Raw genomic sequence first — 72089 nt, forward strand, 5'->3', positions numbered from 1 at the left:
GTAAATTTCGGCAAGTGTCCACTAAGTACTTTTGTACTTAGCCCTGCATGTATTTTTAAATGTGCAGGTTGAGCGGTGATCGAGGATGTAGTGTGCAAGCGGAGCTTTGTCAAACTAGGATGATTACCTCAGAGTAGAGTATATGTCTTCATACATATACTCAAGTTATTGTTATTCCGCTGCGAACACTGATTATGTTAAGATATTATGTCAAACAATATGTATTATTTAATAATGTACTAAAACTATTGAGTACCCCCGTTTTGGGATATTATTATGTACGGTCCCTTCCTTCGTTGATATCTAGATATTTCGATTGATTTCTTTATACAAGTTGAGTCATCAAGAAAACGAATATGCCCTTTCTAAATCCCGCTCCTAAATTCCCTCCCTTAGTCGCGGTTTTCCCGAATTTGCTATCCTTAGCAAGTGCGGTCGTGACAGAATGGTATCAGAGCATTTCTTTTGCTCTGAGTACTACTCATTCCTTCTAAGTTGAGTCTAGATTAAGTAAGTAAATACACTTTGAACTAGTTGACAAAAGCTTGGCACTACATCTCGTCACGCTCAACGGAGGTTATGGTAAGTACTTTCAAGTTTTAATTAAGTTAATTTCTTGAAATGTATGAAGCATGAATAAGTATGACTATGGTATGAATCACAAGAACTTAGAACTGTTAAGTTATATATGATCACTCTCACGACGGAACATAGAAGAGAACTTAGGGAGATGCCTTAACTTTTTCTTCATGTTACGATGACATCGACAATGACGGACGAAATAGAGAAAGAAGAATTACACGAAGGGTCGCATGATGAAACCACGAGCATGAAGATTGAGCAGCGTAACGAACGCCAATAGTACGTTGATGGCATGGGCATAACTTAAATATTCGAGTGTTTTTCTACGATGAGATCTCGAATTAGCTTGGCCTTTTGAACTTATTTTGTTGAAACTTTTAGTGCTCGTTGCTAGACTTAAGAAAATATCATCATCACATAACAAGCCCTAAGTTCGGGAAACAACGACACTAGAACTATATGATAGTCGAATTGGTAATCTGTGATTAAGTATTAAGAACCTGTATGGCTTGTGTAAATGCTAGATTTAGATGATGAGGTGTTTTTGCACGTTATGGTTATTGAACCGAACTTGTTTTCCGATTTTAGATATTTAGAACCTTATCGCCTTAAGTTACTTGTCGTGTGCTACTGTTGACGATAGAACTTCCTTTGTTAGATGGCGAGGACTGTTTTCACCCGACGACGACCACTGCCCCCATGGGCTAGTCCAGAGGAGGTCGAGCGGTCCTACCGCACCTATGCTCCATGTCACGGGGATAACCTCGGACAGTTCCTCGCAGGTTTTCACAGACACTGGGTCGAGGCGAGTGCACATGGAGTATCAGGATATGACGGTATCCAGAGGTTGATCTTACTGTTACCTTCCGAGTGGCAGGGATGGGCTAGACAGATTTCTGCCCACTACATCTTTCGCCGAGAAGATTACCACGACCTCATGGGAGACTTCCCTAGCTTTATTGCGGAGCTTCAGATCTGTTTCACTTTGTGGGGCCGCGCTCCTCTAGGGCCCTACATCCTTCCGGGAGACTACGTACAGGTGGGGACGCCTTTGCCAGCGGAGACACCCGCTACTGCCCCTGAGTCTCCGATGGCCATGCCACGAGATTCTCCACCACGAGCCTCAGTTCTAGGGCGCCGTGGTAGGCACGATGACGAGGCAGGCCCTTCTCGTCCACGGGCTCGCAGGGATTTTCCATCGCCCCCTGACTCATCAGCCCGGGCTGCTACTCCTCCACCACCAATGATACCTACGGCAGAAGCAAGGCTTTCGACTGCCATGGCCAACGCTGACAGGGTCATGTCCAACCTGAGGGAGTTCATAGATAGGGGCAAAGCCCCTATGCAGGAGGATGATGGTACAGTACCGTATGGTACGATGAGGAGTACCCATCCCGAGCCCGTGCCAACTCCAGCTCCGATCAAGCCTCGTGCGACGGCCAGGATCAGCACTAGAGACGATCCGATCCGTGAGATTGCGGACGATATCTTCCGCTCAGCCCAGATCATGCAGGAGACAGGCGAGGGCCAGGGAGAGACTCCGTTGCCCAGCTGGGAGCCGGGCGAGGATGAGGAGGAGGACCCCGAGGAGGATGAGGAGGAGGACCCCGAGGAGGATCCAGAAGAGGACCCCCTGGCGTCACCGAGGAACAGTCGTACCGCGACTCAGAGTTCACAAATTTGATAGTTTTAGCTTGTGGATGTACTCCGGAAACGATGATTCGTTCCAATGACTATGATTTTATTTATGTTGTTTCTAGCTAGCATTTGTACGGAAATGTTGATCTCTAGGACGTTCCGTGAATAAAAACCCTTTTGTGATTGCTTAACTAGTAAGCCGATACATCATAGGGAGTACTAGATAGACTTTACTTACATTTTTGGGTTGACGATGTAAAAGCCCTCGATGAGAAAATTTTCCATGAGATATAAATGACCCTAGCATGGGTTTTCTACGACGATCTCGTGTATGTTTTATGTTTCTCTACGGGTTTTATTCTTCACAAGTCAGTTAAGAATGTAGTAACTTTGAATAATGTGACTTGTGTATGCAACGGTTCCTGTTAATATCTTAGTTTTGGAGTTATGATAAGTTAAATTTGACAAACAATTCTTTATTAATTGCCTTAGAGATTCCTGTATAGAATGTATTAAAAAGGGTGTTTGTAATTTGCAGAATGCCGCCTAAACGAGGTCGCCCCCCTAGGAGAAACGTTAACAATGATGGAAATCGCGATGAAATACCTGAAGGGCGGCGAAACGATAGGGAACCTACCCCACCCCCTCCACCCCCTGCTAGAAGGACTGAAGAACTGTTTCTTCGACAGAATCCGCCCACATTCACTGGGACAGGCGACTCAGCCGAGGCCGAAGCTTGGATACGCGCCTTGGAGCGTATCTTCACCTTCCTACACTGCACAGAAGAGGAGCGACTCTCGTGTATGTCTTTCCAACTAGCCGGATCGGCTGATTTTTGGTGGGAAGCCCGCCGAAAGACTCTGACTCCCGAACAATGGGCAGCATACACTTGGGAAGACTTTAAGACGGGATTATATGATAAGTATATTCCCAAAAGCTACAGAAAGAAGAAGGAGGCTGAGTTCTATAGCCTGAAACAAGGGAAGAAGACGGTGACAGAGTATGACAGAGAGTTCTGCGATTTATCGCGTTATGCTCCACAACAGGTGGATACTGATGAGAAAATGGTGGAGAAATTTTGTGCCGGTCTGAGGCACGAGATTCGGATGACTCTAGCTAGTCATGGTGGACTCTCATACACTGAGTCTTTGAACAGGGCACTGGACATCGAAGCTGTGATGCCAGTAGAAAGGTTGGCTCCGCCACAGACCTCAGCGCCAGCCAACCCACCTGCACGCCCTCAGAACTTTAAAGGGAAGCGCAACTGGAACGACCATAGAGGAAATGAAAACCAGACTAACAAGAGGCCATGGCAAGGAAATGCGCCGTTTGGACAATATCAGCAACAAGGACAAGGGAAGCAACAGGGTCCTGCCCCGGCTGGAGGCAGCCAAAGACAAAATGAAGTTCCCCTTTGTCCAAAATGCCACAAACCACATCGTGGTGTCTGTAAGGCTGGAACTGACAGTTGCTACACGTGTGGCCAGAAGGGCCACTACTCCTCACAATGCCCCAACAAACAGCAGGGCGCGGCAATCAGGGCCACTTATGCCCAGCCCCTGCAAGCAGTTCCAGGGCAACACCAGCCCCGCCAACAACAGCCATACCAGCAGCAATACCAATACCAGCCCCGCCAACAACAGCCATACCAGCAGCAATACCAACACAAGCACCAACAGCGCCAACAGCAACAGAGGCGCCAGCAACCATTGCCGCAGCAGGCGAGAGCCTTTGCTCTCACCCAAAACCAGCCCGAGAAAAACCAGGGAAACCTGGCAGGTATGGGCAAGCTTAAAGGTTTTTCCATAATGATTCTGTTCGATACTGGTGCTTCGCATTCTTTTATATCTGCCCCTTGCGTAGATACTTTAGAAATCGAATCAGAACGAGCTAAGTGTGCCTTAAGAATCACTACACCCTCAGGAGGAAGATCTACCACCACACATGTTTGCTCGAATGTAGAATTTGAAATAGGAGAACTTAAGATGGTAGCGAACAATCTTAATATTCTGCTCATGTGGGACGTAGATATGATCTTAGGAATGGACTGGCTAGCTGAGAATCACGCCACCATCCTTTGTAGTGAACGAAAAATTTCTCTTCGACCACCTGGAAAGGAACCAACGGAATTTCACGGCATAGGTATGAAGAAAAGAGTACCAGTAATATCCGCATTACAAGCCAGAAAAGAGATGATGAAGGAAGGAAGCACAGCTTATCTCGTCTACCTAAACGGGGAAGCTAGTGAAGACAAGAAGGTGGAAGATGTGGCAATAGTACGAGACTTTCCAGAAGTTTTTCCTGAAATATTGCCAGGACTACCTCCAGACAGGCAACTAGATTTCACCATTGATCTAGAACCTGGATCTGCCCCAGTATCAAAGGCACCGTACAGGATGGCCCCAAAGGAACTACAAGAATTAAAGGTGCAACTACAGGAACTCTTGGACTTGGGTTTCATCAGACCCAGTGTCTCGCCTTGGGGAGCGCCTGTACTCTTTGTCAAGAAGAAAGATGGAACCATGAGGATGTGCATTGATTATCGAGAGTTGAACAAACTGACGCTTAAAAACAAATACCCTCTTCCAAGGATAGATGATTTGTTCGATCAACTCAAAGGAGCCAGTGTATTCTCAAAAATAGATTTAAGGTCTGGGTATCATCAACTGAAGATCAGACCAGAGGATATATCTAAGACCGCTTTCCGCACAAGATATGGTCACTATGAATTCGTTGTCATGCCATTTGGTCTAACCAATGCACCGGCAGTATTCATGGACCTCATGAATCGAGTTTTCCATCCATACTTAGACAAATTTGTCTTAGTATTTATAGATGATATCCTCATCTATTCTAAGAATGAACAAGAGCATGAAAATCATTTGAGAATCATCCTGGAGACATTAAAGACGGAGAAGTTGTTCGCCAAATTCAGCAAGTGCGAATTTTGGTTGAAAGAAGTAATGTTTCTAGGGCACATCGTATCAGCAGATGGAATCAAGGTGGACCCCGCCAAGGTGCAAGCAGTGCGCGAGTGGAAATCACCAACCACACCTAATGAAATCCGAAGTTTCTTAGGTTTGGCAGGATACTACCGGAGATTCATCGAAGGATTCTCTAAAATAGCGAGACCAATGACGCAATTACTTCGCAAAGGAATCAAGTATAAGTGGAACGAAGAGTGTGAAGCCAGCTTCCAAGAGCTGAAGAAGAAATTGACAACTGCACCAGTGTTAGCAGTTCCAGCAGCCGATAAAGAATACGTGATCTTCACAGACGCGTCCAAAAATGGGCTAGGTTGTGTGTTGATGCAAGAAGGAAAGGTCATTGCCTACGCCTCGCGACAACTAAGGCCACATGAATTGAACTACCCCACTCATGATCTGGAACTGGCAGCAATTGTGCACGCTTTGAAAATTTGGAGACACCATCTATACGGAGTTAGATGTGAAATCTTCACTGATCACAAAAGTCTTAAGTATTTTTTCGAGCAGAAAGACTTGAACATGAGACAGAGAAGATGGCTCGAGCTCGTGAAGGATTACGATTGCGGTATCAACTACCACCCGGGAAAAGCTAATGTAGTAGCCGATGCTCTAAGTCGTAAAACTCAATCCGAGTTAGGACTTCTTCTCACTCAAGAGGACACGCTTGTAAGGGATTTTGACAAATTGAAGATAGAAGTGGTTCAGCCACCGGCAACGACAAGAGCAATTATTGCAACTCTAGTAGCCGTCCCAGACCTCAGAGAAAGGATCGTCAGTGCCCAGAGAACGGATGAGAGCTTGGAAAAAGTTCGTCTCAAGATCCGAACAGGCACGCCAGGAGGCTACCAAGAGGCAACGGATAACGCAGTTCTTTTTGAAGGAAGATTGTGTGTTCCCCATAACGAGGAACTCAGAAACGAAATCATGAGTGAAGCTCATGACACGCCCTATACCGCTCATCCCGGAAGTACCAAAATGTACCAAGATCTAAAACAGAAGTTTTGGTGGGACGGGATGAAACGAGATATAGCCTCGTTTGTAGAGCGTTGCCTTGCATGCCAGCAAGTGAAAGCTTTACATCAACGACCATATGGGAAATTACAGCCATTGGAAATCCCAGAATGGAAGTGGGAGCACATAGCGATGGATTTCGTGACGGGTCTACCCAAGACAAATAGGGGCAACACAGCTATTTGGGTAATAGTAGACCGTCTCACAAAGAGCGCTCATTTTATACCGATTCCAATTACCCATGGATCGGAGAAACTAGCCCAACTGTACATTCGTGAGATTGTACGGCTACATGGAATACCAATATCCATTACTTCAGATAGAGATTCAAAATTTACTTCTAGATTTTGGATCAGTTTGCAGAAAGAGTTGGGGACGAGATTAAACTTTAGCACCGCCTTCCACCCTCAAACAGATGGACAATCAGAAAGGACAATTCAGACCCTTGAAGATATGTTGAGGACAGTGGTGTTAGACCGAGGAGGAAGTTGGGAATCAGTGCTGCCGTTAATCGAATTCGCCTACAACAATAGTTACCAGGCAACCATTGATATGGCACCTTATGAGGCGCTGTATGGAAGGAAGTGTAGATCACCACTTTACTGGGATGAAGTGGGTGAAAGAAAAATCCTTGGGCCAGATGCAGTAAGCGAGATGATCGAGACCATCCGCCAGATTAGAGCAAGAATTAAAGAGGCCCAGGACAGACAGAAGTCTTATGCTGATACCCGACGAACTGAACTACAATTTAAGATTGGAGACAAGGTTTTCCTTAAAATATCACCCTCAAAAGGGATCGTTAGATTCGGTGTTAAGGGTAAGTTGAGACCCCGTTTTGTAGGACCTTATGAGATCCTTGAAAGAATAGGTCCCGTAGCGTATAGGTTGGCACTGCCACCTAGCTTTGGAAACGTTCACAATGTGTTCCACGTGTCACAGCTGAGACGGTACGTGTTTGACCCCAAACACGTGATTCACCAAGATGAAATGATTCTTAACCCAGACTTGACGTACGAGGAAAAACCTGAAGCCATTTTGGACCGAAAGGTGCAAGAGTTAAGGAATAAATCGATCGCGTCAGTCAAAATACTGTGGAGACACCATGGACCGGAAGAAGCAACGTGGGAACTTGAGGACCAGATGAAAGAAAAATACCCAGAACTTTTCACATAGGTATGCAAATTTCGGGACGAAATTTCTTTTAAGGGGGATAGTATGTAATGACCCGACTTTTTATTAAGGATTATATACTTTTATTTACTGATTTAAGGATGTATTAGAGTTCAGCATCCATTAATAAAATACGAACTTATATGAATTTGATGATTTATATACGTGATGATTTATTTTTATTTTTATTTTCAGTGGACGATGCACTCAAAATATATTTTGAGTCCATTAATTTATTAAGGATGATTTAACATTTAAGTGTTAAATATGAAAATTTTATTAATTACTAAAGTTGATCCATGTGGTTAGTTAATTTATTAAATTGACAAGCCCAAATGGATTTTATACTTCAAATAAGAATTAATCTTGTATGTGTCAATGTATTTAAATGAGTTTGAAACCATATAATTAATGTATTAATCTCTTAGATATTTTGATGATTAAATTTGAATAGTTCCTAAGCATACTGAAGAATTTCAGTCATACGCATGCTGAAGAATTTCAGTCATACGCATGCTGAAGAATTTCAGTCATACGCATGCTGAGAAAGAATTTCATATTCATACTTATCAAGCCACCCTCATCCATGTCCATGTTCATACTGGTCAGCTGAATAATTTACACCATCCTCATCCATCCAAGCCACCCCATTTTTCTTTAAAATCACAGCACTTTCACCATTATTTTCCATACTCAACGTCTCCTACGTTCATTCCTCCAACCAAACTTCATGGTAATTATTACAAGTATTTTTCCATCTCATTTCTTTGTCATTTACAGAGCACCTTCTGATATCCTATTATTCATGCTTATTATGCAGAAACAGTAAATCATTATCTACCAATTCAAGGTTACTTTCTAAATCGAAATACTCCATTTCTTGTATCAAGTTCATAACTCCAAAAGAACCACCAACGCATACAACTGCTCATATTCCTCTTTATGTGCATACAACTTGTGTATAAACTCGTTTTAACATTGATGTTCGAAAGGCTGAATTTGCAAGTGAGGTGTTTATATGCAGTGTGATTAATTGAAGAACAATTAAAGATCTTGACTTTTTACATGGACATATAGAGATAATTATTTCCTGACTATGTATGAATTTTGCTCAAATCATCTATGCTATGACTGAAATTGTGGCTTGAACCTACTGTGTGTGTGAGTCGAAATCAGAGGGAGGCGGCAGCCGCGGTGGCTCGTCGCCGGCGACGGAGCGGCGGCGGTGAACCTGCCGTTGTCTCCGATCTGCCAAGAAAGGGAAAGAGGAGTTTCAGTTTTTAATTTAGAAAATGGAAAAAAAGAGGGAAAATAGAAAAGGAAGAAATTAGGACTTACCTTAGGCTGCCGGTCGATGGAATCCAGTTGCAGTCGGCGGCGGACTCCAGCGGCTCACTCCAGCGGCTCCCAGTCGACGGTGCTCGCCGAAATCCAGTTGCAGCGGCGGTGGATTCCTCGGCTGGATACAGATCGAGAGAGAACCGAAGGGAGCAGGCGTCGGGTTCGGTGAGTGAAGGGAGAGCCGAGGGTGGCGCGGCTTGTCGCCGCTGCTCCTCCGGTGGATTCCGAGATGGGGCGGGCGGATTTCGCCCAAGGAAGAAGAGTGAGGTGGGCGGATCTTTCAAGAGAGAGAGAATGGCGAGAGGTTGGGGGGAGAAAAAAAATCGAGGGAGAGGAGAAGAGGGAGCAGGCGGCGTGGTCGCACCTGCCTCACGCCGGCCTCGCTGGCGACCGGAACGGCCAGGACGCGGGGCGGCGACGGCTGATCGAGCGAGAGAGAGAGATGATGAGCAGTGAGAGAGAGATGATCGAGCTAAGAGAGAGAGAATTTAGAGAGAGTGTTAGTTTTGTTAATTGAGAGAGAGAGAGAGTTCTACTTTAATAAAAGAAAAAAAGGAGAACCGATAATTGAGAGTGTGTTCTGCTTTTAAAAAAAAAAAGGGAGAGAACCGATAATTTAGAGAGAGAGAGGAGAATTGTCGGTAGTGAGAGAACCGAGAGTGAAGATTTATGGGGAGAATTTTTGGACTCTTTTATTGGGCCTAATTCATTTTATTTATTGGGTCGGGGATTAATTCATTGGGCCATCTTTTTATTTCTAACTGGGCCGAATTTATTTAATGTTCTTGGGCTGGAATTTATTTAATTCTATTGGGTCTGTTTCAGATTTGTTTAGTTCAACCCAGCTGTTAATTCGTCATTTGGGCCGATTAAAGTGTCTATTGGACTAAGATTAATTCTTTCCAGTCCACATTAATTATTACTTGGATTCCTATTATTTATTAATAATGGGTCTCGAATTTATATTACTTGGGCTCCTACGATTTAATTGATTAAGTCCAATGAAATTTATTTATTTAACCCAATAAGAATTATTATTTTAGGCTTCTGCATTAATCCTAATTATTTTAATTTGTGATTAATATTAAAATTTACTAATTATTTTAAGGGTGATGATGGGCTCACTTATTGGGCTTCATGATTTTATTATCTTGGGCCTCAATATGTTTGGGCCTTATTCAAAGAAAAATATGATAGACTTAATTTATCTAATTAATTTGGGCTTATATCTATTTAAATTATTTGAGCTCTTAATTATTAATTTAAATTGAGCTTGATTAATTTAATTATATATTGACCTTTAAATTAATTATTTAAATGGAGTTCTTTATTTTAAGTATTTATAAATGGATTATAAAATAAAATATTTTGAGTTAAACTCTCATTTAAATTGATTCTTTTCAAATGACTTATTAATATGGATTATTTGAAAATGATTAAATGATTTTAAATATAAGAAAGCATGATCTATGATGATATAATTTATCTATGTAATATTATAGGATTTGTTTTTAGATGACGGAATATTTGACTTGATGACATAAATAGAACGAGTTATGATTAATGTGCATGTTGATGTTCGAATAAATAGTTTCGAACCTAAATGATAGTTATGTGATAATGTTTTGAGTTCAAGGTTTTGACGAGATAAGATTAATAATCCGACCTCATAAGACGAGCTTTAATTCCTTAAATAGGATTAGCATCTCATAATTTAATTAAAGGAATATGAGTCATGCATAATCATTTCACGCATTCCCATTTATTGAGATTTTTCGAGAATTAGAATCTTATTTTATTTTCTCGAATTAAAGGTCAAACACCAGAGTTAGAGCTAAACCGTGAGTCTGCTATTCAGGTAGGCTTTCTACGTATAAACTAAAATTATATATTAGAATTGTTAAGACTTTATGCTTATGAATTAATGATATAAAATACCTGCGCGGGTTATTGATGAAAGAAATGATATTATGTTTGGTAAATACGAGTCTTTAAAGGAAAACCCTCGTATCTTACTACTGTTGAAAGGCTTGACAATAAAATATTATGCATGTATGTAAATTTCGGCAAGTGTCCACTAAGTACTTTTGTACTTAGCCCTGCATGTATTTTTAAATGTGCAGGTTGAGCGGTGATCGAGGATGTAGTGTGCAAGCGGAGCTTTGTCAAACTAGGATGATTACCTCAGAGTAGAGTATATGTCTTCATACATATACTCAAGTTATTGTTATTCCGCTGCGAACACTGATTATGTTAAGATATTATGTCAAACAATATGTATTATTTAATAATGTACTAAAACTATTGAGTACCCCGTTTTGGGATATTATTATGTACGGTCCCTTCCTTCGTTGATATCTAGATATTTCGATTGATTTCTTTATACAAGTTGAGTCATCAAGAAAACGAATATGCCCTTTCTAAATCCCGCTCCTAAATTCCCTCCCTTAGTCGCGGTTTTCCCGAATTTGCTATCCTTAGCAAGTGCGGTCGTGACACATCTACACATGCCAACCACACTTTTCAATTGTCCTTTCCAAAATATATTAGTATAAAATTGAAATGGATATAGAGTGGAGGATTTTGAAAAAGTGGGTAAAAGTTGTAGACACTTCTAAGAATTTGGATAGTTTTGTATATTGCCACTTATTCACAAGCTTCTCTAACGAACACCTATGAACGTAGATTAATTAATCCCTTTTCGTATTCAAGACTCCAAGGAATAAATTAACTCCAAATAACACACAAAGAATAGCTTTCTATAGCTTCACTTGTCACATTCAAGACTCAAGGCTAACACTATATCATGCATTCCTGAATCGGCTGAACAATTATCGCATTCAAGACTCAAACTGAACAGCTAGACATGTAAATTATTGGCCAGATAATTCACAAGAAAACAAGCACCAGGAATCATGAATCACAAGCTGGAGGGCAAATTGATATCAATAAATCAAGCACACATATTTAATCAACTATGTGCAAACCCTAGGTTCAGATAAAGAAACTAGTCAGACATAACAAAATAAATCAAAAGCATAAATAAACGAAAACAATAGAAATAAATAAAATAGATAAAACCCGAAAAATGTTGAATGACAGCTTGAATCTTGCAGGAAAATAAAACTAATCTATGAAAGCTATAAAGTTCTAAGTCAAAAACTGAAAAATATGAAAAGATGGAGAAAAGAGGTGAAGATATGTGTCTAATAGGTCAAGGAAAGGACCTATATACAGGCACAGGAGATAAATACAGTGTAGAACTCGAAAATACTGATAAAATCCGAAAATCCCTGAAATTCCCGAAAATTCGGAAATTCCCGTCGGACACTATTCACTGCTGCGCGCGACTTTCTTGTTCTGGCCACATCTTTCTCGTCTGAACTCGGATTTGCAAACCGTTTGCGCCTACGAACTCGTATCAAGACGAGCTACAACTTTCATTAAGACCACTCGTCCAAATTCAGACTCCATTTTTCTGTAAAATTCATCAAAGTTGAAGCAAGTATCATATTTTATAAGATAAAGCAATTTAAGCACAAAACATTCATTCAACACTCAATTTCCTATAAAATTGATATCATATGAACATTAAAAACCATAGAAACATGAGTGTTATCAAGTGAAACTGACAAGAATGGGAATGAAAGCTAGTGATGTTTTCAAGTTGGTAAGCTTTTTGAATTCATCTTCATACAACTATTTCAAGCATTTTTGGTAAAGTTAAGTTTGTTTGTTTTTTTTTTTTTTTGTTATAGATTGCTGCCAAATATGAGATTGTTAGACATAAAAATAAAGGAACTTGTGAAAATACTATTGAATTAGAAAGTTCAATTTGGTATGACTTGATGGGTGATGATAAGCCTGGTCGAGCCCGTGGTTTATGGTATTGGTGTCACGAAATCATCTCTGACCGCCTTCCGAGCCAAATTTAGATAAATGCAAAGTGAATCAGAAAACTCCAATGCTCATGACAATGAAATAGTTCAGCTCAAGCTATTACTCCCTCCGTCCGCCTAAAGTATTCCACAATTACTATATTTGGCGTTCGCAAAAAGTATTCCACTTTCCTTTTTAAGCCATGGTCCCACCATCCACCTTTATATTTTATCCTTACAAACACTCTTTATTTACAAAAAACCCACCCCAAATTCAATCTCAACCACACATCTCATAAAGTGGTGGGGCCCTTTCTCCACTACATCAACATCATCACACATTTTATTAAACTCCGTGCCCAGCCAAAGTGGAATACTTTTGGCGGACGGAGGGAGTACTTAGCAAGCAACAACAACAACTTGTTGCACAAGAAAATGTGATGAATGCATACATGGCAAAGACAAACGGAATTATAGGTAAGTTAAGAGATGAAGTTCTACTTTATCGCACAACATTTGGAGCTGGTACAGAGGACTTACTTAGATCCTACCATCTGAAAACGAGCTCAGGGACAAAAAGTACTATAAGCAATAGAATGGCTCTCGGGAGTTTAGGCTTACACGACTTTGGTCACAACTAAAGGAAAATGAGCTCAGAAAAAAGTGTTCAAGGTAAGTGTTTGGACTTTCTTCATTTTCTCATAAAGTTGTGATTTTGTTGAATTCTTTATATTCTTACATGTGGAATGTGCTCCGAAATTTTATTTAGATTTCTGCCACAATCAAGCTAAGGAAGGCAGTATGCAATGAGCTTATATCTCATAAAACTAAATCCATTATGAAAAGATGAAAGCATTTCTCTGTTCATATAATGATCTTCTGCCATGGGAAATTGATTTAGAGGTCTTTGTCATCTATTAATTTCCAAAAGAATTTACAAATCATCAATATATTTATGCAATTTCAATAATTGGTCTTTCGAATTTTTGATGATCTGGATATGTTTAGCAGTGATTTGGTTTCAATTACTCGAATTATGACAATGTAACTTTGCAACCATTCTTTCCTGTTAAGGTTGCACCCAAGCGTTAGAGACTGGAGATCAATTTCAGCCAGGATGCAGTGATGATGCTTTCATCAATGAGCTTACCTAATGGCATCCAGGTATCCATCAACAATAACATTTTTTAGCTTTCATTTCATCGCGAGTAGCTCCAATTCCTGCTGCTTATTGAACTTTAAAAATTCTTAAAGTTCATCTTAACTTCACTAGGGGCTCCCAAAACTTGATTGACTTGACTCAAGAATTCTTCTTTTATTTCATTGTGTGTGCATTATCATTCACCTGTGTTCATAAATGAGGGTGGGTGATCTTGGAAGAACTTGTAGGGCTGAAAATGTTGACTCTCTGAAGAAAAGTTGAAAACTTAGAAGTACTGTTCTCCATATCATTGGCTAGTATAGGATTTCACATGAAGTAAAGTTCTATTTCAGTCTGAACATTTGAATTTAGTTTAAGATGTCGTTGGTTTGATCTTAACTTTTTTAGATGTACACCAAGGTTAGACTTGTGTGAGTAGTAGTTGACTGCATAGATGACAAACTACACCTACCTGATGCCTCTCTCGTTTTGATTCCGATTTAATTTTTAGGCCATTCGTTCAAATATAAGGTAAATGTCTCTAGAAAGTGTCTATGCTTTGATTTCACTTGTCCTCTCATTTTCTACTTTAAACACTCTAACAAGTGATACTTTGATTTAGGCTGAAGTTCCTGGCTTCCAACATGACGGCTCCTTGCACCTACAACAATATCAGTGAAAATGCATCAATTGCTTGATATATTGAACCTTCATAAGGGGTCACCAAATGAAGGCCAAGAATAGCATGCTAAAAAGAGTGGTTGTTGAGGACGATCTTTCCCAAATGATAGCATTTTCTTCATAATGTTGTACACATGTAATTGCATATATTTCACCCTGCGCCACATATTTTGGTGGCTGGCCTTGTTTTTTTTTTTTTTTAGAGGGGTGGCTGGCCTTGTTATTTGAGTTAATTGCATAAATATTCAAGATCTTATTTGACATGGATAATAGCAACATTTATTTCTTCTATTTGCAATTGCCTCGAATATATTAGCTGAATACCTTCTATTTCATTTTGTAAGGTCATATTTATATTAGCAAATTAGGTGAGATATCTAAAAAAATAGTTACACATTTTACATGTCACAAAAACTAGTTACACTTATAAATGTGACAAAAATAGCTACTTTCTTACATGTCACAAAAAAATAACTACACTCTTACATAGGGATGTCAATCGGGCCAGCCCATCGGGTTTTCGGGCTAGCCCTATCGGGTTCCGGGTTAATCGGGTGCGGGCTAATCGGGTTGGAGGTTTTTTCGGGTTGTAAATCACCAACCCTAACCCTAAACGTTCGGGTTTCGGGCTAGCCCATCGGGTTGGAGGTTTTAAAGGTGTAAAAATAAAATTATCATTTGTATTACATTATTCTTAATGATCTAATGTATAATGTATAAAATATACATAAATATTAAATATATAAATTATATAGCCAAGCATGAAATGCAAAAATATAAAATATTCAAGATTACGACATATAAAATAAGTTAATAATAATAAAATGTTCAACTTGTTAAAAAAATAAAAATAAAGTATTCAACAATAGTTTGAAATTAAAGAAACAAAGCATCTCAAAAATAAATATAAAGTCTAAATGTTTGAGTAACACTCTTCTTCAACGTTAATAACATTCGGTGCTCCAACTTGATCCATGTCTTCTTGCTCATCATCTTCACCATCTATTAAAAGAAAATAATATAATTAAAGCATAATATAGTTCGATAATTTAAAGCATAATAACAAAAAGAGAAATCTTACCATCGGAATATCCATGTAACCAATTACGTGTGCAAATAAGAGCTTGAACTCTTTCGGGAAGAAGCCTATTCCTGTACTTGTTCAAAACATGTGCTCCAATGCTAAAGGAAGATTCGGATGCCACCGTCGTTATGGGAATGCTAAGCACATCACATGCCATCCTAGCAAGTTCTCCAAAGCGGGAAGCATTATCTTTCCAATACATAAGCAAATCAATTTCAACCTTCTCATCTTTAACACTCTCCATATCAACACTTGGAGATGAGTCCTCCATCTTTAACACCTACAACAATAAGCAAACAATTCCAATGTAATTATTAATTTTAAGTATGTAGTTCATCTTTTGAATTGGAAGGAAGATAAATAAATTAATTTGGTATCAGAATATAAATTAAAATACCGAAATCTAAATTATCAAATATATGATCTTTTGTATGCCTAAAAATATGAACAGGTCTCACACTTAAATGAGAAGCTCAGAAGACCATACAAACACTTACCACCCCAACCATCTCCCCCACCGCACCAGACCAAATATACAACATACAAATGCACACACCACACGGAATATCGAGCACATACTCATTCACTTTAGCTATCTATCCATGTTAAATGTATTTAAAACCTCATTGAATTTATACAAGAGGAAGTGTTCAGCATTTATCCAAGTTACATTTACTTGATCCCCATTGAGAATTATAGAATGGAAGAGCTCAGCAGAACACAGTTACATCTCCTTCGTTTCATGCATAAATATTTCAACTCAAGAAACTACCTATAAATCTATAATAATGTTGCAAGTCCACTCATCTCATACAAAACGACACCATATTATGAATATACGAGGCCACTGCCAAAATCAGTAGGCCTAATCGAAGGGCAAAAAAAATGGACTGCTAATTCAAACTCATCCAAAATAGAAAAAAAAAATTGAGTAAATAATCTATGAATAAATATTAAGGATTAAGGATGAATAATACTGCATAAGGATGAAGAGATTACTTATGAGTTATGAATGATTGATGGTGATGGCGAGCAGGTTCAGAACTCAGAAGCCGGCGGCCGGAGTGGTGGCGGTCTGCCGGACCTGGTGCGGCTGGTGCCTGGTGGTGCCGACTGCCGTGAACGAGATCTCTCTGCGAGGAGCTCGGGAAATCGGAGAGAATCACGACAGATGCAGAGCAGCAGAGGCGAACGCGGCTGCAGCCTGCAGAGACGCGCAGAGGCGAACGACGGGCGCGCGATGCCGGTGAACGGTGGAGTGGTGAACGGTGGAACGGTGGAATGGCGTGGAGTTGTAAACTTGGAGTTGGAGGAACCTTGGAGGCGCGCTGCTGTGCTGAAGCGTGAAATTCAAAACCAAAGCAAACCCTAAAGCTAAAATCATAATATTTCAATTTTAATTTTTTTTAAAAAAAATTCGATAGCCCGACGGGCTGGCCCGACAACCTGCCGGGCTGGCCCGCTTCAACCCGACAGCCCGAACGGGCTAGCCCGATTAGCCCGATTTGTAATCGGGTTGTGATTTTCCAACCCTAACCCTCTAATTTTGTCGGGTTATTCGGGTCGGCCCATGGGTTTCGGGCTGCATTGACATCCCTACTCTTACATATCACAAAAATAACTACACCTACATATGTCACAAAAACTAGTTACACCTTCAAATGTCACTAAATTTATTGACATTTTTATTTTTGTGACACGCATAATAGATACTCACTTACAAGATGTCACAATTTTATTTAGTAACGATTATAAGTGTCACAATTCTTTAAAAATTATGTCACTAATCAGACATTTTGCTGTAGTGAACCAGCTGTGCATTCATACTCTTTATGATCAAATCTGTTGTTCCTGTTCTCCATTCCCTGCAAATTAGTTTATAAGTGTTCATTCGGTGACCCCCTCATCCTCATCACTACTTTGATAGAGTAAGAGTTGATTATATTAATTTAATTTCTATTGGTGAAGCCCCGCACCAACACCTAATCTAAACACCATTTAAACGAAGAGAATCACCTGTGTTGTGGAAAAGATCGTGGAGAACTTATGAAAACTTGCAAAAGAGTCTCTGGAAAACTTTCAACACTCTTTCGTATTTTGTTCAGCTTAGCTTGTCAAGAAGGTTACAACGAGTATTTAAAGGGATTTACAAGGGCAAATGGTACAATAGACTTTTTACTCTAATTCACGCACTCCCCATGCCAGAGTACGTGCCTAGGTCACTATTGAAAGAATATTCTATGGTAACTAACATGCAGCTTTATAGATGCTACGTGTTCCTCTTGGCAGCGCAGACTAATATCATGCACGCCTGCGCATGGCATCATCCTTCTCTATCTTCTCTTCATTTGTGCTTGGAGCCTTTTAGTGTGTCCTTCAGCGACTATTGATATTATGTTGTAGTCAGCGCAGGCGATTCCCTGATGAGGCTAGAATATTTCGACTCCCGGCTGCGCAGGCTCTTCCTTGATGCGGCTTGAGTACTTCGACTCCCGGCTGCGCAGGCGCTTAAGGGTGCACAGGCGCTTTACTTTCCTGACCTCCGTTCCTTGACTATTAACTCCTGGTTATGATAGTCCTGCACTTGTTAGTTTAATAATATAAACTCATATGTGATTGTAAGTGTTGCGCTGATGAGATCCTTACTCCTCATCATCTATGCTTGCACAAACTATGATGGTGTTTGGCTGAGCTTATAAGCTCTTTAAAACAACTTATAAGGTGTTTAGGAGCTTATTATAAACTTCTTCAAAGTGTTTGGCAAAATAAGCTCTTAAAGAGCTTATAAGTTGTAAAAATAAGCTCTAAGAGCTTATAAGCTCCTCCAAAAATAAAGTTCATCTACCCCAACTTATTTTCTTATTATCTTATAAGCAACAGCCATTTTACAAAAATAACTCAACTATAAATTTTTATTTTCATCATATATCATTCTAATTTAATTTTTCTTCGATTTTCTCTCTAACAAAAATTTTCTCTCACTAACTAAAAATTCTCTCTTTAGCTTATAAGCTCAATTAACAAACACTTTGATAACTTATAAGCTATTAAGAAAAACTATATCTTATAAGCTTTTGAAATATCTTATAAGCTCCAAGAGCTTATCTCTTTAAAAATAAGTTTAGCCAAATACCCTCTATATATGTGCCACTGAGTGTAATTTTTCTTTTTAGTTCTTTTTCTTTTGTTTCCAGGCACTTCAATATAAAGAATCTAATTACTTATTAGTCTGAAGTGAAATCACGAAGTATGTCTAATCTATTTAAAATATTTGTTAGTAATTTTTTTGTAAACGTATGCACTATATAGGGTTTGGAATATTTTTGGCGTCAAAATACTACAAAAACAAGCATATGTAAATATCAGAGTACAAAAGGTTAATTTAAATAATGACAAATGATAATATGTAACCAAAAGTTAAATAATTTCCCCACAAGCTTAAGATTTATATATTTCTATAAAATAATTAAATAAAAAGACTAGAATTACAATGTAAAGAACTAATATATTGCGTATATATCACCAAGTCTGTCTAATTCAATGTATTTAAATTTTATTTCTAGCTTAGTACGATTTACTAACTTTAAAGAACAGCTTTGATTTACTATTTTCAACATAAAATATTGGATTTCTATGTTTGATTTATTATTTTCACTTTTCAATTTATTGTAATGATAACTATTCAAAATCCATATGAAATGTGTTGCAATAAATTATACTCATAACATATTAAATTTTTAGTGGTTTGCTATTGTCGCTTTTACTGTATACACATATATTAGTTCTGATACATGTGTACGCCTATAGGCCTCTAAATGTCACGAGTTTCACGTAACTTTGCATGAAATAAATCAACTTCTTACATTTTAATTTTGTTTGTTTGTTTAATTTGCAGTTAACGGATGTTCAATTAAAAAATATTACATTACGTTGATCGAAATTGAAAAATTAATTGTAGTTAATTCCAACAGTCCAATTCATTTTCCTGTTCCTCCTTTTGATGATGTGCAGGTCATTTCAGCTGTTGGATCTTCTGTAGATATTATCATTGAAGCAGCTGAAGCTACTGATATTCCACACTCCACTGATCAAGGAACATCTGAAGCAACTGTTGTTGCTGGTTCAACTGAAGAAGTTCCTCCTGCTGCCACAAGCCCCTCCAATCGACAGAAGTCGAAGTTTCCACCATTCTAGCATCTTCCGAGCCATTCAAAGATGTTGCAACTGAAATGACTTCTGATTTATCTGCAGAGAAGCCAACTGGAGCTCCCACTGAACCTCCAGTCCAGCCAATGGAATCAACTGAAGCTGCTCCTTCCTCTTCTTCTCCAGGAGCATCTTCATCAAAGAGCAAATCCAAGGCACCGCATATCCCTCCAGTGTTTCCTGTTGAACACATCGAGATTACTAGGCCGCCTCTTCGCGAATATGATTCAGATGAGGAAACGGATGTGCGCCTCACAGCCTGGAAATACAACACTCCTACTGGCATCTCTTTTGAATTGCCTGAGGGACTGGAAGAACAGAACAAGGTACTGTTGCAGTTGGTCACCAACCAACAAAATGAGATTGAGACACTGAAGCATGAGCTATAGTGCAGAGACATTTATGCATATAAGTACGTGAAGAAGCTCAAGAAAGTTGAGGCCACACTCACCGATGATATGATTGAACATTCTGTTCAGTTGACCACCTTGAAAGCTAAATTCAACAGTCTCTCCTCTACATACCTTGAACATGCTGCACAGGTACTCCCTCTTACTATCTATGTCCCCAATATCCAGAACAACATCGAAGTTCTCAAGGGAGAAATGAAGATTGCTGAACTCCAAGCCAAAGAAAGGCTCATGGATGCTACTATCAAGCTCGACTCTCTTCGGACTGAGTTCATGAAAGACTTCATGATTGAAATAGGTACGAATTAAGGTGCTAATCGTCAAAGAACTTCGACCAGTCAACATCAGGATAGCCCAACTGGAGTCCGGATTTTGTGCAGTCCGTGAATCCACAAACTCCACCCTCATCCAGAAAATGTTCAACAATCTCCAAGATCTTCAAGATCGAATTGGCATGCTCCCCGGTGATGATGCCAAAAAGGGGGAAGAGTACTGGGGTCCTGAACTTTCAGTCAGATCAATCGAAGCAGCCAAAGAGAAACCAACCGCTCCGTCTTAGTCTGGAAAATATAGGAAGAGACCAAGATCAGACGAGCATGAGCTGAGAGCCAAAAAGACACTGAAACTTTCTGAGCCTGCACCTCCTCCTTCCACCATCAAGTTGAAAGAAAGACAAATGATGAAGCAATACGTCGAAGAAGGTCTTCTGGTATCTGGAGAAATTTGATCGTGTTGATAAATGGGTACCTGAAGACATGAATGCTTGGTGGAAAGAATAAAGGAAATCTATACCAAATGGGTAATTTTTGGCCAACTCGATCAAGATCCAGATTGATGAGGAGTAATATGTGCAGAGCAGAGAAATGATATAAGTCAGAGGAGCAGGCTTTATCAGAGAAACGGGCTCTCGCAGAGAAGTCAGAGAAATGGACCTTATCAGAGGAACGACCTACACCAGAGAAGCCGCTCTCGCCAGAGGAACGGTCTTCGCCAGAGGAATCACCAGAAACGCGGGAAAATCTCTCTCGTGAGGGCAATTTTACTATTTTGCCCCTGACCACGCAAGGCGCATGCTCTAATGATGAATTTACTCTTTTACCCTTTACGTGTAATCTATAAATAGCTGCCTACGTGCTCTTTGTAATTTTACGTTATCTTTACTCTCAATCCTACAGCAGCTTTCTCTCGAGCACTCAGCAATTTCATAATCCTCTCTCGTTTTTCCGATCAAACTCTAGGTAATTCACCGATAATTCACCAAACAAACGTTCGTCGTTCATTTATGCTTTACCACAGATTTCCAGAGAAAAGCATGGAGATTTTTCCTCTCCAACTAGACTGAAAGATGAATGGTGAAGAGACCGCTAGATGCGCAAGAAAAGGCTAAAATGTCAATGATCCGCTACCCCCTGAAAAACTCTGTAAGTCTTCCCAAGTACAAGAATCACATCAACCGCGATACCATCAAGAGGGAAGTTGAATGACTTTGCAAAATCTGGGGAGTTATAGAAAGAAGCCATCCGAGAGAGTTCGCGACATCAAGAGGACTGTTTTTTGGACTCTATCAATAGAAGCCTTAGCTCTTTGTTTTCAAATGTAATCTTTTTTCTTTTGCTTTGGTTGTGTACTGTTCTGCACCAAAAACTGATATCTCATCAATTCTTGTGAAATGAGAATATCGTTCTTCTTGATCTCAACCTGGAGACAATATCTTTTTGTCCAGGCTCTGATTACTTGTTTATGTCTTTGAGTTATGCTTTCTTTTTGTTCTTTAACTGTTCAGTTTTTCTTTCAGTCAGCAAGACTTTAGGTTTTTTTGTTAAGGATGAATAGTATTCACCCTGTCTAGCATCTTGCTTTTCTGTTTTCAGTCGTTTCTTGTCTTAGGACTGGTTGTATGGTTTTGGCATCATCAAAAAGGGGAAAATTGTTGGGAACTTAATGAAATATCATAGCCCTAGTTTTAATGATACCAAAACTCTTAGAATTTCTTTTAATAGACTAGAACTGTAACTCAAGTGTTAGAGTTCATGTTTTCTAGTTAGACTGTTGTCCTGAAGACTGAAGACCAGAGGATTGAAGATTGAAGACTACTCAACTGAAGATAGCATGTGAAAAGACCAAGTCAAATACTGATGTATTTACTGGACGAGAATCTCACTGAAGAATCAGTTATGACTGATTAACTAATGTTGGCCACGTGGAATTAGCGGACTGATACTCAAGTCAAGTATCAGTTGACATTCTTTCTCGGACTGAACCTTTTAAGTTAAAAGGAAGCCATGTAGACTCCAAGTACAACCGCATTAAATGCAGAGATTTTGAAGATCGTCCTTTCCTGCAGAGCATTTCTTTTTGGTGCAAACTTTTCAGAGGCGCCTTACTTCTGTATCTGAGACGCCGTTCTTCACCAAATTAGGAACCTCGAAGATTGAAGCCTCAGAAAATTCAAATATCTCTCACAACGGACGAATTCTTGAAGACCATCTTGCCAACAGATCTATTCAAGACTTCGCCTATAAATAGAGCTCGAGGAACATCACAATCTTCACCGATTCAAACGCTCAAGCTGAACCTCTGCCAAAATCGCAACTCAGCCTTTCACTGCCTTTAAAGTTTGAATCGAAGAAGAGAATACTCAAAGCCAAATCAGTTCATTGATTATACACATTCTCTTAGTTTCTTAGGCAAATCCTTTGTATCATTCAAAGCCTAAATTCTCGATTATAGAGAGCATGTTCTCTGTAATCTAGTTGGTATTTCGAACTCTTTTCAACTGAGCGAAAAGAGAGTTTGTGACAGTTCGAGACAGTGGTCTGAAACTCAAGAGTTCTTAACCCCCACGCGCAAGACGAAGTGTAGTCATTACAACTGCGAGTTAAAGAAGGAGACGAGAAGTCAAATCCAGTGTATAGGCACTGAAACTTTGTTTCAGTTGAAGGTTTGATGTGCACCCAGAGTGATTGTCAGTGTGTTTAACTGACTGTGTGTTTAATTGACTGTGGACGTAGGAACTTGTTTCGAACCACGTAAAAATTCTCTTGTTGTTTATTGCTTTCAGTTTTACTGTTCTTATCTGTGCACAAACTTTTTACTGAACTGAAACTGATAAATTGCAAAGTGAAACCTTAATTTGACAACGTGTTAATCACAAAGGCTATTTCCTAAGTTTATTTTCTGCTGCTAGTGTTATTAGTCTAACTGATAAATTTTCGGATAATCAGTAAGATTCATAACACTCCTCTGTTTACAAAATTCTAGACTGAACCCTTACGTGGATTATCAGTTAAAGCTTTGCGCTTAATTGAAACCAAAATACTGAAGTTATTTCAGTACCAGTCTATAACCTCTATTTAACTGAAGATTTTTTAAACTGTTGACTTCAGTCAAACTCTTTCAGCATCAGTCGATACTCCTTTAGTTATTTACAAAATAATTTTGAAAAATAGCCTACAGGTGTATTTCCCCTCCATACACCTGTTCAGTGACCTTCTCGGACCCAAAATTTTTAAACTTCATCTTCATTATGATTTTAGAGTAAGTTTTTTATTAGATACACTAGCTAGGTTAAAGAATAATTTAGTCATGAAATTAATCGCTCCATCAAATAAATTATTTCAATAAAAATAACTACCCAAGTTAAAATTTTGAAGGGAACCGTCTTTTGGCAAATTGAATTAAAATACAATCAGGCACCAACAAAATTTATACTACATTAAAAAGAGAGTTTTTAATTTCAAATCAATTTCAAAATTTTTCAAAATTAAGTGACAATTTTATAATTAAAATAAAATTGAAGGTTTATTTATAAGTTATACATCTTTTTTCTTCTTCTTCTTTTTCTATTTTATTTATTTTTTATTATGAAATTTGACTAATTATAAAATATTTGATATGCATATCAAATTAAAGATCATGATAAAAGCTTTAATTTGATATATGCTATGTAAATATTAAATTTTAAATATAAAAATTATATTTATTTAAAGATTAAAACTTAAGAAATTCTCTCTCCTCTCTCCTCTTTTTTTTTTGAATAAATCTATTTTTTTTTCAATTATCTATTAACTTATATTGTTTTCTTTTTTTACAATATCAATTTTTATTAATATGAATTATTCTTTATTATTTTTATATTACTAAAATATATTTATCTTAAATTATAGTAATTAAATTATATTTAGAATTTTTATATAATAATCAAATTAATATCAATTTTATATATAATAAAATATAAAAATATTTTTCGTGCGTTGCACGAGTGCAATGCTAGTCTATACTATATTAAAAAAGCAACTCCCAATTTCAAATTGATTTGAATGGAAATTTTAAAAATATGTATAATATGAAGGTTACAAATAAATCACACCCCACTATCTCACCCACAATTAATATAATTTTTTGATAATTTCTATTTCCAAAATTTTAGGCACATAATTTTTTGATAGGTTCTCTTTTCAAAATTTTAGTTGGACAAAGAGAGTATAATATAAATTGCAACAACACGAATAAAACCAAGTGTGTTCCTTTTTTCTTCTCCTTAATCTATATAATCTATAATACATTAAAAAGTTAATTTTTTATTTAAATTTAATTTCTAATCAATTTTAAAATTGAGTGACAATTTTGTAGTTACAATAAAATTGAAGGTTTATTTGTAAACTATATTTTATCTTTGTATTTTCTTTTTCTTTATCTTTTTACTTTTTATTTTATTTCTTTCTGAAATTCTAAAATTCGACTAATTATAAAATATTTAATATGCATATCAAATTAAAGATCACAATAAGAGCTTTAATATGATATATTTTATGTAAATATTTGATTTTAAATGTAAAAGTTATATTTATTTAAAGAATAAATTTTAAAAAAAAATCTCTCTTTTCTCTCATCTTTTTTTGAATAATTCTAATTTTTTTTAATTCTTTTTTAATTTTATTTTTAATTTTATTTTTAATTTTCTTAACTTATTTTTTTGCCTTTTCATAATACTAATTTTTATTATTATGAATTTTTCTTTATTATTTTACTTTTTCAGTAATTAGCTCAAATATATTAAATTAAAATTATTTTATATTATATTTATAGATATAATAATTAAATTATCATCAATTTTATATAAATATAAAAATATTTTCCCGTGCATTGCACGGGGTGCAAATGCTAGTCATAAATATATTGCAGATAAAATAGATATATATATATATATATATATATATATTTGATAGAGATAAAATTGATATTTAGTTAGCTTATTGTTTTGAATTTCTTTAACCTTTACTTTAGCAAAACAAAACGCATGCATGTAAGACTCGATAGTCAATACACATATATAGTGACAAGACGTGTTTTAGATTTAGATATGATAGGAACACCTTACCCATTAAAGTCAAACAAAATCGATCCAACAAATTTATTTTTTATTATATTCCAATTAGTAACTTTCACAACATTGTTCAATTTTACTTGTACGATCCAAATTTATATTTTATTCATAGAGAAAAGATATGTCGAAGTTTCCAAAATGTAGTATGCATGGCCTCACATGAAAAACAGTTCATCATTTGATTATTTTAATTACTATTTAGGATATTGATGATCTTGGAAAGTATCATTATTTTGTATCTTAGCCTTTAATTAATCAAAATATAACCACAAAAGTCGTCCCGAAATCCCGAGAACCTCACCCTTCTCTCCAATCTATATAATAAAACAATATTATATATACTACTTAGAAAAGACATACACACACAAATACTGTTTGAAATTGTTATAGTCACAATTTTTCAATTTTCAATGAGTTTCAATCAAGTTTTATTTTGTCCGTTAACGTATAAAAAGTTAAGTTTGGCATCTTCGATATAAGTAATATTATGTATTAATAAAATATTGGGGAAGCATTCATCCAATTGATTATTACACTATTCAATCCCAATAAATATGACCTATTTCGATTTCGATTAAAAAGTGATTTTTGTTGTACAACAATTTAGTTGATACGTGGTTGCCAGAGTGAATAAAACGACGTTGTTTCGTGGATAACAACATATTTTTATGACAGTTTAAACCAATTATTCATTCAAATATTTTTCTTTAAAAGTTAAATTTATTCATTTCAAGCGCAAATCAGTATTGTTTTGTTGAAGTTAACAGTTGTGTGTCATTTTCAATTACTAATATAATGTACTTTTAATATACTAAAAATCACTTGCCAACAAAAATTAATACAAATTTAATTTATAAACACACATTATCAAGCTAAATCAGAGTTGTTACCCGCAACGAATAAATAAAATAAATGAGTAGGACATAATTAATGCCACATGAGTAGATGAAATATGTTAAGTACAATTATTTCTTTTAATGATATAAATACAATCACATGTATCCGACGTGTAAATATTGTTTTTATTTAATTTACAATATGTATACATCTAGAAGAGGTACAAATGGTTTGTTTTGTTTTATCAACCAACCAATCTTTTTCACCAAATAGTTTACCAATGATTTTATCTGTCAATATATATACAAATATATTTACTTTATTGAAAAAATGTAAACACTATAAAAGACTAATGTGCAATGAATATGTTAAATTAATATAACATACATATAAGAGATGGAATGTTTGAATCCAGTTAGTATTATAGGTTAATTTAGCATTATTATGATTAGTGACACATTTAGAAGCTAATTATTGGTAGAATGTGGCAGTTTGTGACATTTATTATTACAGCAAACTAACAAGGTAGGATTAGGTTTGTAAATGTAGAGACATAAAGGAATGTATCATTGTGATCATGTTCTCATCATTAATTGGCAAAGCTCTCTTTATTTAATAATTATAAAAAGATAATACAGTATATATAAAAGAGTAAGATCTAAGCCAAGCCAAAAAGGTAACGAAAAAGATGAAATTTTACAATTTAGTCATGTTCTTTTTGTTCAAAAAAAATATTTAGTCAAGTAAATTAGTACTGCCTTCATCTCACAAAAATATGAACATTTTGTCATTTTGAAACGTCTTATAAGAACATGAATATTTCTATTTTGATACACAACCACAATCATTTTACTTTTCATCTCTATTTTTTATAAAATGAGACTCATTTTTCACTCACAATACACTTTTATCTAATATTTTTTAAAATCCGTGACATTTACAACTAGGGTTGTAAACAAATCGAATCGAGTCGAATATCATAATTTTGTATTCGTATTTGAATACTAACCGAATCGAATATTTATCGAATACGAATATCAAAATTCGAATATCGATTTGAATATGAATTATTTGATTAATTTACAATTGCAATGACAAAGCGCGACTTGTGATGGAAGAATGACTTCAATTTAAAATTTTGATTTTATAAATTGTAAACTTTTACTTATTAACTTGTGAGAAATTACTTTAATGCATGTATATTATGATTCTTTGCATTTTTCCTTTTTAAAATTGTCAATTATTATGTAATATTATAATTCTTTTATTATATATAATATTATATATATAATATTTATGAATATAAAATTAAATTCATCCAATAAAGTGATGAATCCACCATAAAATTTACAATCCAAGGGTGAAAATTAGTTCATAATTTATTTTAGTCCTCCACACATACACATAATATATATATATATATATAATATTTTAATATTTAATCATGTATCTATACGAATATCGAATTCGAATTGAATATTTTCAAATACAAATATCAAATATCGAATCGAGCAAAAATATTTGATTCATTTACAACCCTATTTACAACTATTCATGTTTCTATGAACATTAGGTAATACAATCAATGCAATACATTATACCTCATTATTTTTTTTTTTTTTTTTGAGAAAGAAACAAATTTATAAAAAAACTCAGCGGGAATCCTCCAAAATTACATCATTGAGCCACTCCGGCAGCTCACCCTCCCTGCACTCCAAACAACCAATGTTGCCGGCAAACTGGGCGAGCAAATGCGCCGCCCTGTTAGCCGAGCGAAAAGCATGAAAAACACCAATTAACATGCACTTCCTAGCCTCCTGAATCATCTCTAAAATGTCATATGGAAGAAAAGCATGGTCATCTTCCGGTGAAGCCATCACCCTTGTCGTGAGAAGGGAGTCGGTGTGAATTTCAATAGGAAAGATCTCGTTGTCGATGCTGGCCGCCAGACCTTGTACAATAGCCATAACTTCCGGAATCATCGCATTTGTCGACGGCCCCATGGGTTTTGCAATAGCTTTCAAAACCTTTCCATTCTCATCCCGGATAACAATCCCGACCCTAAAAGCGAGCGCCTCCGGGTTAAACATGGAATCCACGTCGACTCTAAAGCATCCTTTTCTCGGTGGCCTCCATTTACGGTCATCCATCTTCATTTGTTCCATAATTTGAAAGTTTAATCGTAGTAAAAGTAAATAAAAATAAAATAAATTAGTAGGTGGTCCCACTCAATATTTAAACATATTAATAATTACTGTTCTAGGTAACTGACAATTTAAATGGAGTATTTTTTACTAAAAAAAAAAACAAATACTAGTAATATTCAAAATCCTAAATAACGACTATAGTTAGATGAAAACCCAAAAAAGGCAGGCATTAAATGTGAGCGTGACATCCAGCGGCACCTGCACCCGCTTTATTATTTTCAAATAAATCTCAACCGTTAGATCTTCTCTCAAATCAAATTCAACCGTTGGATTCATATTAAATGCTCTCACCAGCTCCCTTTCCCTCTCCTCTCTCCCTCCCTCTCTCTCTCTCTTCCAGCCACCTCCTCCAAGAATTCAAGCTCCCAGCTAAAAAGATCAAGAGAGAGAGAGGGAGAGAGAGAGAGAGTTCAAGACTAGTTCTTGAAGGGATGAAGAAGGGCATTGTTTTACTCGATAAAAATGCAATCTTTACGCTGCTTCTTTTCTATCTATGCCGCGAAGTCTCGAGCTTGGGCTCAATGTCGTCAATCGCGATATCCTACGGCGAGAACGGTCCAGTTTTCTGCGGCTTAAAATCAGACGGCTCACATTTAGCCACGTGCTACGGCTCGAATCCTTCGATAGTTCATGCAACGCCGAACCATCTCCAGTTTCTGGGGCTGAGCGCCGGGAACGCCTTCGTGTGCGGCCTTTTAATGGAGTCGAGGCAGCCCTTTTGCTGGGGAAACACTGGCTTCATTCCAATGGGGGTTTCTCTGCAGACTTCGAGGGAAGCAGAGTACATTGAAATAAGCGCAGGAGACCACCATTTGTGTGGATTGAGGAAGCCCTTGATGGGGAAGATGAGGAACACTTCTTTGGTTGATTGCTGGGGTTATAACATGACCAAGAGTCATGATTTTGATGGGCAGATCCAGACGATTTCGGCTGGCTCAGAGTTCAATTGTGGCCTTTTTGCTCAGAATAGGAGTGTTTTCTGCTGGGGAGATCAGACTAGTAGTAATGTGATTGGATTGGTTCCGAAAGAGACTAGGTTTCGTACAATTGCAGCTGGAGGGTTTCATGTTTGTGGGATTTTGGAAGGGGTGGATTCGAGTGTGGTGTGTTGGGGTACAAGTCTTGATCTTGAGGAAGAGATTTCTGTGACTTCTTCCTCTGTGGTGTATGCAGGGGAGCTGAATAGTGTGGATGCGGCAGCGCCGGAGGAGGCGATGCTGGCTGTGGTGGGGGGGAAGTTTCATGCTTGTGGGATTAGGAGCTATGATAGGGGGGTGGTGTGCTGGGGGTATCAGGTGGATAGGAGCACGCCGCCGCCGTTCGGGGGTGAGGATGTATGAGATTGCTGCAGGGGATTACTTCACTTGTGGGATCATGGCTGAGGCATCTCTCCTGCCTGTGTGTTGGGGTGCTGGCTTTCCTTCTGCACTGCCTCTGGCTGTTTCGCCCGGGGTGTGTAGGGCGGGGGCGTGTGGTCGTGGATACCACGAGTTTAACAATGCTAGCGCACCTTGTAGGTCCCCGGGGGGGCATATTTGTGTGCCCTGCAGTGGGGAGTGTGGTGGGGAGATGTATGAGGTGGTTGGGTGTGGTGGGGTGGTGGACAGGCAATGTGGTTACAATTGCTCGAGCTGCACCTCGAGCGAGTGTGTCAAGAATTGTTCTGTGGCTGGTGGTGGGGGTGCGGGTGGGGGGTGTGGGTGTGGGTGGGGGTGAAAAGTTTTGGTCTTTGCAGTTGCCTATTATAGTTGCTGAGATTTGCTTTGCTGTGTTCTTGGTGAGTGCTGTGGCATTGACCTCTGTTTTGTATGTCAGGTACAAGTTGAGGGATTGTAGGTGCTCCGTTGAGTCGAGGAAAGGGAGTGGGGGCACCTCGTTTAGGAAGGAGAGTGGGAAGATTAGGCCAGATTTGGATGAGTTGAAGATTAGGAGGGCTCAGAAGTTTACATATGAGGAGCTCGAGAGGGCCACGGAGGGGTTCAAGGACGAATCACTCGTGGGGCGGGGGAGCTTCTCGTGCGTGTTCAAAGGCGTGTTGAAGGATGGCACCATTGTGGCAGTGAAGAGGGCCATCTTGTCCTCTGACATGAAGAAGAACTCCAAGGAGTTCCACACGGAGCTGGACCTTCTTTCGCGTCTCAACCATGCGCATTTGCTGAATTTGCTAGGGTATTGTGAGGAAGCCGGTGAGAGGCTCCTCGTGTACGAGTTCATGGCCAATGGCTCCTTGCATCAGCATATACATAGCAAGAATAAGGAGATGAAGGAGCAGTTGGATTGGGTGAGGAGGGTGACTATCGCGGTGCAAGCAGCTCGGGGGATTGAGTATCTCCACGGCTATGCTTGCCCGCCTGTCATCCATCGCGATATAAAGAGTTCGAACATCCTCATAGACGAGGAGCACAATGCCCGTGTGGCTGACTTCGGCCTCTCCTTGCTCGGCCCTGCAAACAGCAGCTCGCCTCTGGCTGAGCTGCCTGCAGGGACCCTCGGCTATCTTGACCCCGAGTATTATAGGCTGCATTACCTCACAACGAAATCGGATGTGTACAGCTTTGGTGTTCTTCTCTTGGAGATTCTGAGTGGTAGGAAGGCCATTGATATGCAGTATGAGGAGGGGAATATAGTCGAGTGGGCCGTCCCTTTGATCAAAGGTGGCGATGTGGAGGCCGTTCTTGACCCGTCGTTGAAACCTCCATCCGATCTTGAAGCCCTGAAACGCATTGCCAACATTGCTAGTAAATGTGTGAGGATGAGAGGGAAGGAGAGGCCGTCTATGGACAAGGTTACAACGGCTTTGGAGCGTGCGCTTGCTCAGTTGATGGGCAGCCCGTGCAGCGAGCAGCCTATCCTGCCCACTGAGGTGGTGTTGGGGAGTAGTAGGATGCATAAGAAGTCGTCTCAGAGATCGGGGGGGAACCGGTCCACCTCTGAGACAGACGGGGCCGACACAGAGGATCAGAGGATCGAGTTTAGGGCCCCGTCTTGGATCACCTTCCCCAGCGTGGCCTCCTCGCAGAGGAGGAAGTCATCCGTCTCCGAGTCTGATCTTGATGCTGCTAAGAACATCGAGACGAGGAACGTAGGGAATGGCACCACCGTTGGGGACGCGTTGAGGAGTTTGGTCGAGGAGATTGGCCCGGCCTCGCCTCAAGAACACTTGTACTTGCAGCACAACTTCTAGAATCGACTCAACGGCCCGTGAGACGTGGCGTGTCGTTGCCAATCACTAACATGGAAATGGAAGTGAGTCTTGTAACTTAGCTCCCCCTCTCAATTAAGCATGTTATGTTTTTTCCCAAGCTTTGTGAGCTAATATATATGACTCTTTACTTCCAAATGAGTCACCTTTTTATTCATCTTGTGACTAAGTTGTCATGTGTATGCATCAATCTTCATTTATAGTCTAATCTTTCCCTAATTGCACAATGATAGCTAGTTTCTTGACATGACTTAGTTTGCACTAGATTTTATGTGAATAAATTAATTGCTTCAATCCCATATTTAAGTTACATTGTTTGAGTCTATTAGTTTAGATCCTCCAAAAACAGCAACAGACAAATTAAGCAAATGCTCAAGTTACACTTCCCTATAAATTCCAAAATACTTGGCAAAATCATGTAAAATTCCAAATTTAAGGTTAATTCTTGATGACCATATGCTTGATCACAAAGACCACTTATTTATCATCTTGTTAAGCACCTCATTTTGCCCGTGTTCGCCATCTCCGTTCTCCTATAAGACAACCGATTTGTAAGTTTGTTCGTTCGAAGGTGGTAAGAGAGCATGAAAAGTTTACTGTTCGTTTCGTTATCGGGTCTCCTCCTCCTCCTCGGAGCTACTGCTTTCTCGAGGGAAGGGCCTTCCTATGATTACTCTGCAAGTATTGAGGTAAGCTCGATTCTTTCATGATCCGATCGTCTTTTACGTGTTGTATATGTTCGTGTGTTGTTTTTTATACCAGTGCAAATCAGCACCGGATGATCCGCTCTACAACGGTGGCATCATCAAGAACCAGACTCTTGGAACGAGAAGGTACCGCCACTTCAACGTCCCGATGAATTCCCCTGCTTTCGCCTTGAGCAATCTCACCGGTGACACGATCTACACCTTCTCCAGTTGAGTTCCATCCTATGTCTCTCAGCTTCTATCTACATTTTTTATTCTAAATCATGGTGAATCAATCAAACAGGCTGGGTTAAGATATCCGGTGCAGATTCCGCTGCAATAAAGGCGACCCTAACAACCGATAACACCACCTTCGCATGCATGGGGACTGTTATCGCGAGGAGTGGATGCTGGTCGTTTCTCAAAGGCGGATTCAGCCTCGACTCACCTTCAAACTACGCGCTCATCTACTTTCAGGTACTTCTCGTTTCGGAGACTATCGTATCATTGGAATTTGCATTGTATAAGCTTCAAACTAATGCATAATTTGCAGAATTCAGATGATCTGCAACAGATAAATATATCAGTTTCAAGTGCTTCTCTTCAGCCCTTTACTTCTCAGCAATGGAAGGCAAACCAGCAAAACATGATAAGCACAGTATGTTTTTCTCTACAATTTTTTAGACCTAAAAAGCGCCGTTGTTTTGAACTTTCGACACGAGTATATATATATATATTCGTGTCGTTGAATGAGTCTTTGAATGCAGGAAAGAAAACGCGCTGCCATACTGCATGTATCGGATGTCAATGGAAAGAGGTTGTCAGGCGCCACCGTCGTTGTAGAGCAAATTTCTCGAGATTTCCCGTTCGGCTCCGCCATCGCAAAGACCATCCTCGGAAATTCTCCGTATCAAGTAAGTGTGTTTCTAAACTTCCCGTTTTCCCGTATCAGAAACTTGTGTAAAACTGTCTAAACGATCAATATTTGTGGTTCCATTTGGAATTTTGAGACTGTCTTACACAAGACTCCCTGTTTAGAACAGCCTAATTCACATAGGTTCCGGCTGTAGGATTGGTTCGTGGAACGATTCAACGCTGCTGTGTTCGAAAACGAGCTGAAATGGGGAGCGACGGAGCCTCGACAGGGAGAGGTAAACTACACGATCCCGAATCAAATGCTCGAATTTGCACGACGGAACCGGATCACGGTGCGGGGGCACAACATCTTCTGGGAGGACCCGAAGTACACGCCTCCGTGGGTTCAAACCCTACCGACCCCCAAGCTGAAGTCTGCGGTCGCCTCGCGGATTCAAAGCCTCGTCTCCAACTACAAGAACGAGTTCGTACACTGGGATGTCGACAACGAGATGCTCCATTGGGACTTCTACGAGCGGAGGCTTGGCCCAGACGCCGGCCTCGACTTCTTCCGGACGGTTCAGGGGTCGGACCCCCTGGCCCGCCTGTTCATGAACGACTACAACGTGCTTGAGACGTGCGACGACGCGAAGTCGACGGTCGACCGTTACGTCTCGAGGCTGCGGGAGCTCGGAGCCGGCGGGGTGGTGATGGATGGGATCGGACTCGAGGGGCACTTCTCCGCTCCGAACCCGGCCCTAATCCGCGCCGTGCTCGATAAACTAGCCCTATTAAATCTCCCCATCTGGCTCACGGAGGTTGATATCAGCAACAAATTCGATCAAGAAATGCAGGTTCTAGGGTCTTTTTCTATTTTGCGTCGTGTCAAAAATTGTCAGCCCTTCGTTTGAACTAACTGTTCGGAAGAACTAATTTTTTAGGCCAAATATTTAGAGGTGGCTTTGAGAGAAGGTTTCTCACATCCTTCTGTTGATGGAATCATGCTGTGGACTGCATTGCATCCCAATGGATGCTACCAAATGTGTCTCACCGACAACGCTCTCCGGAACCTTCCGGCCGGAGACGTCGTCGACGCCCTGCTGAGGGAATGGCGGACCGCGACGATTGGTGGAGAAACCGACGACCACGGCGCCTTCGCCTTTGTGGGCTTCCTCGGAGAATACGAGGTTCGGGTCAGCTACGGCAACAGAACAACTAACTCAACGCTGTCTCTCAGCCGAGGCCGTGAAACCAAACATCAAAACATTCAGTTGTAATTTAGATTAAAATTGTACAAATAGTATCATTATACGTAACCTTACTATTGGATTACGATAAGAGATGAAATATAGTTAATTAGGATTAATTACTTGAACATGTATGGAATATATTCAAATTTTAACTCGTACTCATTTTGCTAACTTGGTCAATCCACAAATACCTAATTGTGACCCAAATAAAAAATGACACAAGTTTTAAGGAAAAAATGTGTTAGTTGTGTTTTAAGGGTAAATTGAGTCTTTTTATAAATAATGAGAGAAAAAATTTGTGGGATCATTTTCAAATAAAAAATGTCACAATTTTCAGAAACGCAACGATATAGTAATAAAGTTACAATTTTCAGGAATGAATGGAATATTTATTTCATATAATTTTAGTAAATAGAACATACTAATAATAATTGATAACCCTCGATAGTAATTTTATTTACCAATATTACCATGATTGAACTAACCATTCAATCAAAACTAATCGATTTTATAGTAAAAATGGCTCTTATTTCACTCATAAAATTCAATTTATTAGAATTCGTGTCATGAGAGTATTTTTTAATGGGTTACGGGAGGGAGTATTATTTTCTTGATAATAAAAGAAATGAAGTTTTAATTTTAAAAATTTGACCCGAACCAATCTCACAAAAAATGAAGTTTGGCAAAAACCCTAATTTGAAGCTAACTCAAAAGAAATAAAAAATCTTATACTCCCTCCGTCCCAATAAACTTGTCCCATTTCTTTTGGGCACGGAGATTAAGAAGTGTTGAATTAGTGTTGTAAAGTAAGAGGTCCCACATATTTAACAAAAAGGAAGTAAATCTTAATTATTCTTATGTTAAACTCAAATAAGGTTGACTCACTTTTCTTTAAATTAAAAGAAGGGCGGCAGAATTCACGGTGGCAGAATTTGATCCCTTCAAATTTAATAGGCTGACAGAATTCAAGGCTATTACACTTCAAAATTAGAGAACAAATCTGAAATGAAAAAAGAAGAGGGAAAAGTAGAGTAAAATTCTGAAATTTTTCATTTAATTCACAGCTTTCAAAATTCCCACCAAAATTGACTGCAAAGTTCTATAAAATCTGTCATTTACTACACAAAGGCTATTACACTTCAAAAACTGTGAAATTGTGACAGCCATGATGGGAAGCCAAAACGGGGCAAAATTCAGGTTGTTGCTGTCAAGTTCGGCATTTGCCGTCGGACGGTGACGTGACTATGGACTGTTGCAAAAAAACAACAAAATCAAGGTCAGCATATGCATTCAATCAGTAGCAAAATCAACAAACTAAGACGCAAGAGAGTTGAAATAGATCTTCAATTAATTTCAACATTGGAGCTAAGCAAAAGATCAACCATTCGGAGGCTAGCAAGTGGAATAAATTGCCGCAAGAGCACAATTGGGCGATGGGTTAGCAAGGATTTGATCAGGGCTCATACTAGTGCGATAAAACCCGACTTAACAGCCCCTAACAAGTTGCTACGTCTAAAGTTTTCTCTTGAAGCAATCGAGTATGATAGAATACTCAAGGTGCTTCAATTCAAGAGTATGCACAACACGGTGCATATTGATGAGAAATGGTTTTACATAACCAAAGCAAATCACCGGTTTTATTTGACACCCGGAGAGGCCGAACCACACAGGACTTGCAAGTCAAAGAAGTTCATAACGAAAGTGATGTTCATGTGCGCTATGTGCAGGCCCTTGATTGCAGAAGATGGGACTGTGCTTTTTGATGGGAAAATAGGCATTTTCCCATTTACAGAATATGTACCAGCCAAGAGAAATAGCAAAAACAGGGAGGCAGGTACTCTGGAGCAAAAGCCCATTCAATCAATCACCAAGGAAGTAATTAAGGACTGCATTATTAATAAGATAGTACTTTTACATGAAATATGTCATGTTTGTCACTCAACGATGATATGTATTCAATTAACATGTGTTTTAGATAGGATGTTCATTACTTAGGGGCTGAATAGCTCATGTAAATATATGTTGGCAGATTATTCCTGCCATAAAGGCCAAGTGGCCACAATTTGCAAGTAGGGTGATCTTTATTCAACAAGACAACGCGAAGCCTCACATTAAAGATAGTGATCCAGATTTTAGAAAGGTTGCCAGCTCAGATGGGTTTGACATAAAGATTGTTCATCAACCACCCAATTCACCGGATACCAACATTAATGATCTTGGTTGATTTAGGGCCATTCAAAGCCTACAAACTGAATCAGTTTGTACCAACGTAGATACACTAGTGGAGGCAGTGAAGAGTTCATTTGATGAACTATCTCCTACAACACTCAACAAGGTTTTCTTAAGCCTTCAAGGTTGTTTGACTGAAATTCTAAAGGTGAAAGGCCAAAACTGCTACAAAATCCCTCATATGAAGAAAGGATCACTTATTTGGCAGGGAGAACTACCAATCAACTTACAAGTTCTATATGATTTAGTTAAAGAGGCAATTAACTATCTCATGGAGAATGGAATTGTAAGTGGCATGGATCATCTAAAGAATGCACTTGGAATAAGTTCAATTTTCTTAGATGAAATTGAATACCAAATGAATGGCTTAGGTATTCAAGTTGCATGAAAATGATGTAATGCAGGCTGTATTTTGGAAGAATAGGTGGTCATGGAGGCTGCCACATACAGCTTAGGTATTCAAGTTGCATGAAAATGATGAAAATGATGTAATGCAGGCTGTATTGCATGAAAAACTTTTTGTAGGCAAGTTAAGAGTAAGTTTTTGTAAAGATTTGGATGTATGCAGGCAGCCTTTTTAGTGAAATGCATTTTCAGTTTTCTTTTAACCTTAGACATTGTATATATGGGCACACACCAACAATTGCACTACACATGGGCACACACCAACATATGTAAGCTTAATTAAAGCTACACATGAGCACACACCATCATATATAAGCATATAGGGCACACACCAACATATGTACGCACATTAGGGGCTGCAAATCGAACATCTCAGTGGCTTCTAGTTCATCATAGAGTTTTTAACTTAAAACAATTCATGAACATAGTTTCATCATCTCAAACTTGCTAACCATCACCCAACACATATTCCAAGTGCACATATACATGGAATAGTTCAAAAACAGAGGCCACACAGAGCCTATACCAATCAACATATACAGGGAACAGTTCAAAAACGGAGGCCACACAGAGCCTATACCAATCAACATATACATGGAATAGTGCAAAAACAGAGGTCACACAGAGCCTATACCAATCAACATATACAGAGAGGCATGTAAAATTGGAGGATCTCACCCAATATTCTGGAAAAGGGAGCAAGCCATTCAAGAAGGCCAACATTGCAGGAGAGTACGCACATTTTCTCACAGGGGCCTCTGGACCACAATAACGAACAACCTCGTCCCAATTTTCCTCACAAACGAGGGAAGCATCATCAGGATATGAAATTAAAGTCTCCACAATAAGAGAGCTAATCTTTGATAATATTCCAAGGGGGCAGGACGCCTAAACAAAGAGAACCTGGATTTCGGCGAAGCTAGGGTTTTGACCGGCGAACACACGGCTTCAATCTCCTCCACCATGTCAGAGTCTCCTTCTTCCTCTGAAAAGGTCGCCGAGAAAGGGTAATACACCTTTGGAGGCGAACCCCAGTTTGAGAAATCCTCCTCCGTATCTGGAATGTACGTGTCGCTCAGGTAACCCTCCCATAGGTTGTTCATCACGGCGGTGGTCGAGATCGGTGGTCGCTTGTCTTAGATCTGTGAAATTTTAGGATTTTCACAGTAACCAACGAACACCAGAAATTTGGAGCCGACGAACACGGGACAACAGAAATTGACCGAAGCGGAGGCGGCGCCGGTCGATTTCGACCGGCGACTTTGGGATTTCCGGGAGAAACGAGAAGAGGCAACCAGTGGAGAGAGAGAGAGCCTTGTGGTCGACGCCGGTGCCGAATATATGCAATACGTCGCCCAACAATAGCCGACGAGCATCGGCCACCAACAGAGGGGGAAAGTGGCGGCGGCGCCGGTCGAATGGGGCTGACGATTTTAGGGTTTTCTGGAGGATGGAAACGAGGCGTCTGATAGAGAAAGAGAGAGAGAGAGAGAGATAGCCGAGTGTAGTAGGGAATAGGGAATAGTAGGAAATAAAAGGGATTTAATTAACAAAGTTAATTAAAATGTGTTTAATTAATTTTTAATGAGACCCCTAATTTTTACTAAAAAAGGAAATGTGACAAGATTATTGGGACAACCCAAAAAGGAAAGTGGGACAAGTTTATTGGGACGGAGGGAGTATTGTTTTTATTTAAAAAAGGTAATAGTTTAGGGCTGGCAATTTTCGACACGACATAAAAGCACGGTACGAAATCGCACGAAATTAATGAGTTAGTGTCAAGTCTTATTAGGTTCATGTCCTTATCGTGTCGACCTGATAAGGACCTGATAATTTCGTGTCTGGTTCGTGTCACCTGATAGAGTTAATATTATTATTTTTATTAAATATTTATTTTAAATTTTTAATTCTTTCTACACTTTAGCCTTTAGGGTTTCATGTTTAATCAAGTTTTTATCAGATCGTGTCGTTATCGTATCGTGTCAATACGATTCAAATCGTGTTGTTATTGTATTCGTGCCGGGTTCGTGTTTGTGTCGAGCACTTCCTTACTAGGTCATATTCAGATTTAGCCTTATCTGATTGTGTCGATATCAGGTCGATCCGATAATAATCCGACACGCACGATTTGCCAACCCTAAATTAGTAGTACTAGTTAAAATCAAATTTATATATAATTCGTATATTTATAGAAAATTACTCATAGCAGACAAAACGTAGAAGCCATGCTTGTGATTGCGGCAAAGGAAGAAACTTTTTTGTCAGACATCTTTGGCCAACACATTTCCCACACACATTCACACTAGACTGCGTGCTTTCTTTCTTTCCATCCTACCCTTAGAATTCAAACCCTATCTGCATATACATTTATTTCAATAATATTATTTGAACAAAATATATCCAAACAAAAAAAATTAAATATATTAAAAAGTTGTTTTATTTAAAAAATGTAGTTAAAAAAAATAGCTAGTTTTAGTATTTTATCGGGATAATAGTTTATTTTTTGTAATTTTTAATATATTTTTGTAATTTTTATTATTTTTTAAGTACAAAAAACAATAAAAATTATATAAAAAAAACTACAATATAGAAAAATAATAAAACTAACTAAATTCGTTTCATATTTAAACCAAAATATTTAAGTAAATTGATTTTTAAGAAGTTTAATACTAATTTTTTATTCAAACATATCTTATTTTTTATAAACAAATATTACTACTCTATTCATTTACTTTTCTTGAATTTATTTTTGGTGTGAGATTAAAGAAAGCATTTAAGAACACACTTTTCACTACTAGGAAAGAAATGAACTACCAAAAAAAAACCCACCACTACACAACATTATACACAATTCAAGAAGAGAAAAGACCAAACCCCCAAAAATATTAAAAATAAAATAGAGAAAAAGCACCTAACAAAGCCAAAACTTCATCCCTTTCAAGGCAGCCCAAAATCCTAGAGAGAGAAAGCTGCAAACCCTAAAAACCCTAAAATCACTACTAAATTAAGAGAAGAAAATGGAGAGGGATGAAAATGGCTGCAGCAGCAATCAGATGTGGTGAGGAGCAGTAAACCCTAGCTGAACCGCCCATGGCTAAACCGGCCAGCCAGGATCCATCAGCCATCATCTCCTGAGACCCTGACCCGGTCACCGAACCCGGATCCGACCCGGTTGTTCCCAAACTGGACCCGCCCATCATTGTCGGGTCGGACCCTGATTGCGACCCGTCTCCACTAGCTGCTGTCGCTGTCGTTGTTGGGGTTGGCTCTTTCGATGATTTCTGACTGCAATAATTTGTCACCAATATATTTTACTCCATTAAATATCTGCTGCATTATTTGCTCAAGTATTTAATAATTTGACTGAAATGGTAAAATTTGCAACCCAGAAAAAAGTGCGATTCACTGCTGAAAATCTATGCAAGACTGAATTTTTATTCTGGGTTTGCGAAAATACTAAAACTGCAACTTAAAAAGTGCGATTTACCACGGAAAATCTATGCAAGACTGCATTTTTATTTTGGGATTGTGAAAATAGTAAACTTGCAAACCCAAAAAAGTGTGTTACACTGCTGAAAAATCTATGCAAGACTGCATTTTTATTTTCGATTAGTAAAAAAGAAACATAACATCAAGAAAAATAGGAGATTTTCTTTTTTCTGATTAATCATATTTTGTTTATCCAAATTTCAACATTTCTTACAGAAAACATCACAAAATTCATTTTCTATTTAAAACTCATCATTTTTACATTATCCCGTTATGAGACGGAATTTTACACCCATTTAACAAAACAACGAGATAATGTATATCTATTCCTACGCCCATCGGAAAAGAGTTCCGCTTCAAGGATGAATACAAATTTTAATAAAGTTATTAAAATTTTTGTAAATGCAATAAAAGTACAATTTGTATGCAAGTAAGACTCTTTTTCGTGAATTAGGAAAGAGTGTAATTTTTTTTTTCTGGAAAATATGAAAGTTTTGAATAGAAAAGGAAATTTGGAAATTACCTTGGCATGGAGGGGCAAAATGTGATGGTATAATCGGCGGCGGCGCAGGTGAAGGTGCTGGTGGGGTCGTCGTAGGCGTAGCTGTAGGATCTCGGGCACACCGACTTGAACATCTGCGAGTACACCGACGGCCGGCACGCGGCGGGGGAGTTGAAAGCGCCGCTGCAGCAGTACTCGGGGCTGCCGAAGGCCTCGCACGCGCTCCTGCACGCCTCGCCGCCGCCCACCCGGAGCTCCGTCGGGCACACCCGGTTCAGATCCGTCACGCAGCCGGTCGACGCGCACATGCCGGTGCCGCCGCTGGCCTCCACGATCATCGGCAGGTTGTAGCCGTCGACGAGGCTGACGTCGTAGAAGTCCAGGCCGCCGCCGCCGCCGCCGCCGAGGGTGAACTCCGCCAGTGTGGCGGGCGGGGCGGCCCCGGATCCGTTGCACTCGGCCTCGCCCGAGCCGCAGTCGCCGGTCTGGCAGGAGGCCGGGCCCGAGTTGGAGAAGGAGCAGCCGGTCCGGCCCCAGAAGCGGCCGGACCAGCCGGCCGGGGCGGAGAAGGAGCGGGAGGAGTCCTGTGGGAGCTCGAATCCGGTGCTGTCGAGCCTAGGGCTGCCCGCGTTCGCCAGCACACCGGGCCATACGGTGTACTCGCATTTGTTCACGAATGTGAACGTTGCTCCAAACCCAACTGTACACAACAACACTCCAAAAATGAGTAAAGATTACAGCTTTATCTTAGACACAGAAAGAGGGGCAGAGATTTTCATGTCAAAGATCATACATTGCAACCAAAACCAAGGAAATGGGGAAGCCCAGTTGGAGAACCAGGCATTTAATTGAATTTTTGCTGCAAAAATGAGTAGAAATTGCATCTTTATCCTAAAGAGAGAGAGAGAGAGGGGGGGGGCAGGAATTTTCATGGGGAAAGATCATACATTGCAACCAAAAAACCAAGAAAATGAGGAATCCCAGTTGGATAACCGGGCACTAACTTAAAACCCATGTAAAAAAAAAAAGGAAAAATCATTGTTGCAAAAATGAGTAAAAGCTGCATCTTTATTTTAGAGAGAGAGAGAAGGAGGAAGAAAATTTCATGGGGAAGATCGTACATTGCAAACAAAAAACCAAGAAAATGGGGAAGCCCAGTTGGAGAACCGGGCATTAACTCAAAACGCATGTCAACAAAAAAAGAATGAATCTATGTCGCTTATATGAGTAAAGATTGCATCTTTATCATAGAGAGAGAGAGGGGCCATCGATTTTCATGTGGAGTATCATACATTGCAACTAAAACAAAGAGAATGGGGAAGCCCAGTTGGAGAACCAGACATTAACTCAAAACCCATGTAACACAAGTTGAATCTTTGTTGCAAAAATGAGATATTTTTACCTGTGGAGAAGATGGTGAGAGAAATGAGGCAGCTGAAGATGAAGGCAGAGCAAGAAAAAGGGAGATCCATGGAAAACAAGGCTCTGCTTATATTGCTTCGTTTCATTATAATGCGATTAGGTGAGTGTAGATTTGGGAGAAATGTGAAGAAGCGATGAAAGGAAAGGAAATAATTGGTGGGATTCCTTTGTTGTTATGTGAGAAATAATAAATAAAAGAAGACAATGGGTGAATATATATTTTACTATTGTAAGCCTATATTTTCAGAATGTGGTAATGAATCGCCGCCGACAGTGACGGCGGCGGCAGCAGTGGTGGTGGTGGCGGCGGCGGTGGTGGGGGAAGGTGATAGTGAGAAATGAGGTGGTTTGATAACTTTTGGGCCAATTTTAGTTGCTGAGAAATGAGTGATGGGAATTTTTGCCGGTTAAGAAAGATAAATAATTAAAAGGGAATACAAATTCTGCAAAAAGTTGTGAAAATGGAGCTGGAAATGAGATAGTGAGTGTGGTGTGGTCTAGTAATAATTATGTTATCTAATTGTAATATAAAATTCTGCATGATTTTTGGCCGTTGAGGGAATTTAAGATTAATGTGTCAGTTAGTTTTTATTTTATTTTTACTTAATAAATAGGCTAGTTGAAGAAATTCTGTTTCTTAGGATGAACTTCATTTGGAAGTAGTGTTTCTCTTATTGTTGTCCAAATTTTTGTATGTCATTTGAAAGTAAAAAATGAATGGGAAGTTTGGGAAAACTCTATCATGATTTAATATGAAAAATATCACATTTAAATTATTGTTTAACAATAGTATTACTTTATTTTTTTTAATTTTTGATAAATTAGTACACAATGTTTTAATGATATCACGAAGTCCAAATTCGATATCAGAAAATTCATGTGACAAGCCAAATTTGGTGTGGAAAAACACATATTACCTTCGTTCCCCAAAAGTTCGCTTCAAAGAGAACGATACATATTTTAATAAAAATTGATAGAAAATTATTTGATGAAAGCTCATGTACAAAAATAATATTTAAAGGTTTGTAATTGTAAAATTGATGGTGGGCTCATGTACAAAAATAATACTTAAAGGATTGTGATTATAATGTTGATGGTGTGGTCATACACAAAATTAAAAAGTAAATAAATTGTGATAAATTTTTTGAAGACACTTCAAGAAAAAAATTGTGACAAACTTTTTAAGGACAAATTGAGCATAATGTTGTCTGAGTGGTGTTGACTCATATATGATGTGTCGTGTGAATTTTATGATATCAAAATTTTACACTCCTAATATTAGTGAAAATTAATTTGAAATGTCATATGTATCATAGTGTTATTATTGAATTCATCTTTTGAGTTTTGGTGATTAATAGATTACACTTGTTTTTATGAAAGAACTTTTTAGGTGAAGTGGCACGAATTTTTAGAAAAAATCGTTGAGTGTATTAAAAATGGTGAAAAATGTATTATAGTAATTATTATTATAAGTGATAAAAATGTGAAAATAAAAATAAATAAAATATTACGAACATCCAAAAAGAAAAATAAGAAGTTTATTGACGCGGAGTGCATTTAGAATAAATTTGATGTTCACATTGATTCCCGTTTTGGTAGATGAATAAGTTAGTGGTGTTTGGGCTCACAGCCCATGGGGAAAATGAGTTTTTGTAAGCCCATCTAATCTCTGCTTTTTTGAAAATATTCAACATAGTAATTGATGTTCCCTAGGCATCTAGGGTTTGGTTCTCTAGAGTTTGCTAGGGGCTGGTTCTCTTCGTGAGTTTCTGGTTTGTTTTTTTCCTTGTTGCCGGCGACGTTCTTGTCCGGTCTTTTCCCCTGTTTCTGGTTTTTCTGCTCCCCTCTGTCTTCACCCCTTTTTCTTTCCCTCTGTTTTTACGTCTTTTGTTTCCTCTCGGTGCGGTTTGCAGTGGGGGTCGTGTGGCGTCTCTTTTTTCTGTCTTTTTGTTCTCTGCAGGTTATGGAGCGCGGTGAAGCATCTCGGGGTTATGAGTTTGCGGCCGGAGAGGAGACGCGCACTGATCGTGAGTGCGAGATTGTGGAGATTGAGGGGGATGGTGATGAAGAAGGAGTTCAGTCAAAGGAGAAAAATTTCTGCCTGGTGGGGAAATTGATTTGTGCTAAATCCCCAAATGGTTTTCACCTGCTGGAAATTATGAAAAAATCTTGGAAAACACAAAACGAGTTCAGTGCGAGGGAGTGGCGGAAGAATCTATTCCTGTTCTCATTTCCAACTAATGAGGATCGAGAGTGGGTTTGTAAAAGACAACCTTGGCATTTTGACGGACACTTGTTCGCCATTGCTGAACTTAATGGAGCAGCGCAACCTTCAAGCATAAAAATTAACCGAGGAAGTTTCTGGGTCAGGGCGTACGATTTACCAATGAAGTGCACAAGTCCAACCATCCTTCGGTGCATTGCAAGGAAAATTGGAGTTGTGGAAGATATAGATACGGAGGAGAATTTTGCTGGGTGCTTTGCTCGTTTCAAAATCAGCTTGGATATATCAATGCCCCTCTTGCGAGGAATAACTATTTCTTTTGAAGGTCAACAGATGTGGATTCCTCTGAAATATGAAAGTCTCCCCATTTTCTGCTACAGGTGTGGTCTAATTGGTCATCATACACGTTCATGTGATAAAGAAACGGAGGATGATGGTAATGGTAAACAATTTGAAGAACTCTTATACGGTCCTATCCTCAAAGCTTCCCCTCTGAAACGCATCCGGTCTATCCGTCAACCTGAATCATCTACACCCAAATGCCTCTTTCCTACGCCAAACTTACCGCCCCCACCCTCTGGTCATACCCAAAAGCAACAAGCGATCATCCTAACCCGTAATCCCCTGCGCAAACCCCGCCCACCACCTCTATCTTTCAACCCAGTTCTTTCTGATCATACTGATAATACTACGACCCATAAAAACAACTCTCCCTCTCATCTGAAACACACGGACTCTCATACTCATAAACACCCCTCCACTACTCTTCCCCACACCACCTTCTCATCGCCTACCATCACCCCTCCTGATACTAAAACACACCAATCTTCATCTTCCTTACCTACTGATAAATCTGTTCCTACAAACTTGGACATCATGCAACTACCTTTCAATACTTCAAACCCATCCTCTAATCATGCTAAAATCAGCCCCTCATCCGAACCTATCATTTCCAAAGCAGCTCCCTTCACTCCAACTCCCAAACTTCTGAAGCTTCTCAATATCCAACAAATCCCCTATAACCCAAAACTCCCTCCCTCATCTGACCTTACTCAGGGAACTGAGTTTGCTGATAAAAGTGGAAAAAAGTGGAAACGTCGGGCTCGGAACCCCTCTGCCCTCCCTATACTTGACGTAGTGGGTGGTGACTTTGAGAAGAAGCGTTACTTGTGCGAGGAGGAAAGTAATACTTCTTCGACAAATCCTGAAGTTCTGGAGCTTGTTCAGAAAAAACTTAAGTGTACTGTGTTGGAATCTGAATCCCCCTCATTTGCATCAACGGCGGAGATTGCCTCGGAGCAATCCCGCCGAGCACAATGAATTCCCTTGTTTGGAATTGTCGGGGGCTTGGGAACCCTTCAACAGTTCGTCAGTTGGTTTGGTTAGCCAAACATAAGCGGCCCGAGGTGATTTTTTTGATGGAAACAAAACTTTTGCAGGAGGATTGGTGTTGTATTCTCCCTCAAGTTGGTTTTAGTAAGTTTTTCTCTGTTGATTGTGATTGTACGACTGGTGGACGTAAGGGTGGTCTTTGTTTGATGTGGGTAGACGATCTGTTGGTTAATATCAAATCTTATTCTTTTCATCATGTTCTGGCGTCTCTGGATGATGGAGAACACGAGCCCTGGGATTTTTGTGGTTTGTACGGGTGGAGTGTAACTGATGAACATTATCTCACGTGGGAGCTTATGCTCTCCATTCTTCCCCAAGTCTCTGATAAATGGATTTGCGGAGGTGATTTTAATGAAACTATGTTCCACTTCGAGAAGCGTGGTGGTCTTTTGAAAGCGGATTCCAGACTTGATAAGTTTCGCGAGACTGTAGAGGTGTGTGGGCTTCATGATTTGGGTTTCTTGGGTGATCCGTATACATGGACGAACAATCAAAAAGGGGATGCGAATATTGTGGAGCGCCTTGATCGTTTTTTTGGCAGTGAAAGTTGGATGTATTCTTTCCCGGGGTTTGAAGTCCATCACCTTCTTAGAAAATCAAGCGATCACTGCCCGATCCTACTTTGCCTCGAGAAGAATTCAGAGGAGACGTTGAATCGGCCTAAGCCGTTTAGATTTGAAGCAATGTGGCTTCGCAATGAGAGTTGTAAGCCTTTCTGTGAGAACTTATGGGCAGATGGCAGTTTGGTGACCACGACGGAGGATATTCGGGATAAAATTGAGAAAATGGGCAGAGAACTGAAAATTTGGGAAAAGAATGTCTTTGGTCATGTGAGGAAAAGGTGTTCGAAGATTAGGAAAGAATTGGAGGAGCTGCAGACAGTTCACAGGGAAGCTACTTCAAAGGATGAGCAAAAGCGGTTAGAGGATGAACTTGATGAACTTTTAAAACAAGAAGAGTTGATGTGGAAACAAAGATCGCGGGCAGACTGGATGGCGGAAGGGGATAGAAATACGGGGTTTTTTCACAAGGTTGCTGAGGGAAGGAAAAAGAGGAATCATATTCGTGAGGTTCAGCGTCCGGATGGTACAAAAACTCGTAAGAATGAGGAGATGGATGAGGTGTTTAGAAATCACTTTCAGACGCTCTTTTCTGCGGGCCATACTCATAACCCTGATGAAGTTCTCCGCTCCATTAATCCTGTTGTTACTGAAGAGATGAATTCAGAGCTGTCCCGCCCCTACACCCAAGCTGAGATCACCCATGCTCTCAAACAAATGCCACCTCTTAAGGCCCCTGGGCCTGATGGTATGCCTGCTCTCTTTTACTCTGTTTTTTGGTCTTCGGCTAGGCATGATATTGTTCCTATGCTTCTTGATATTCTCAATAATGGTGTGTCTCCTGGCCCTATTAATTCCACTTTCATCTGCCTCATTCCGAAGAAAAAAAAGTGCACTTGTCCATCGGATTTTAGGCCCATTAGCCTTTGTAATGTGATCTACAAAATTCTTTCAAAAGTTATTACCAATAGGCTGAAGTCGTGTCTCCCCTCTATCATCAGTGAGAGTCAGTCTGCTTTTGTCCCTGGTCGGCATATAACGGATAACGCTCTACTTGCCTTTGAGATATTTCATATGATGAAACATAATAAAGCAAAAGCTCATGGTGTTTTCGCTTTTAAACTTGATATGGCTAAAGCGTATGATCGAGTCGAATGGAGTTTTCTTGAGTCCATTATGCTTCATTTGGGTTTTAATGCTCATTTTGTGGACTTGATTATGCGTTGTGTGGCTTCTGTTTCCTTTCGTGTTCTTGTCAATGGCTTTCCAGGGAACCAATTTGAACCTGGACGTGGGCTGCGCCAAGGAGATCCACTATCCCCGTTTCTTTTCCTCTTTTGTGCGGAGGCCCTCTCGGGGTTGCTGAGAAGAGCAGAAACTCATGAGCTGCTGCATGGGGCTCGTTTAAGCAGGACGGCACCAAGGGTTTCTCATTTGTTATTCGCGGACGATTGCATAATCTTTGGGAGGAGTAATGTGAATGAGATTGATCTGGTGAAGAAAATCATTTGTGACTATGAGGGTGTCTCGGGGCAACTGGTGAATTTGGAGAAATCTTCCATATCCTTTAGTGGAGGGGTTGTGGAAGAGAGGCAGATTGAGCTTTCTTGCCGGTTAGGTGTTTCTCGGTCTTGTGCAAGATCAACTTATCTCGGTATTCCAAGCACGATTGGTAGATCCAAATGTGAGATCTTCCAAATGTTGATTGACAGAACTCGTAAAAAGGCGAAGGACTGGAAAAGAAGATTCCTTTCGGGAGCGGGCAAAATGGTTCTTATACAGTCGGTTCTCCAATCAATCCCGACCTATATTATGAGTTGCTTCGCTCTTCCCGAACAAATATGTCAACAACTTAACAGTATAGCTGCCAGATTTTTCTGGGGTCAAAAGAATGAGGAAAGGCGAATACATTGGAGGAGTTGGAAGAAGTTGTGTACACCTAAAGGGGATGGAGGTCTGGGTTTTCGCGATATCTCCTTGTTCAACCAAGCGATGCTCGCTAAACAAGCATGGAGACTTATTCTTAATGAGAGCTCTTTATTGGCTCGTTCTTTAAAGGCGAGATACCACCCGAGAAATGATCTACTTTTGTCTAGTAATGCTCATTACCCATCTTTCGCATGGAAAAGCATACTAGCTGGTAGAGATTTACTGATGAAAGGTATCGCTTGGAAGATTGGAGACGGGGCTCGTGTTAGGATTAGGATTGATGCGTGGCTGCCTGATGGTAAAGGCCAATTTGTGACTGCAAGAGTGGAAGATAGGCATGGTCAGTTATGTGCCAAGGATTTGATGGATTCGGATGGTAGTTGTTGGAACGATGATGTTTTGAACGATATTTTGCAACCCGGGGATAGATGGAAGCTACAAGCTCAGATCTCTATACGCCCAAATGAGAGTGACAAACCATTTTGGCCAAGAGGAAAGTTTAATACTTACTCTGTAAAATCTGGATACAACTTGGCTGTTGAGCTAAATCTCCGCGATGAAGCCTCTTCTTCACGCTATCTTGGAGATCTCTGGAAGTGGATTTGGAAGCTCGAGGTCATTCCAAAAGTGAAGATGTTTATGTGGAAATGCTTATCTAACTGCCTTCCTACGGCAAAGGCGCTGAGAAGCAGATCTATTGAGATCGATGGCCTGTGCAGAAGATGTGGTTCTTGTGAGGAAACGTTGGAACATGCTCTCCGGGACTGTGGGTGGGTTAGCACTCTCTGGGCTGTTTCCCCCATTCGTCTCCAGCCAGTGACGCAAGGGATGGAATTTTCCATTGTGGAATGGTTTGACAAGATTAGATCCTGCCCTCACAATGAAGTTCATGCTCTTTTTGCTTCTCTTGCTTGGGCTTGTTGGTATGCGAGGAATCTACTTGTCTTTCAGAATAAAGAACTTTCACATATTGATTGTTTGAGAATTGCTGAACGTGCTCTCTGGTCTAAACCTATATGTGCTGCTGCTCCTCATCACTCTGCCCCCACTTTGAACAACGAAGGGGAAGGTGTTTGCAAAATTGCTTCGGATGCTGCTTTGAAGGAGGGATCGGGTGTTGGGATTGGAGCTGTACTGAGGCAAGAGGATGGCCAGCTGATGGGTTGCAGGTTTGGTTTTATGAGAGGAGCTTTTTCAGTGGTGGAGGGGGAAGCGCTCGCTTTGCTTGAAGGCCTTAAACTGTGTAGGGAGAAGGGTGTGCGGGAGGTGTTTGCAGAAACGGATTGTCAACAACTCTACTGGATGCTCGCTCGACAAGATAGAGATCTTTCCTACCTGGGTGACACCCTCGAAGAAATTCACTTATTGAAAGGTTCGTTCCAACGATTAGCGTTCAGCTGGACGCCACGTGAAGGAAATTCCACTGCTGATTCTTTAGCTTCTTTTGCTCTTAGTTCTTTGTGTTGCTTGTCTTCTTTTGATGTTCTTCCTGCTGCTGTGAACTCTCATTCTTGATTTAATGAAGTCCCCTTCTTTGTCTCAAAAAAAAAAAAAAAAAAATCTCTGCTTTTGCATTTTGTTTCTTTTTTTTAAGACGTAGAATAATGTGTAGTATATTCTTAATCAATTAACTCAAAAATTGTTATTTGTTAGTTTAAATTATTAATAATCTAAGCTTTTTTTTTTCTTTTGGAAATTATTAATTTGAACTTCTATACACTCTTAAAATAGTGGTATATTTCAAAATTAATTCTCAAACACAATAAAGTCCTTTCCCCCCCGGATGGTGCGGCCCCTCAATTTTGGCTCGACTTTTTATGCGTCGTTTAATTGCTGTAAATATTGACCATTTAACCACAAAACACTTTATTTTCTATATAAATATTGGTTATTCTAAAAAAGTTATTCTACATTATTTTAATCATTTTTTTACTTGTAATCTTTTCGTATTTAAGAATTTCAAAGCTAAATTTGTAGATTATTTATAAAAGTAGCATTAAATGAGTCTCCTTGAGCATCCTAGCATTAAAGAAATTAGGTAAAAATTTCATAAATATGTCTATATGTCTATATGTTTGTAGATCATTATACACGAGCAAAAATTTATCCAATACATACCAAAATAGCAACTAGAGTTCTAATAAAAAAACTAGTGTTAATACCTTTATAAACATGAGCATATGTTCACAATTTGGCACATTTTCTAGTTTTACTTATATATATATATATATATATATATATATATATTTTATTTAAGTTACTAATTATTGTGGGTTTTATATTCTAATTTTGTGGGGACCCATCTTGACCAGTTTTCATACGAAGCATGTGATTGATTGTTTTGAGAAGAGTGGATTTTATTTGACAATTTTCACATTTTGTGGAAGAGCTAGGGCCCACCTCCCAAGACCACAAACACCCTTCAACTACAAAGTGAACTGCTTTTGACAATGTTTTAGGCAAAAATGTTTGTGAAAAAGTGGACTAATTTTTTGTTTTGTCTTTAGAGCATCACCAACGCTGGGTGCGAAGGCCGGATCGAACCCGGCCTATCGCACCCAGCGCCGTTGCTGCACCCGGGAGCGAAGGGAGGGGGCGATGGATCGCACTCGGCTGCTGTGGGAGCGAAGGAGGGGGCGTGTTTACACGCGCCCCTTTTCAAACCAAAAAAAAAAGGAAAATTGAAAAAAAAAAATTAAAATCGGCAGTAGCCGTTTTTTCTATCCGTTTTTTTTTTCGTTGGCTTTTTTTCCTTTTTTTTTTTTTAATTCTTATAGCACCTCTATATATATATCAACAAATACCTCATTTTCTTCTTCATCCTCAAACATTCATCATTCTCCTCATTTTCTTCTTCATCTTCTACTTATATTATTTCAACAAATAGCAATGGAAGGCGATTGGAGCAACTATTGGCGTGAACACCCTCAAAATCCATCCCCCGGCAAATCAAATGCTTCCAGGCAAGGATTCTCGCCGTTCACGCAAGAATCGAATGCCTTTCAAGCGGCGGCCACCAATTTGAACCCCCGCTTTGCCGCCGTTGCCGACCCCGAGCCCGACGTGGAGGAGATTGCTTCTATGCCGGCGGCCAAACGTAGAATAAAACTAGAATAAAATTAATTCAAAAATGGAAACTAGAATAAAACTAATTCAAAAATAAAATAAAATCTATTGCACCCAAGTGAGTGCAATACCATTGTTGGAGTGGGTGCAAGCGTTGGTGATGCTCTTATAAACAAATTATTTGATATATGTTTGGTGATGTTATTTTGAAATTTGCATTTGGTGTTGCAAAATCAACATGGTTTTATTTTGGGTGATGAGATATATAAATAAAAAGAAAGTTCAAATATGATGTATTGTCACAATCGTATAGCGCTTTTTAAAAATGATTAAAATTATTATTCATTTCTTACAAAACTTTGATATCTGATGAAAGTTTCAATCTTGACCGACAAAGAATCAGCTCGTTGAATTCTTGTAGGAATATTGTATATTGTATATTTCACACATTAACTGACATGATTGTATATTCACAAGAGAATTTTTTAACGAGTTGATATAGGTTTTCAATGCCAGATTGTTGATCACATGTCGGATTGAACTTTGTTCGAAGTTTGATATTTTCAATAAATACACGAATGTTCATGTCTTTTTTAAAGAAATGCCCTAAGGCCTAAAGTTACTACCATAAACTAAGCTTAACACTATATTAATATAGGTTTAAATATCGTTTACTTTAATAGAGTGATTGAATTTAAATTTGTTTAACCACTAATCAGTATCTATTAATCCTATGAATAATGAAACAATTAAACTTTGTGACTCAATTATATGTCACATGATATGAGATATATAGTGTGCATGTTAGCTCATGATTCCTTGTCCATGACATGCATATATGCAGGTGTGTGTGTGTTACTCATTCATTCTCCATTATTATCAAATACCTACCAATCTAGCTACCCTCGACAAATAATTAATTACAAATGTCAAAAAGACTAATAATTTTGAGGTAAGGGCATTCGTATTGGATAGCGAGTGTTATTTTTAATGTTTCGGTTAATTTTAACATTATAATTAATAACATAAAATTTATTAAAATAAAAATTAAACATTACATTAGTTAAAAAAAATCAAAAAAACATTACAATAGAAGATGATCTTGCAAAAAAAAAATGATAAATAAAAAAACATTACAATCAAAACTAAAAAAAACTCGCCACTTGCAAGGAATTGAAAGCAAGATGCATGAAAAGTAATTTGGAATTGATGTTCAGATCAGGAAATAGAAGATGATCTTGGTTCGAAACTTCTTCGTCGGATGACGAATTCGACGAAAAATTGATAGGAAGACATTTTTTTCGGTTGGTGAATAGAGAAGAGAGGATAGAGTAGTGAAGGATTTATGGTATAATGTATAGCATTTATAAAAGCTAAAATTAAAAGGAGAAAATAAAAAAATAGAAAATAAAAAGGAAAAAAGTGAGAAAGAGCCGTTCAACGGCTAAACTCAAAAAAAAAAAAAAGACCGCCAAACAAAGGAGAAGAGTTGTTCAATGATAATTTCAATTTTTTTCTTTTAATGGCAGAAATTATTTGATTGGGCCGTGGCCAGTGAGAATCACGCGCCCAATCGTTTGAAGCTGTGCACTGAGAGCGGGGAAGGGAGCCTGAAGCGGGAGGAGCAGGTGCAACATGTAAGGGGCTCTGGTGTCCGCGTCCCCACTATGGATGCTCTAATGTCTTCTTATTTATTCATGATGTCCATGAAGGATAAAACAAGCAGGATGTGTGAGAGAGAACGAGTATCATGAGTTGGCTTCTACTCAAAAGAAACCATTATCTTTTGGATTAATTTTATTTTAGTTTTACATCTAAAGTTTGTCCCAATTTTCAGAAATATAATACACTATTGATATATTAGTAACCAGTAGAGTATATTGGCATTGAAAAATTGAATGGAATTGTTGTTTGAATTCCACATCATTATTTTATGTTATACATATTTCATGTGAATTTAACTATTATGAAAAGTACAAAGAAATACATTTCGTACCGCCAGTAAGTTTCTTTGTCACCTAAAATGAAAAAAAAAGTTCATGGTTGGTGAAAAAAGAAAAAAAATTAGTAGAGAAATATAGAGAATTAAGAAACAAATTAAACCAAACATAAGAAAAACACAAATTCTCATGTGATGATGTTCATATAGTGCGGACCACTCACATACTCTAATATGACACTTGTAAGTACTTTATTATTCTAATAAGAAGTGTCATAGAATAGAGTATGTGAGTGTTTCGCATCATACAAACATCCACATATGAAAGATCTCTTCTTTCACGTTTACGTCCAAACATTGGCATCCAGCCAACCATGATCCCGACTTTCCATTTGAATCCTCAGTAGCGACTGCAGGTTTCTCTCGTCACTAACAACGGATAGTCAAAATTTACTTGCATAATCCAACAATGGATAAAAATGAATATTTTCAACTTGAAAACTGAAGCAAAAATAGAGATAGCATAGCATCATCATCATCATCATCTCTAGTGCACAGCCCTAAATCAAGAAAATACAGAGAGCAAGTAACCTATGTACAGAGATGCCTTATCTTCATTGCTCATAATCGTGTCAGCGTGATAATGATGATCGCCCTCAAACAAATGAGCGCGCTCACTACAAAATGATCAAAATCTTCATCTACCACTATTGCTTCTCAGCCTGAAAGAGACGAAAAATGTCACTTAACCATAGCAGACGCCAAAAGAGCACGTTCAGGGGTTCAAACCTGGCGATGATGACAGCAACGAGCGATGCCTCCCAACGTACATCATGGTTTTGTTAACTAGAGGCAAATCGGCTGTTTCCTTTCGTGTCTCCAGAAATTTCATGCTGCAAATGACACGATGTGCACGAGCATATTAGCACGTAAAAACACACAGATAATACTCGTGTTCATATTAAGGCCTCCAAAAATTTCATGCTTGCAATATCTAAGTAACAAACTATAGTCGAATGAAATATATAAGTAACAATGTCTATTATAACACAATGCAAAGAGATAAATACTTGCTTTATCCAAAGCAGTAATATGGCAGCACACAGTAGAAGAATATAATGTCGATATATCAACGTGTAGAGAGGATAGTGTCATTATTCCACCCACTTTTTGGTTGATGATCAGCAACAAGAACTCAAGAAACAGAAAACGCAACGAGGCAAATCTAACTCCATATCTGTGCTTAACCTAATATCCGACCTTAAACCTTTACATCTCAAGTTCACAAGTTCACTTAACGTTGTGACAATGACGAAAACCAATAGCTAACACTAGTTATTTAGCTAGCAATTGAGCATCAATAGTTGTAATCAGAAAGGCGAAAATATCATCAAAACCAAGCAACGGCTGCACAAACCGTGCTCCATTTAACTTCGTGTTTTTGCAGTCTATTTCAGAAAACAGATCTCAGGCCATTGGGAATCATAAGAAAATCATCAAAAACATGCATCTAATCTGATTCTAATTTTCATCAAATGCAGCAATGCAGTCGGAATATTTCAAGGCAAACGAGTTTCTCAACTCCAAGTTAATGAACAGAGAACAAACCAACTGATTCTTCCAATACAAATCCTAAAACAATACTCCAAAATGCCTTCTTTTCCCTAAATTCATGCAAAATGTCATACCGATTCGTATAATTTCTTCCTATTCTACTAATTCCATTTTGCTCAAAAATATACAGATAACAAAATTGACAAACATCAAATTAAAATCAAGAAATACGAAAATTAGGGTTTCCCAAAAAGGGGGGGAAAAGTTAACCTGGTGTAGGGCAAGGGGCAGAAGATGATGATGTAATCGGCGCCGGCGCAGGTGAAGGTGCTCGTCTTGTCATCGTAGGCGTAGCTGTAGGAGCGCGGGCACGCGCTCTTGAAGTAGAGCGAGTACGCCGACGGCCGGCACGTCTCCGGCGTGTTGTACGCCTCGCTGCAGCAGAACGCCGGATCGCCGAACGCCTCGCACGCGCTCCGGCACGCGACGATCTCGCGGCCGCCGCTCCCACGCGCCACCGCGAGCCCCCTAGGGCACGCGCCGTTGAGGTCAACGAGGCACCCCGTCGAGGTGCACCGGCTGCTGCTGCCCGTGGTTGTACCCCCCTTAGGGTTAGGGATTATAAGCATCGGGATGTTGTACCCGTCCACGAGGCTCACGTCGTAGAAATCCAGCCCCTGATCGCCGTTGAGGGTGAACTCCGCCAGCGTCGCCGGCGGGATCGCGCCGGCGCCGCCGCACTCCACCCTCCCCGAGGCGCAATCGGCAGTGGCGCACGAGAATTTGCCGGTTGAGTCGGTGGCGCAGTGGGTCCGCGCCCAGACCCGGCCCGACCACGATCGGGGCGCCCGGAGCGTTCTGGAGCTCCCGCTCTTGAGAGCGAACCCGGTCGGGTTGAGAACCGGGCGGTCGGCGCCCGTTAGTATCCCCGGCCATATCGTACGCCGGCATCTATTCACGAGCTTGAACGTCGTCGTTTCCACCTCTGTTCAATAATTAAAAAATCACAAATATGTTTTTTTTATATACTATAAAAAGAACGAATGTAATAATTCAAGAAAAAGGGAGACTGCCTGAGAAGAGAGAGAAGGTGAGCAGGAGGAGAGAGAGTAGCGCGGCGGAGAGAAGCGGACGTCCCATGGAGTAAATTGAAGAGAAGTTGCAGCTGATTTCGCTATATTTTTTCAAGATTTTTTTGGTTTTTGAGTTGTTACCATTTTCGTTTTGTGCTAGCTTTAATTTTTCTGGGAATAAAGATTGTAAGAGAAGATAAAGGCAGCATTGGGGAATTGGTGAAAATGGACGGAATTAGGGGGAAAAAAAAAGTGAAAAGGAAAAGGAGAGTGGGATTATTGGAAGGTTGATGTTATGGCTTCTTGCTGTAGGGTTTTCGGATATTTCTTTTTAATTGATGGACTCATGAAAATCGTTAACATAAGTGGATTTATTGGTCTGCAAAAAATAAATCCAAGTGATTGGTGATACACTGACCTATTAATTACATGTAAAACGTTTTATCAATTGAATTTTTAGATGAAGATTCGAATGTGTCAACATTACATAATGCAACACAATTCAAATGATGTGTTCTTCTATGTTTTGAGCAGGGCTGATTCTGAGCGATACACGAAGTGATCGACCGTACAAAACCTCAAAAAGAATAGGGGACTTAAAAATATATAAATTCATTTATGTATTATATTTCATCTGTCCTTCAAACATCTTTCTAAAGAAGGATGACACGAGTTTTAATAAAAATTAGTTATGTATTTAATAAGTGAAAAATAAGTCCAACAAAAACTAAAATTGTAATGGTAATAGTTAGTGAAAGTGGAGAATGTGTCTCACAAAAAGTAAAATTATAAGAGTAGTAATTAGTGAAATTGTTTCCGAAAATAGGTTATGAAGATGTTTTGGGGATGGATCAAAATAAAAAGAGATGAAGATATTTGAGGAACGGAGGGAGTATATATATATATATATATAGGGGCAGTTATTCCACAAACCTCCCTTAGCATATAACTTAAGAACTAATAATGACCTTAGATCTTCTAGTATTAAACGGCTAAGATTAAATATCTAACATATTTTTTGATTCATTTTATTGTACTATAAAATTCATGTCATATTCCATCCGAAGGCTAAATTGGGTATTCATATTTGACTTTCCATGTTGCTAACAAAATTCTACTGATTTTTGCGCCTCAATTTATTTGTTATTAAAGATTTTGAATTATCAAATCAATTAACAAAATTCTACCGATTGACTTTTTAGATATAACTTCATTAAAAAAAATAGGGTTCACTCCCCATTTGCATCAATTGGAGACGGCAAAGGCTTGAATAGCTACGATTTTCCGACGACGTCAACGAAACCTTTACAATATTCCGACTTAGCAATGGCACGAATTAAACCGAATCGTTCGGGTGATATTAGATTTGCTATGATTTACGAATTACAAGTTTGAATTCCTTTGAATTTTTTTTTTGAATGCTTGACGTCTTTTTTTTGAATCAACTCAAGGCGTCGCAGGCTTGAATAGCTGCAATTTTCCGGCAACGTTCGCGGAACATTTACAACAATCCGGCTTAGCATTAGGTGAAAAATTGAAGAGGAAGAACAGAGAGACATCTAACGCAGGCCCCGCTGAAAATTTCGTAATCCCTGTAGTTGGTTTGGGATCTCCGGTAGCTCTTGCGAAGAAGACAATGACTGCCAAAATTCATGCAAAATCTAATGTCAAACAATTGTTCAAATATTCTAGCTGTAAAAACTTAGATACCATTATACGTCACAATATAATAACATTCACATTTGCACTCACAATGATTCACACAGTAATACTTCGTATTCATATCGAGCAATCAAGATGGTAAATGGTGCTTTTTCTATATTGAATTAATTAATAGGATGCAATTGTATTCATATTATCCAATAATATGTTGAGCATAAGTTAATTCGGTGGTACATGAAGAAGCAGTCGCCTAGCTTCAAGTAATGCATCCTATTCATGTCAAGCTACAAAGATACATATCGAGCTACAAAAATTATACATGAAACTTTAAAAATTATTAATGGCATCCTATTCATGTGCATACATTAATTATTCACGTACTAATGAATCACTTTATAACTGTGGATGAATAAAAAAGTATGTGTACTTCATCAAAGTATTAGCAACGAAACAATGACTTGTTCATTATATATTATGAAATCCAGTACTGACTCATTCAACAAGTGCGTGAATATGATGCAATAATACGTGAATAATTCAGTGTGTAGGTAATAATATGATGCTTCGTTATACGAATATTTCAGTGTATGCGCATGAATAAGATGAATTAGTACGTGAATAATTATTATATGCATGTGAATAGGCAAAATCTCGAATTTTAAAAGTTTAATGTGTAATTTATGTATACTAAAATTTTTAACGTTGCGTGAAGTTAGATATTTTTTTTGTTTTTTTTTTTTTGTTTGCGTGTTTGAGTATTTCAGAATGATAGAAAATAATTGGGATCAAAACTGAATCTCACGATTCCTTAAATTAAGGAAAGAATAATTACACAAAAACATGAAATTACCTTTAACCCCTAATATGAAATCAGCGTGTGATTCTTAATTTAATTATAGGCACAATCTAACCGTCCAAAATTTAAGATCTAATGGTTTATATTGGTTCTTAATTTATATCCTAAAGCTAGTTCTTATTTTAGCCTAACCCTATATATATATATATATATATATATATATATATATATATTTATATATATATGATAACTGAAACGCATAGAATTATTAAATTGTTGGGTTAATAGCCGGAAAATACACGAAGTTTCGCATAAGACTTTAAAAAATAACTCCACAATACATTATCTTTTGATTTAATTGAAATTTGCACATGTGTTGACCATAACCTAATCTAAGTTGACGTGGCTCCCGGAATTTGCAGACGTGGACGCACCGGTGTTCAAGTAATACGATGTCGTTTTGTAGTTATATTCCAATACTCAAAACGACATCGTTTTGAGTGAATATAATAATAATAAAAAAACGGAAAAATCTTGAGCCCTAATTCCTAATCAGCCATACATCTCCAACGCCTCCCTTATCACTCCCAGCGGCCCTACCCCGCCGCAATATAATCAAAAACGTGAAAACTACTAAAGCTAGAATGAGCATTGTTCTAGATAAAAATCCGAATGAGTTCCAAAAGCTCGAATGAGCACTATTCCAGACAAAAACCCGAATGGGTTCCAAAGGCTCAAATGAACACTATTCCAGACAAAAATCCTAATGGATTCCAAATGCTCGAATGAGCACTGTTCCACACAAAAACTCGAATAGGTCCCTAGGCAAAATTCAGTTTCCCATATAACTCGAATGGGTACAAAATGCTGAATAACCCGAATGGGTACAAAATATAGAATAACCCGAATGGGTACAGAATATTCGAATGAGCCCCGCAGAACCCCCTAGATCCCAAACCCTAGGTCCCAAACCCAAAACCTTAGATCCTAAACTTTAGATCCTAAACCCTAAGCCCTGAAATCCAAAACCCAAACCCTAAGCCTTCACGCCAGACAAAACCCAAATGGGTTCCAAAGGCTCGAGAGAGCCCTGTTCCAGACAAAACCCAAATGGGTCCCCCGAAATTTTTTTCTTTTTGTAGAATCAAGAGTCAAGAATGAGAATTCCCGGATACACTAAACCCCTATAGGTTCAAAGGGTTCAAACAGCCCTGCCAAACCATGACGATGTCATCCAAACTCAAAAGGGGCCACTGCAGCCTGGATTACCCCGAACAAGAGCCCTAAAAAAGCTCCACAGGCTTCCCCATACTTAGCATAAATATCTTTGCAAGAGAGTGAATGTTTGTCTAACAATTGGTAATTATCATAACAATGCCTTGCAAAAATATAAACAATGACAAAAATACAGAACTAAATTATATAGGACGGATGAACAACCAACACATAAAACCAAAGGTATTTACTCAAAAAGCGAATTAAAATAAGATTCGAACTAATCAAACCCATATACATACAACAATAAAAGAAATTAAAGTTTAGTTTGACAAAATAATGTTTATTATCCTGTAAGTTAGGAAACAGGATCAACAGGGGCAATCTTCGTGGATTCAGGGACATCATCTCCAGCAGGCTTCTCCGGGACCTCAGCCTCAGTAGGCCTCTCATGAACCTTTTCCCCGCGAGCAGCATCCCCTGTTATCTCAGTAGTAGGAGTATCCTCGGCCAAGACCAAGATCTCTACCTCCTGAGCAGGAGCTGCTTCAACTGACCTTTTTACCTAGACCAACCAAATCAACAATAAAGACTAGAAAGCTCACCAAGACAGGAGGGCAGCGCTGACAGCCGTCAAAGAGCTATTGTATGACCTAGGAGAATCGCCTTCGGCGCGAACTAGAGACTCGTTGACAGAATCTATTAAAGGAGTCCGGAATACAAGCTTCTCTGGTAGAGACTCGGAGTCATCCCCATAAATAAATATCCGAAGAGCCCTATCAACAATAGGGATAACCCACTCCTCAGAATTCTCGGGTAAAGAAGTGTCTGTCCCGAGAGCCCTGTACAGCCCCGCAAAGCTTAGTGAATCTATCAGTTCGTCTATATTTCGAGTTGCTCATTGTTTCGGAGTAGCCCCTACCATATCCAAAGTCTTCTTGCTCGTGTCATCTACCAAGAAGACCACGTCGTTGTCAAAATCCTTCGTGAATTGCGGAGCCCGCCGATAAGCAGCCAAAGTCCCGTGCACTAGGGAATCCAGAAAGTGTTAACCCTGTGGAGACAGAAACACCTCCCGTCTCTGATCCCTAGCACTAAAAACATAGGCTCTCCTCCGTTCCTGCATAACTGAATCCTTAACCTTGTCCTCGAAGTTTTGGAGCTGTTGGGCACGCTCTGCCTGCAACTTGGATAGGCTCTCTTCCTTATCAGCCTTAAATATCTGAATCTCTGACTCGTAGAAGGCCATCATCAGATTCAAATCCGAGACCTGAGCTGCCCGAGTCTCGACTTCCATCTCCAAGTCACTGAACATCTCAGTGGCTTTAATCAGTTCTTGATCTTTGGCTTGTAGGGCAGCCTTGGCCTCAACAAGAGAATCCTTTATTTGCTCGAACTTGAGAGTCCGAGCCATCATCTCCTAAACCCAAGTCTCCGCCTAAAAGGTAATAACATAAAAAGCATGAATTAAACTAACCAAACAGCAAAACTGGCAGGAACCAGGAAAAGTCTTAAGAACTTACCAGCATATAGAGGCGAGTTGTATCAACGCAAAGCTTATTTGCGTCCTCACCCTGCACTTTTACTACGTCGGTCTCGTGGCCCCGGTTCATAAACACATGATAAAGATCTGGCCCATATAAATTCAGAACAGGCCAGATGTCTCAACATCATCCTTCTCCGGCGCCGCCGACTTTCTAGAAAAGAAGCCTCGATCTGATACCGCTTTGATCTTTTTGTCGGAGCAGAAATATCCAAACTTTCTGCAGCTTTTCTCTTGGAAGAGGGAGGATCAATCTCAACTACATCTTGCTCTTCGGGTTCATCCCAGAGCTGAAATATGTTGCCACCCTCATGAGTCATCTATTCTAACAGAGCCGCAGTCTTGACCCCACTAGAAGACCTGCGGGTTACACAGAGAAAAGGAAAGTAAGGGTACCTCAGAAAGTGGAGAGTCCGGTAAAGAGAAGCCTCCAAATAAGAAGCCTGTAATGCTCCACCAACTAAAGATGGAGTAGATCCTAACTGCGTGGACTCAGAAGCTGTCTCCACAGTCCCTTCCACTTGATCAGCCTGTTGGGCCGCTTGCAGCCGCCTCAGTTTAGCCTTTTGCTTCTAGCTCATATCTGCCAGAAGAAATCAAAAGCCAGTTCAACTCAACCCTGCAAAGACAAAATCAAAAGCAATACTGAAGAATTACCAATCAGATGTCTTGGATATCGATCAAACAACCCTGAGGAAGCCAGGGTAGAGTTATCTTGGCAAATTTTCTTTATGTTAAAGGACTCAGACTGCTTGAGACTGTTTATTTGAAGAAAAAGAGTTCGAACATGAAGCAGAGGTTCAGTATCAGCAGTATGATGGGAATGTTTCATAGAATGCCAACGAGTAGACCTCAAACCAAAGGCACAGCCCCAGTCACTAGCGTGCACCTCAACAAAGAAATACTGAGATTTGAAGTCTCGATCGTAGGTATTAAAACAGCGCAGAAAGTTTATATAGTATTTGGGGAGAGAAGAAAAGTTATAGAAAATGTTAGTCTTCATCAAGATTTGGGTTTCACAGATAATACGGGCAGTGTCCTCAATACCATAAATGAAGCACTATGTGAAAGGCAAGAGCCCTACGAATGGCAGAATGAGCTATTTGGAAAAAAAGAAATTCCAAAATTATTACTGATGTAACCGAAATCGACATAATAAGAACACAAGATTTATGTGGTTCGATCGCTAGGATCTACATCCACGGGTGAGTTTTTTAGGGATTGCACTATGATCGAAGAGTTTACATTTTACAATGAGAGATTAATAAATCAAAAGTCCTCTAATCTAGTGATACAATTCATATTTATATGCATTAAAGTAAACCTAAGGCCCTTAGGCCCATTAGCTCAAGTAATTAGGCACAATCCTTGTTTTGATCTTCATATTGTAAATGAGCTGTCAGAGCTGGTGCGACATAGCTAGAAGGCTGAGCTGAGTTTGCCAAGCCGAGAACCGGGTTAAGCTGCAACGAAACTCCTTGATTGGAAGTCAGCCCTGTCAAGTCAGAGCTGCACCAAATAATAATAATAATAATAATAATAATAATAATAATAATAATAATAATAATAATAATACCCTAGCCCTATTATGCACAGCGCTGGTGCATATTTTATTCCTCATCAGCTACAAATATCTATTAGGAACTTAGTTGGAGGTAATCGCAACCCAGCAGTAAGCTGCGCTTCCCAAAAGGGAATCACATTAGGGGAAAGGTCCTCGTCATCAGGTTTCTCAAAAGTGTGTGATTATGTGTGCAACTCAAATTCATGAAGGAGGAAGATCCCTATAGTCCATCCTATAATCTGGCTCTTTGGGTACCATACTAGTAGCTAGCAAACATAATCGTGAGAATAAAGGTAAAGCTAGTACCTGGAGATGAGAAGAAGTCGGAAGAACGACGAAGAACGAACTCAACACTGATGTCTGAAAATGGATGAATCACGATAGGATAGTAGTAAAAACGATGAAGGCAAAAGTAAAAATTCAAAATGGGAGAGACAGAGTAATTAAAGGAATACCGCGGCAAAATCAAAAGCCCTAATTGCAAAGATCGCGACTAAACAAGCGCAACTACATAATTCAAGCGCGTGAATAAGGTGAACGGTTTTTACGCGTAGAAATATGGTGGGACACGTGTGAAAGTGGAGAACATGGATTGACCGCATTAAAGAATACTGCTTTTAAGAACAGGCCTCTCAATCCTGTACAAAGTTCCAGATGGAGGTTAAAGTTGTTTCAAGGAAATCAGCCCTGTAACTCCATAATTGCATTCCAGAATGAGTTGCTTTATTTCCCAAGAAATATAAGACAGAAGAATCTCAACAAACAACACTGTTATGATGAATTGAGACATGCTACTTGAAGTTCTTTAGTCTAGCCAAAACACCAGAGTTGTTGTGTTTTGACTAAACTATGGGGGAGAAGTTGACAGGGACAAAAATAAGCATCCCTTAAAGATAGGAATATCAAACATATTCGGTCCAAATTCGCCCGAAACAACGCTGTTTCGGGTATTTCGACATGAAGAAGATCAAGGCAAAATACGAGATAGATATCAAGAATTAGAGTCCAATCATAAGTCTAAAATGAGTCTTTTTCCTACTAAAATGCATGATGTTTTAGCCTATAAATACATGTAAAACCTCATTGTAAAATCATTCATTCACAAGCTCTCAATTACTCAAAGCCTTACACTATATTCAATACAAAAGTTCTCTATATTTTCGCAATCTTCACGTGTTTCTAGCTTTTCGTTATAGACGATATTTTTTAGCACAATGAGTTGTATGTGTTAGTCGTGAATAAACTAAGTTCTTCATATTTTATGAGATTAGTATTGGTGCAATATTTTCTTTTTAATTAATTGATTTTCTTTTTGTATCTTTACTTTGTTTAATTGTGCACTTGACACTTATGCTTAAAGTTTTAAGCTTAATATGATTAGAAAATATCAAATCTTGATATGAAAAACGTACTAAAAGAAAAAGCAGAACAATTGCTCCAATCAGAATTTTTTATATAGTATTTACTAAGCTATTTGACAATATATCATCTAATTAAATATTTTGTATTTTATGTATTTTTCTCAAATATGAATAGATAATTCAAATTTAGGAATTCACATGACACACGTGATACAAGCAATGAACATGTAGTACTTATATAGGTATCTAATCTTGCATAAACATGTACCCTCTCTGTCCCAATTTAATGGGCCACAAGGTTTGGGTACGAATGTTAATAAATAAATAATTTATAATAAAATAGGAGAGAGAAAATAACTTTTCTTGAGGATATATTTATCCAAAAAGTAGGAGAGAGAAATAAAGAAGAGATAATCATGTGTGAGGTACAATGACATTTGGTGTAAATAATGAGTTATATGTGGATATTTATTATGTATTGACTTTTCATTTTAGAAAATAGCCTATTAAATTGGGACGTCTAAATAAGAAAATATGGCCTATTGAATCGGGACGTAGCTAGCGAGTAATACTTATAGGTACTATCACTACCTCTACTACAGTTGAGAAAGACAATTTGGATATTTTAGAAGTACTGGAATTATTAGAAGGGCAATTTTAAACATAACCCTCAATTCTCTCACTATTGCCCCCTATTAAAAATAATAATAAAAAAATTATAATTTTACTATTATACCCTTATAGCTTATTTAAAATTTATAATAAATTAATAAGTTTATAAAAGTTAATTTTCAAAGAATATTGTGTACAATCTCAAACTTTTTATAACCCCAACTCAAATATTTGTAAATAATTTATTTTTATAGCCCCAACTAAAATTTTATGAACATGAATAATGGAGAAGAACATAAATACCTTTTCTCCTGCCACAGGTCCGCCCCTAGCCCTACTAGCAGACTACCGAAATCCGCTTCTCCCGATGAAACAACGCCAACGCGCAGAAATTCAGAAAGAGTGGTGAACGGATAAATGGTGTCGCAAAAGTTGCTCCTGTATCAACTCCTAACGCCTCAGTTACGGTCTCGACAAATTGGTTGAACTGCAACACGTAGCTCAACAAATAATTGACATCGCTATCGACATGAGCTCGAATGTGTGAGTTGGAAGAGATGAAGATGTAAAGTTTTCTTTTGTTGGTGGTGAAGATGGAAGCTTCGTAGGAGTCATTAAAGAACTTAGGTCAACAAGATTAGTCCTTTACAAACAAGAGTTATTTTCAAAGTTTAGTTTCAAAAGTTTTACAAGAGGAGGTTCGGTACTATCAAAGGAGCCATCGACGAATTAATTTTCTCACAAAAATCATATATGACAGGACGTGGGGTAGGAAAAATGGCACAACATGAATGAATGTAGACCACAAATTACAACCAAAACAATTTCCATGGAAAATAATCATCATCTTCTAACTTTAAATAGTTAATTAGTCGTACAGGAAAAGACAAACATGCTATGAAAATATGCTAGGTCAAGTCCAAAATATTCTATTGGAATTCAGCCTCTCTTTGCTAGAGAAAATAATTCAAGAACAAAATTGATACCTATAATCAAGAACTACCCAAGAAGGCGACACATGCCCAAGCAACACCAACATAAAGCCTTTCAAACATGAAGAACCATAAACAGCAACCCAATAATCACAACATATAAACAAAAGTCGTATAAACACAAATAACATAGGGGTGCCAAAAAGTCAGACTTATAAGAAAACATACTCGCACGATCTCCTTCTTGCGTCTGTTCTCTGCACCTGTGTCTGCATCTATTCTCTAACGTGTTTAATTAAAATTTTGAGTTAGGGGCTATACTGATGGAGTTATTAGGGTTATGTATAAGTATTTATAAGTGTATGAGTGCCACATAGTATTTTTGTCATAGGGGGTAAGCCAAGACTCATGCACCAAGACTAACTATGTGGCACTCTCCCAAGATTGAATCACGGGCCGTATCCACCCAACCGAACAAGATATGATAAGATTAATCTAATCTAGTCCTATCTAATCCTTCAAGGGGGCGTTCGGTTGCGGAGATTAAATTAGCCCGATATTACCTAAGATTGAGTAGGCCCAAGACTAATTTTGTCATAGGGGGTAAGCCAAGACTCATACACCAAGAATAATCCTATGTGGCACTCTCCCAAGATTGAATCACGGGCCGTATCTTCAACCGAACAAGATATGATAAGATTAATCTAATCTAGTCCTATCTAATCCTTCAAGCCGAACGAGATTGTATGCAGTATTCTTCTTTCAAATTAATTTTTATAAACTTTAATCTATTACAAATTTTAAATAAGCTATAAGAGTATAATAGTAAAATCATAATTATTTTTATTATTATTTTTAGTAGGGCTATAGTGAGAAAATTGGGGACTGTGTTTAAAATTACCCTTATTAAACTCGGGCCGATATTTAAATCTGTATCCATTAATGAAGGAGTTATTGTCAGAAAATACTCATATTTTGCCATTTTTCTGATTTTATGACCTTATAATTTGGCCATAAAATACATCAATTTTCAATTTAATCGTAATTATAACATGACTTTATAATCTGACTAGAAAATACACCAATTTTCAATTTAATCGCAATTATAACATGACCTTATAATTTAGTACTAATAATATCAAAATTTAACATTAAATATTTTTAATTTTCTTTTTATCTCACAACATACTAATTTTTTGTTGGTCCTAATATTTTATAATTTCATAGTTTAAATAGATAAATACTTAATTATATATGTAATATAATAATATAATATTAAAATCAAATTTATATATATGCATTTTTGTGTTGCAAATGTATATATATATATATATATATATAAACAATATTAATATAAAATAACTAATCCACTAACTTATTCTTTATAAAAATAAATCAATCAATTAACAATAATTTATACATAACAATTTAATATGAAATTACCTTTTTTCGTCGTATAGATGAGCTCTATTTTTCTTTTTTACGGTTTTTTCCACTGGATTTTCCGTAAAAGAGTTTTAATGAGGCTCGGCCCTTAGTCTGCTTTTCTTGTGCTTTCAAGGGTTTTTTAAGTTTTTTTTTTCTTTTTTCCTTTTCTATACAATCGCAATTCAATAATTTAATATGGAATTACAATAAATATCAATATGTCTATGATGAACAATGATCTAAATAAGGTTATATTATAATCGAGATTAAATTGAAACTTGATGTATTTTCTGATCAAATTATAAAGTCATGTTATATTTGCGATTAAATTCAAAATTAGTGTATTTTTTGGTCAAATTATAAGATCGTGTTATAAATTCAGAAAATTGACAAACTATGGGTATTTTTCGGCAATAACCCCATTAATTAACTTGAGGTATATTTTAATTTGGTCATTTTTTATTTAGATAATCTATAGTGGCCTTCTTCAAAAAAGAATACTGAAGGTAAAACTACATTTTATAGCCCATTTGTTGGAGAATGAAAATGGGCCAAATGCATCTCCTCGAGCCCAGTAAATAATTTATAATATATAACAGGCCCGGCCCATAGCGAAATAAAGGCCTTCCTAGATTGTGATTTTCAAGTCCAATACTAGTAAAAAGAGTGACCATTTATAATTAAAATTATGATAAATAATACTCCTCCGTCCCACGAATCTTGAGTCACTTTTCTTTTTCGGCTGTCCCACGAATCTTGAGTTTCCTTTTTTGACAAAAAAATTCCCTTTTATTCATCTTTTCACTTTTTCACCGACCACACTTAACACACTAAATAGTATTTTCTTAATTCCCGTGCTGAAAAGAATTTATTCAAGATTCGCAGGACGGAGGGGTAGTAATTATGAGGATTTAGTTTTTATAAAATGCTTTTTTTGGAGGGGGGGGGGTCTCTCTTTTGTATCCACTGTTGTCTGCAGTTGATAGTAATTAAATCAAGACTTGATTTTGAAATTCATATATGTAGTAAGAGACCACCTTTTTTATATCAGTCACGTTTATACAATCGGTGTTTAAATATTCAATTTACTATAATATATATACTATATAGTCATGTCTAAAATACGTATATGAATAACAACTATCAACAAAGTTGTTCATTGTAGGTTGACGAAATAGATATAAGTTTGAATCAATTATCACATTGGACATGTTGATGATTCAATTCAAAATCCAATCATTCATGTTAAAAACAACTCCAACCCTATGGACCAAGAAAATAACTCATAAAAATGATTATGCTTGCTGATAAAATGACTTTGAATCAATTATTTTGCATGGATAAATGTTGGCACCAAAAGTTGTTCTAATTAATGGAATCATTTATCAAATTGCAATCACATACTATAAGGACCTACGAATTTGTCACACCATGCCATGTCAAATTGTCAATGATCAAAATCTACAAAATGAAAGGTACATGGATTTATTAAATTTCAATTAATATATTTAGCCGACATATATTTGAAATAAAGGAAATCTCAAAAAATTAATTTTGTGTCTAAAAGAGATTGGTAAGATCTAGTAACATAAAGAAACATTTTACGAGTACAATAAATGTGCCTAGTTTAAAGTGCCACGGCTCATCCATAAACAATAGAAATAGCCACGGTTTGTTAGTTTAGTGGTAGGGTGTTAAGTTTTAGTCCATCGTGACACGATTTTTGAAAATATATAAATTTTCGACCAAATATAAGTGTAAATAAGATGTGTGTGTGTTGATCTAGTATTTTTTTTTTTGATCAAGTAAATTTCAATTGAAAAAGAAAACGGTACCAGAGGTACCAAGGATTACAAGCTTCTGAGGATTAAGTCATCAGAACTCCACAAGGAGAAATCCAAATCTTTATCTAAAACACCATAAATTCTATTCCAACACCAAGTTCTAGCTTTTAACTCCAAAATCAAATCCACAACTTCCCAGTCTTTTCCTTCAAATTTTTTGTCGTTCCTCTTCTTCCAAAGAATCCAACAGCATCCAACCCAAATCAACCTAAGGAGCTTCGTAACCTTCTTATTTTTGCCACAGTAGCAGAACATTTCCCAATGCAAACCTGTCGTGCAAGGTCGGGCCAAACTGACTCCAATCCATTGCTGAATCTTATTCCAAATCTCTTGTGTTTTAGCACACGAAGTGAACAGGTGATTAGTGGACTCACCATGCTCATGACAATGTGGGCACTCGCGCTCCCCGTCTCCCAGGCTGATGTTCCTCTTACTGAGATTGTCACAAGTCGGAAGCCGGTTCCGGAGGATTCTCCACACTGTAACCAAAGCTTTATGCGGTGCGGGCGTTGTCCAAATCGACGCCAAGGACTTCGCGTCTGCGTTCTGACTTTGACATTCGCTCCTTCTTGATTTGATAGCAAAATAGGCAGATCTCGTGGTGTATTTGCCATCCGGTGCTGCTGTCCAGTTCCAGCCATCTTCAATACCTGCATTCGGACAACAGTTTGAGATAGCATTTGTAAGCAGAATGACCGTCTCCCTCTCCCTATCCCGCAGCTCCCTCCTCCACTTCAAGTCCCAAACCCAATCCTTCCCAACCCACTTCCCTGACTCCCTGACACTAGCTTCCTTATTAGTATGATTAATATTTGAGGCCAAATATTTTAGGTTCGACTTGATCTTTAAAATTATTTGTTTATTTGAAAAAAGATGAAGTGTAAATAAGATTTATATCTAAAATTGGTACCAATATCTTGAAAATCTCTCCTTAATTTTGGGGTCGGAAAAGTTAATTTCCTGTTCGAGATATGAAAACACCTGCAAATATTATGTCTAGAAAAAAAGGAGAAGTATATATATAGGGAAATATTAAACCAACAAAATCCCTTTAATCATTTGCATGAACATAAATAAAACCCTGGTGGAATGTGGCAAAGTCACATAATTGAATGTTTTCTTAATTAACATTAATTTTTGGTTAAACTAGTGTTAATTATTGTCTTCATCATTAATAATTATAGCATCAAAATCTCTTCTTCTTCTTCTTTTTTGGTATGTGGCTTTGCGTGAATGTTAATTTTGCACGCTGGATATTATGACATTTTTTTATAAGGTTTAGTGCCGTATGTATTTTTCTTGAGAGAGATAAAAATTATACTACATATATAGAGAGAGTAGTTAGATTGTAAATCATTATTAGAGTATAAAATATGAATGTATTTACATAATTAATTAATATATCCCTAATTTAATGGTTGATATTTAATCGTTAAAATTGTAATGCAAATGTATGTGGGGGAAGGGGGGATGAATTCATTTTGAAATATAAAATATGAATCATTTCAGTTTTTAAATCATCGAGATCAACGATTAATTCATTACTTTATTCGATAAATTCAAGGTATTAAGTTCAAATTTTATAGGAAGCGAAAATTTTTATTTTCAGAATTCAAACATTTATCCATTGAGTTTAGACGTATTCTACATATGTACAGGAGGGGGCTAAAATAAAAACAAATTTTAAAATATTCACTTTCAGCCCTTAAACCATCAAGGTCTACAGTTGATTCATCACTTTGTTTGATGAATTCATTGTCTTGAATTTGAATCTCATAGGTAGTAAAAAATTTAATTTTTGCAATTCATACATTTACACAGTGAATTGATACATGTTCTACATAGAATTCATACATTTATATACGAATTTTTTAAAATTAAATCTCAACCGTTAGATTATGAAGTGTGGATCTATTCCTATTTTATATAAAAAGATGTTTTTAGTCTAGTCCTCCCCTGCGCGTGCGCGTGAATGGAAGTTCACCCGTTGCATTTTCAAGGCTTTGTATCAAGTGATGGATTGAAGTTCACAATTTATGAGGAAAAGATAAATTCAACGTTTAAAATATGGTTAAAATGTACAACAAATAAATAGTAGACATTAATAAAAAAAAAATCATTTTTGCAAATTCAAACTGGTTTGTATTATAGGAGTCATGATCAAAGAGACAGTCAATGGAAGACAAATTTTCAGAGAATGTTTCTGGTCCCATTGCCACAGTTTATCATTTCTCCAACAAATTTCACAATCACTATGTTTCTGATGCACATAAATAAAACCATAATTACATAACATGTTCATATATATAGGGGAAAAAAAATTATAATGTATAAGGGTTATCTTTGGGAACAATCATAGTATATCCTGGTAAGTTATTATTGATTTTGGAGTATGTATATATATATATATGATTACTATATCTATTTAATGTGCATCATCTATACAATGCATAACATAACATAATGTTTTTTTTTTTTTGAGACAACATAATCGAATTATTTATATAGTCTTTCAGTCACACACATTCCATCTCATCGATATGACGATTCATAAAATTGTAATTTTTTATTATATTTTTTTGGGAAAAAAAGGCAAAAAGGAAAAGATGAACATAAGGCTGCATATGGGATGTACGCTCTTGCCAAATAAGAAAGCAAAGAAATTTGGATGGAATCTAAATAATTATTTTGATAGAAAAATCTAACCCATTTGAAGACAAGAAACACACAAGTTTTTGCTTTAATTGCAAAAGGGTGAACAAAGATAACTTTTTCTTTTGTTCTTATTGTCTCTCC

At 38.2% G+C, this 72089-nt stretch overlaps 5 protein-coding genes across 6 annotated transcripts; 3 read left to right on the top strand and 2 right to left on the bottom strand.

Annotated features, from left to right (window-relative positions):
- The first annotated feature begins 28765 nt into the window (after positions 1-28765).
- Positions 28766-31918, top strand: LOC130989325 (serine/threonine-protein kinase-like protein ACR4). The gene is given in 3 exon segments (XM_057913285.1): positions 28766-29878; positions 29880-30245; positions 30247-31918. Coding segments are annotated over 3 exon segments (2901 nt in total). The 5' UTR covers positions 28766-28840; the 3' UTR covers positions 31744-31918.
- Positions 31668-34671, top strand: LOC130989326 (endo-1,4-beta-xylanase 5-like). Its single transcript, XM_057913287.1, has 8 exons — positions 31668-31805; positions 32333-32450; positions 32524-32677; positions 32752-32924; positions 33001-33105; positions 33215-33361; positions 33518-34156; positions 34244-34671. The coding sequence occupies exons 2-8, from the start codon at positions 32346-32348 to the stop codon at positions 34577-34579; spliced, it is 1659 nt and encodes a 552-aa protein (XP_057769270.1). The 5' UTR covers positions 31668-31805; positions 32333-32345; the 3' UTR covers positions 34580-34671.
- A 1165-nt stretch (positions 34672-35836) lies between these two features.
- Positions 35837-37236, top strand: LOC130990841 (uncharacterized). The gene is made up of 5 exons (XM_057915073.1): positions 35837-36159; positions 36280-36427; positions 36582-36771; positions 36826-37067; positions 37153-37236. The coding sequence occupies exons 1-5, from the start codon at positions 35837-35839 to the stop codon at positions 37234-37236; spliced, it is 987 nt and encodes a 328-aa protein (XP_057771056.1).
- A 2742-nt stretch (positions 37237-39978) lies between these two features.
- LOC130989327 (thaumatin-like protein 1) lies at positions 39979-43051 on the bottom strand. The gene is made up of 3 exons (XM_057913288.1): positions 42580-43051; positions 41199-41877; positions 39979-40471 (listed from the first exon to the last, which is right to left on the bottom strand). Exons 1-3 carry the CDS (start codon positions 42683-42685, stop codon positions 40186-40188), a joined length of 1071 nt encoding a protein of 356 aa, XP_057769271.1. The 5' UTR covers positions 42686-43051; the 3' UTR covers positions 39979-40185.
- An 11160-nt stretch (positions 43052-54211) lies between these two features.
- On the bottom strand, positions 54212-56735 carry LOC130989328 (thaumatin-like protein 1b). Of its 2 annotated transcripts, XM_057913290.1 has the most exons (4): positions 56337-56735; positions 55534-56248; positions 54499-54602; positions 54212-54431 (listed from the first exon to the last, which is right to left on the bottom strand). In XM_057913290.1, exons 1-4 carry the CDS (start codon positions 56401-56403, stop codon positions 54427-54429), a joined length of 891 nt encoding a protein of 296 aa, XP_057769273.1. In that variant the 5' UTR covers positions 56404-56735; the 3' UTR covers positions 54212-54426. The 2 variants fall into 2 exon arrangements, with proteins under 2 accessions (XP_057769273.1, XP_057769272.1); XM_057913289.1 differs by having other exon boundaries at positions 54212-54602; positions 56337-56727.
- Positions 56736-72089: the final 15354 nt, after the last annotated feature.

Source organism: Salvia miltiorrhiza, chromosome 6, assembly GCF_028751815.1.
Source record: "Salvia miltiorrhiza cultivar Shanhuang (shh) chromosome 6, IMPLAD_Smil_shh, whole genome shotgun sequence".
In the NCBI taxonomy this organism is placed as follows: Eukaryota; Viridiplantae; Streptophyta; class Magnoliopsida; order Lamiales; family Lamiaceae; genus Salvia; species Salvia miltiorrhiza.

Bases quoted from the DNA above. Each gene is read 5' to 3' on its own strand.
- LOC130989326 (XM_057913287.1), top strand. From the start codon at position 32,346: ATGAAAAGTTTACTGTTCGTTTCGTTATCGGGTCTCCTCCTCCTCCTC. The intron at 32,451-32,523 runs GTAAGCTCGATT...TTTTTATACCAG, and splicing joins ATTACTCTGCAAGTATTGAG to TGCAAATCAGCACCGGATGA. The intron at 34,157-34,243 runs GTTCTAGGGTCT...CTAATTTTTTAG, and splicing joins AATTCGATCAAGAAATGCAG to GCCAAATATTTAGAGGTGGC.
- LOC130990841 (XM_057915073.1), top strand. From the start codon at position 35,837: ATGCATTCAATCAGTAGCAAAATCAACAAACTAAGACGCAAGAGAGTT. The intron at 36,160-36,279 runs GTTTTACATAAC...CGCTATGTGCAG, and splicing joins GTGCATATTGATGAGAAATG to GCCCTTGATTGCAGAAGATG. The intron at 37,068-37,152 runs GTAAGTGGCATG...TGAATGGCTTAG, and splicing joins ATCTCATGGAGAATGGAATT to GTATTCAAGTTGCATGAAAA.
- LOC130989327 (XM_057913288.1), bottom strand. From the start codon at position 42,685: ATGAAACGAAGCAATATAAGCAGAGCCTTGTTTTCCATGGATCTCCCT. The intron at 41,878-42,579 runs GTAAAAATATCT...TGTTGTGTACAG, and splicing joins TCTCACCATCTTCTCCACAG to TTGGGTTTGGAGCAACGTTC. The intron at 40,472-41,198 runs GTAATTTCCAAA...AAATTATTGCAG, and splicing joins TTTTGCCCCTCCATGCCAAG to TCAGAAATCATCGAAAGAGC.
- LOC130989328 (XM_057913289.1), bottom strand. From the start codon at position 56,403: ATGGGACGTCCGCTTCTCTCCGCCGCGCTACTCTCTCTCCTCCTGCTC. The intron at 56,249-56,336 runs GCAGTCTCCCTT...ATTATTGAACAG, and splicing joins CACCTTCTCTCTCTTCTCAG to AGGTGGAAACGACGACGTTC. The intron at 54,603-55,533 runs GTTAACTTTTCC...TGTCATTTGCAG, and splicing joins TGCCCCTTGCCCTACACCAG to CATGAAATTTCTGGAGACAC.